The sequence below is a fragment of the Rhyacophila brunnea genome, unplaced genomic scaffold (genome assembly GCF_057557595.1).
Source record: "Rhyacophila brunnea isolate RB1 unplaced genomic scaffold, BYU_Rbru_1.0 scaffold_15, whole genome shotgun sequence".
Classification (NCBI taxonomy): domain Eukaryota; kingdom Metazoa; phylum Arthropoda; class Insecta; order Trichoptera; family Rhyacophilidae; genus Rhyacophila; species Rhyacophila brunnea.
The window spans coordinates 367,089-439,177 of NW_028232806.1; the positions used below are offsets into that span (position 1 = coordinate 367,089).

At 34.0% G+C, this 72,089-nt stretch overlaps 2 protein-coding genes across 3 annotated transcripts; one reads left to right on the forward strand and one right to left on the reverse strand.

Moving 5' to 3' along the window:
• Window positions 1-17,848: 17,848 nt before the first annotated feature.
• On the forward strand, window positions 17,849-23,981 carry tsu (40S ribosomal protein S12 homolog tsunagi). Its single transcript, XM_085942555.1, has 4 exons — window positions 17,849-17,992; window positions 18,409-18,665; window positions 21,290-21,403; window positions 23,455-23,981. The coding sequence occupies exons 1-4, from the start codon at window positions 17,932-17,934 to the stop codon at window positions 23,563-23,565; spliced, it is 543 nt and encodes a 180-aa protein (XP_085798681.1). The 5' UTR covers window positions 17,849-17,931; the 3' UTR covers window positions 23,566-23,981.
• A 1,584-nt stretch (window positions 23,982-25,565) lies between these two features.
• LOC147074734 (uncharacterized) lies at window positions 25,566-54,662 on the reverse strand. Of its 2 annotated transcripts, none has more exons than XM_085942556.1 (3): window positions 54,636-54,662; window positions 52,737-52,820; window positions 25,566-26,966 (listed from the first exon to the last, which is right to left on the reverse strand). In XM_085942556.1, exons 2-3 carry the CDS (start codon window positions 52,785-52,787, stop codon window positions 26,850-26,852), a joined length of 168 nt encoding a protein of 55 aa, XP_085798682.1. In that variant the 5' UTR covers window positions 52,788-52,820; window positions 54,636-54,662; the 3' UTR covers window positions 25,566-26,849. The 2 variants fall into 2 exon arrangements, with proteins under 2 accessions (XP_085798682.1, XP_085798683.1); XM_085942557.1 differs by having other exon boundaries at window positions 54,616-54,660.
• Window positions 54,663-72,089: the final 17,427 nt, after the last annotated feature.

Consider the following 72,089-nt stretch of genomic DNA (forward strand, 5'->3'; position numbering starts at 1 on the left):
TAGCAAAAGGTATTGGCGGGGTATGAATCCAAACGAGTTTCACTTGAGTTTTCGTGAATATATTCCACAAAAAGTAAGTCTGTAAAGGCGCTCGCAACATAAAGGGTAATGCGTTTGGCTTTATGAAAAAAATACATTCTGTATGCATAATAAACGAGTCGAGTTCGCGATATTCTTCGCAGGCGCTGCTTGACGCCTTACTCGTACACCGTCTAGGTAGACGCCACACATTTTATAATGACAATTCCTCTTGATGATTTTTATATTTTTATAACGTGATATAAAAAGAAACCCGGAAGAGAAAAAAGTCTTTGCCGGATTCATGTGAATTGTAAATAATGATCTATGCAGCACACAACACTCATCTAATTGTCAATAGGTAGGGCTACACAACAATATTACCTGAAATATTAAAATTATCAACTTTTGATTTATTTTTTTTAATGTAGGTAAGCTTATATAATTGTACAAAGCCTTTGAATGTTGTCATATCGCCATTACCTAAATAAATTTGTCCTTAGTGTAAGCATGTCGTTTGTTCAACGCGTGCGAGCTACCTGTGCTCCTGTATGGCTGTGAGACATGGCATCTTAATAAACTTCAAGGGTCTCGGCTTTTGAGAATCGATGTCTCCGCCGAATCTTAGGGGTACATTGGTACGACCGCGTTACAAACACCCGAGTTCGTGAGCAGACACATCAGCCTTCGGTGATTGAGGTAATCACGAAGAGACGTTTTACGTGGCTGGGACATGTGTTCCGGATGCAACCAAAGAGTGCGACACTTCGTACCCTTGTGGCACATCCTCAAGGGTTCTGCGTCGTAGCCGGCCCTCCCTCGCCCTACAGCGGTGCTACAAAAGCGATCTACGCGCTGCACGTCTTGGATGGCGGGAAGCGCAAGAGTTGGCGATGGATCGAGGGAAGTGGCGCAAACTTATGCTTGCCCTATGCCCCAATGCTGGGTCGTGACAGGGTGAAAGAAGACGAAGAATAAGGATGCGTTTTTCAGGCCCTGTAATTATGATAATAAAAAAACTGACCGATAACTTAACTTAAGATTTTACCGAACCCTGGTGCCTGGGTATACTTCAGTTCCTCGACATATTCAAAGACACCTACAAATCACAGGTTTACTCTGTGTCGCTCAAATTTGTGGCATTGTACCGGTATGTGTAGGGAAAGTTAATAAAATACCATGTTCGATTTTTAGCGAACAAAGTGGAGGTTGTATTAATAGATTTTTGCGAGAAATTTTTATTAGCTATTTTCTCAACCCATTGGGTCCTTGCACTGGATCAAATAGATACACATTAAAAAACAGTAGGTATGCATTTTTTCATTAACCGTGGGGTCGAATCGGTGACCCACGGCTTCGTATTCATACAATTAAGGCCTATAATATTATATATTTAAACAAAAGCATGGCCCCCACACCCTGAAGCGGGCCCCCAGGCCAGGATATTTGGTGGGCCCCCCTACCTATCAATGAGATTAAAGGCAGTATAGCGCTCTATAATAGTATAAGTTTTCCAAATGGTGTTCGAGGTAAAATTAAGAGTATTTAGTATATTTTTTTAGCGATTTTTAGTATTTTTTAATACATACACTTGAATTATTGAATTGTCGAGTATCGACACACATCAAAATTGCATCACATAACTACATGTTTTAAAACCATAATCAACAATAACTCTTTAAGTAACTTTTTTACTATTAGGGTCAATTTTTAATGTGTGTTTATCTCACTTATCTGGTTGACCCACCACGCCGGGCCCCTCCTGAGCCCGGGCCCCTAGGCTAGAGCTCTGTCAACCCCCCCCCCCTTGTGGGGGCCATGAATATAAGTGTAAACAGTGTTAACAGCTAACAAATGAATTTACGGTACCAAATGAGTTATATCAGTCTACCCGCATATAATAATGATTTTTTGATCTTATTCAAAGTAGATTGTACCATCGTAGACACCAAAGGGTTTGAAGTATTTTTTTCAACATACTTACTAGACATCGATTAATTCAACTTGACTCAGAATATTTCTAGAGTTCACCAATTTTATTGAAAGTTGAGAATAATATATTTTTGATGTGAATAAATTGCTGGTCGTAAACTTTGCGAAACTTTTCGATATTTACTTGTTGCCACATTCTTCGAATGGGCTTTGTCTGTATTGGTATTTTATTAAAAAAATAATGCCATAATATTAGTTTTCTTTCAAAATTAGATTATAAATTTATTTTTGAATGTATTTATTTATAATGTTGTGTTGTCAAGTTGTTGAAGAAAGCCTTCTTCTACATAGCAATACCAGCTCTACATCAGAATTACTAATATTTTGTATGCTACAAGTTTTAAATAATGTACCTAATTCTATGAAATAACTTAATAAAACGAAATAGGCATGGCTTTTTTCTCAATTTTAGAACGACGACATTTAAAATAATTCTCCATTATAGTATTGATATTATATTGTATATTATGGTCATGTAATGTTGATCCTCAGATTGAGAAAAGATGCAGCATCATAATGACATTTAGATATTTCTTATAACGTTCACGGATTATTCAAGCTTAGCTCCCAAAATTTTCATTGTCAATAGTGAAAAAAGCAATTTTATATAATATTTACACTTGTCTGCGTCTGCATATAACTTGTTATATGTGAAAAACAATAATACAGCTGATTGAGCCAAATTGTGGTCGCATTCACCCTTAGTCCCCCTCTACTAAAAACCCTTATTTAGTGTTGTCATAAGACCAGACTATTAGCAATTACGGGTCAAACACGCATGTAATTGCGAACAACATGGAGTTACTACCAGACAGCCGACGGGTCTAGCGCTCTATCTGATATGATAGGAGCGACGCCGCGTCAACTTTACTATAGAGTGACCCAGATAGACCTCATATGTTCGACCTTCGTGGCACTAAACCTGATACGGTTTGGGTGAACGTCGCGTCTTCATCATTCATACGACACATCATCATCATTCATATATCATATAATATCATCCAACAAAAGTGCACCGTCAGTTTACCAGTGTGAGTGCGTGAATACCGAACTAGCTACAGTGCGCGCCAGCCATCACAACATCTAAGGTCAGTGCCTGGTGTTCTTGTGTACATCATCACCCCCCCCCCTTTATATCCGGAATCCACCTTCCAGCATCATCTTCAAAAATTACAGTCTACTTGCTAAAAGCGCCACCAACAGCTATAGGTATTCGCATAAGTAAAAACATTGTAGCTAATTAATTTCAAATTAGCTGTCACTTTTGTTGCCCCTGGATCTTCAGTATCACGATTATTATCAATTAATTTTCCATTATAATGTCACCGCTGGCATGAAATTGATACATACAAGAAAAATATTGATCGAATTACGCCCTATCAATCCGCCATTGTCTTCCCATTATCTTCTTTCCTCTCTTCCCAGGCAATTTATTTTAGTCTGCAATATTGACAATACCCAATATTAAATTACCAAGTCAATTACTTACCAATTAATCGATTTTATTCGATGACTGGCTCAGGAACGCCAGATAGGCGATGCGAATCTAATTTATTAAGTTATTAATTCATTTTAAATTATCGAGTCGAATTTGACTCGACGAACGAATGATTGGAGGTAACCGTAAGCAGGCTCGCCGCCGACTCGATTCCCGAATCATGTAGGTCTTTAAATGGATGCTGCGAAGATCAAATCCATGTCCGGTGCTGCTTGCATTGACTCCGATACCAGTGACGTTCCTAGGCAAAGTGGTGCCCTACCGTCCCCTTCCATTTTTTGTTTCAAAATTCGTTAGGAATCTATTATTCCTGTTTAATTATTTATTGTTGACTATCTTAAACTGACAAATACACAAAAATTCTTTAAATTTACATACACATCAAGAATTAGAGCATTTTACGTCACCTCCTCTCAAACAGTGGTTGTTTTAGGTACGTAAAGGTGACAGGTTTGAAGGCATCCTTGTGACAAAAAATTATGTGCGATAAACCACCATTACAATGTGTACTACGTATATAACGTTAACATTAATTATTTTACTAATGGTTTTATAAAAGCGTTTAAAAATTAATAAATCTAAAAAATCTTAACACCACTGCACATGGATATACTGAAATATGACTATATTCTAAAGCATTAGATCGAGAGGTTTAAAAGAATACTATTTTATGTAATAAAAATACTTTATGCAGTCATCAAATGTTTAAAATAAATATAAAGGATAATAAGGTTTCAAAAAAATAGATTATCTACAACATTTAAGGAATGTCCAGGATCATGTTCTGAAAATACAATAAAACCTCCATTTTGACCTACATGGCGCATGTGGGCCCTTAAGACGGTACTTCATTCACAATATTCATTTTTACCGCCGACGTGAGATGACTGTTTTTGTGTGCTCTCCTCTTATCCTTAAAATTGACTGAATTTAATTCATTTAAATTTAGAAATGTCGACTGTAAACAAAGCAGTTCAGTGCAATGGTGAAGATCTCGTGTCTGCTGCACCAAATCGTGTCTTAGTGATTGTGGAGTTATTGCTAAAAAAAGTTGAAAAATTAGAAGAACGGTTGAATAAAACGTGTACCTGTCAAATGGTGTGCCCCCCTCCGGTCCCGCGCGATGCACCGCTCGCCGCTTTACCGAGCAAGCCAAAATCCAAATTGGTAATTAGCGGTAATGCGCCAATTAAGGAATCGAGTGTCAAACAGAAATCAACAACAACAACTGCGACTCTATCTAATACGATGACGTCCCGAATAACCAGGTCACAGAAGGTTTTGGATAACACCAATAAAAAGTCTACGACCGAGATCCCAAAAACGCGGGAAAGTACTTCTAATCCAGAGCGTGACGTCATAGACATTTCGGCTGTTGGACAATCTACTGAAGACGGAAAATGGTCTACAGTAGCGAAGAAGAAGCGACCAGCGGCTGTCCGTGGCATCTTAGGCGGAGGAGTGAAGGGGAGCGATGTAGTTAAAAACTACCACTTCTACCCATTTCACCCAGAGACGTCTGCTTCGGATATGTCTAATTATTTTAAAAAAAACTTGCAAATTGTAACGCCGAATTTACAATTGCAAAGCTAAAGTCAAAAGGGGACTACGCATCTTTTAAGATAGGGATCCCTGTTAAACTGAGTACGTTGATTCTAAAGCCCGATAATTGGCCACGTTACTCATTCATTAAAGAATGGGTGTCAAAAATTGAAACACCACGGCTGCCAACCAGCTGACTTAACAATGAAAATAATAATTGCCCAAGGAAATTATTGTTCTACTATTGAGAAATGTTTTGGCTGACGACTATGATGTCATATGGTTAACTGAAACATGGCTTAATGACAGTGTTTTTAATCGCGAATATTTTGGAAGTGAGTACTTAGTCTTTAGGAGGGATCGAGATTCCGGCGCAGGCCACAGGCAGGGTGGAGGCTGTCTTTTGGGGGTTAGAAGCATGGAGGGGTTGAAGGCCGAACGTGTCCATGCTTTAGAGACTCCAAATGAGGACCTTTGGGTGAAACTAACCTGTGATGGAGTCACTATTTACGTTTGTGTCGTATATTTTCCTCCAGCCAGTGACGTGGAGGTGTATAAATGTTTTGTTGAGAATATGCTATCTAGTGTCAACTTGATTGGAGACAGAAGTATTATTGTGTTGGGAGACTTTAATTTAACTTCAGCGCGCAACGGTGAAAGGGTCAATAGTGACCTGGAATTTATGTGCGCTGTTTTTGGATTTTCTCAGTACAATGATATTTCTAACTCTAGTAATGGACTTCTGGATAGGGTATTCAGCAACATCAATTTGTCAGTTTCCCGATGCATGTCCCCTCTTGTACGGGAGGATGACTATCATCCTACTTTGGTTTTTGTGCTCAGGTTTCGGTCGATTCGCCCGCTGCGAACTGACATACCCTCACATGAAACCGATCGGTGCAGGGGATGGAAGTTTGAAGGTGGAAACTTCGAGCTACTTTACTCATTAATGAGTGAAGTAGATTGGAGTGAGTTGCTCGGGATTTGTGATGTAAATGAGACGGTACAATTCTTTTATAATACTGTATATAATGTGTTTGATGAATGTTTTTCAAGGAAGTCGCCATGTCGTGGTGGAAGGCGATACCCGAGGTGGTTTTCTCGAGAGATTATTGGGGACATTCAGATCAAGCATTGCTATCACAAAGCTTGGAAGGCTGAGCATGGTCAACGCGACTATGAAATGTTTAGCCTTTATCGCTTGAGAGTGAGGCAAGCTGTTCGAGTGGCCTATCGAACATATATGGAATCGGTAGAAGATTGCATTCGTGAAAATCCCAAATCGTTTTGGGATTATGTTAAATCATTAAGAAGGGATGGCGGGTATGCCGATTCGATGAGTTGGAAAGGCGAAAAGGTGACCGGACATGGAGTGGCAGAAGCATTTGCTGGTCACTTCAGGTCTGTCTACGCAAGTAGTATTCCTTATTTGGATGTTGCCTCTGCGTCAAGACAGCCATCATGCGGTGCCCAGTCCATTGATATTTTTCCAGTTGATGAGAGTGATGTGTTAAAATTTATTAAAAAACTAAAAAATACTCACTCTTTGGGACCTGATAACGTCCCTACATTTTTTTTAAAGGGGTGTGTTGATTTTGTCAAAGGCCCACTTGCATATATCGTCGTCATACAAGAGAAAGTGACCAAGTGTAAAATAGTAAATTGTTCAGGAGAGCCATTTTAACATTTGTAATCTATCTAAAAAATCCTTATATTGCATTCACATTTCTGATTATTTTTGTGGATGTAGATATGATATTTACTTTCAAAATGAAATTATAATATCATAAAAAATCATTTTTGTTCTAGCTTTTAAAAATACAAAACGAAGTTGGTCAGTTTTACCACCCATGAATTAATGGAAAAATTGCAGATGGTCACTTTTCATTCTTGGAATAAAGGTGAAACAAAAATGAAGTATAGGTATTTTTCTTTCAAATTGACTTTATTTCTAGTGCATTCTGAATAGAATGGCGAAAATAGAACACATTTTTTTTTAATTTTCGATGGAAACTATACCCAGTTGCTTTGCATGAAAAAGTACAACAGTCATAAAAATGATATAATGTAAAAAATTACTCTGCTTCAGATTCAGAATCCAAGTTTGATTCTGGTGCCCTGTCTGGCATGTTATGTCCAGCAAGTGATCTGTACCATCCATGATAATCATGAGGAATTGCTCCAGTATCACACAGCTTTACTAAATCCCTCTTTTTTAACCTGGTTATAGTGAGTTCTTCTTTGACTAAGTATTTTAATGGGGAAAACGTGGTGGCTGACTTCGCCCAAATACTGACAGGGTTTGAAAGTCGTCGTTATATGAATATTTATAGAGAATGTGTCCTGGTCTGTCATGATCATACCGATTTTTCATAATTTTGATAATTTTTCGTAATTTAAGATCTTCTTCGGCCATATCAGCCCTTTAGTTAGAGCATATGGACACCAGGCGCCTCCAAGAATCTCTGTCGTTCGCCAGTCTTCCTGCATTGTTCCAGGTCAAACTAGCATCCCGTAGCTTTGCCGTATAAACTTTATATATAGTATTTAGCGGCCTTCCAGGACGCTGGAATCCGGTTTGCTTGAAGAACAGGCAAGCCAGGTTAAAATTCTGGTCCAACGTCGCCTCTTCATTCTCTGAAGAGAGGCTGCTTGGTGCGTTCTTTAATCTGCTCGTTGCTCATAAAGTCATACCCACCGAACACCCAGTATCCGTCACAAATATCTTTTTTCGAAGTTCAGTATAAGGTTGCTCTGAGCCTTCGTAAGGTGTCATGATTCGCTACCGTAAAGCAGCACCATCAGAATGCAAGCGTCGAATAGGCGGCATTTGGTTCTTAACTCATTCACTGCATACGGCTCACTATTTTCATTTTTATTTTGTTGGCATTGAGCTGCTCTGAAGATGTTTATGTTTATACAATGGATAAAAAAAATAGATTCCAACTCACCTCTGTCTTGGTTTTGACACATTTCCACCATTAATTTACTTCTACAACTCATTTTATGAACAAATTTTATCACTTTACAATGAGAAAAAATTGAAAAGTCAAACGTTTCGTAAGAAATATATGACTAACTTCGCGGCGTTGAGAATAACCACTACAAGGAAAACTGCCCAACTGTCACTTGGTCATTTTTTATTGTAAAAGATTACAAAGAGAAATGACCATGTGTCCAATAGTCAATTTTGCTTGGCAACAAAATGTGTTTCAATGCAGATAGTCATTTTGATAAATTCGAGATAGTATGTTTCCAGGGTGAAATTCAGTTGGTAATTTTTTCCAGACAACCATTATGTTAGTAAGATGTCAAATAGTCAAAAAAACCAATTTCGTAAAAAATGCACTTGGTCACTTTCTCTTGTATGACGACGATATTTATAATCTTACAATGGAGTCAGGTATCTTTCCGGAAACGTGGAAGATGTCGAAGGTTACTCCAATCCATAAGAGTGGTACAGAGTCATCAGTGGAAAATTACAGGCCGGTAGCTGTTCTCTCTGCACCAGCAAAAGTTCTTGAGATGATCATGCACAACATGATTTCTCCAAAATTTGAGTCATTTATAATAAATGAACAGCATGGATTTAGAGCAGGCCGATCAACGGAAACTAACCTGATGGTATTTACCAATTATGTGTCATCGGCCCTGGATAGAGGTCACCAGGTTGACTGTTCTTACAATGACTTCTCGAAAGCATTTGACAAAGTCGATCATGATGTCCTGATGGAAAAACTCCAACTTATTGGATTGTCTGATCGATTTTTGAAGCTATTCGGGAGTTATTTTAGGAACCGTCAACAATACGTATCGTACGGCCTTTATCAGTCACAGACCTTTAACACATTTTCTGGTGTCCCTCAGGGCTCAAACTTAGGGCCGTTGCTGTTCACGATTTTTATAAATGACATAGCATTGGTAATAAAAAATGCTATGTTTTTGTTGTTCGCTGATGACTTGAAACTCTTTTTGGAAGTTGTCACCTTGGACGATTGTCGTCAGCTCCAACTTGATATAGATAATATATTAGATTGGGGCAGGCGTAACAAACTAGAATTCAATATTGATAAATGCAATCTTTTGTCGTTTACCAGAGCCTCAAAAGTGTTGTTTTTCCAATACTCGATGCATGGCAGAGTTCTGTCACGAATATCATCTGTAAGGGATCTTGGCATTACGTTTGAGAGTAAACTGACATTTATTAGCCATATAGTTACCATTTGTAACAAGGCGCTTAAAATGTTGGGCTTCGTCATGCGTACTTCCCGGGTCTTTTCGGATGTTACGGTATTAAAACTTTTATTTAATTCTTTAGTTCGAAGCAGACTTGAGAGTGGGTCTATTGTTTGGGCACCGCATCAGTTGAAGTATGGCCTTATGGTGGAGAGGGTTCAGAAGAAATTCTTGAGACTCCTTTATTTGAGGTTGTACGGATACTATCCATGGCTTTATCCAACTGACTTTCTCTTAGGCATGCTTACATACTGCAGTTTGCAATTTAGAAGAAATCTTTATTTAGCTATGTATTTTTTTCGACTTATACGAGGTATAAATGAGAACTCTGCCATTCTGGGCAGTGTTGACCTGTGTGTCCCTGATAACTATCTTAGAAATAGAGAACATCAGTTGTTTATTCTCCCAAGGTGCAGAACCAACCTGCCACTGGTAATGCCAATTGGGAGGGCGATAACTATGTTCAACGAAATTGCTTCGGGTGTTGATATATTCCACCTACGTGAGGATGAGTATAGGTGGACGTTATTTTATAAATTTTTAAAATAGGGTCTGCTTAACTCATCCGGTGTATTTCCATGTACCTATATAATTAATATTTTTGTATGTACATATTTGTTTAATAAAATATTATCTATCTCTTTTTTATGTCATGTTGTGAACGTCTTAAACTTATAATTTGTAATGTCCACAATATGTAAAAATAAATAAATTGAAATTGAAAAATTGAATTGAAATTCAGTGAAACGGCAAATAATTTTCAACTATAAAGCCCTCCTCCCACGGCGCAACTGAAACCTGGCGGAACTGGTTGGTGATGGTACTCATAAACTGACCAATGTGATGCTTCGCACACGGCGCTACTGAAGCCACTTGAAATAAAAATCACATAACCTCAAACTGTCAAACTGGACCATCAGCTGCTTTGCACAAAAACCGACAACAGGGTCTAGGACGATTTGGCACCGCGAACTGGCCTCCGGCGATTGGCCTCCGTTAATTGGCCGCCGGTACAATCGGACGCCGGCCCAATTGGACGCCGACCCAATTGGCCTCCGGGAGGATTGGACGCCGCACAGTTGAATTAAATGCGCAAAGGAATAGACGTACGTTACGATTTGTTGGAGTAAATAAGCAAGTCAGTTTAATATGCTTCTATCTTCTCAGTAGTTGTACCTTATACATTTCGCGCTTGACACATTTTTAATATAGATTGAGAATAATTATTATGCCTTATGATGTTTATTAAAAGAAAATAATTTTTCCCTCGTTAAAACTTAAAGATGTGCATAATCAATTAATTTATTGTCTATACATGGGTACTTATTTATATTTACAACAAATATTAAAAATAATGTTAGATGTTAGAATGAAAATAACATTATATTTTAGCGTTTTATCGACTTAATATTATAATAACGCTTAAACATATATATTATTATGCATAAATGCGTATTTTAAGATAGTATGAAATTACAAACAAAATATTAAGTTAGTTATCTGCTAAGTATAAATGTGCTACCAATTTTGGTAAGAAAATATGATTTTTCCCCGAATTTAATGATGTTGGTACCACTGTTTTACGGTGACTGGAAACTTCAGAGACCGCGCGACTAGCATGTCGCGTCTCTTTGCAACCGTTTTGAAGCTGAGAGATTTCAGTCTCGCCATCAGCGAGCCGCCATTGAAATACATTGGCTAGATACAATTAAATTGCTCCGTGGGAAGAGGGCCTAAAGCCGCGTTGACACGGTCCAAGTACGATCCAAGTAGACTTGGATAGGAATAATTAGTATGAAGATGTCTTATCGAAGTGACAGCTTCATACTATTTATTCCTATCCAAGTGACAGCTCCATACTATTTATTCCTATCCAAGTTAACTTGGATGAGTAGGACGCGATCCAAGTAGCTTGGATAGGAATAATTAGTATGAAGATGTCTTATCGAAGTGACAGCTTCATACTATTTATTCCTATCCAAGTGACAGCTCCATACTATTTATTCCTATCCAAGTTAACTTGGATGAGTAGGACGCGGTCCAAGTAGCTTGGATAGGAATAATTAGTATGAAGATGTCTTATCGAAGTGACGGCTTCATACTATTTATTCCTATCCAAGTGACAGCTCCATACTATTTATTCCTATCCAAGTTAACTTGGATGAGTAGGACGCGGTCCAAGTAGCTTGGATAGGAATAATTAGTATGAAGATGTCACATACGAGTGCACTTGGATAGGAATAAATAGTATGAAGCTGTCACTTGGATGAGACATCTTCATACTAATTATTCCTATCCAAGTCTACTTGGATCGTACTTGGACCGTGTCAACGCGGCTTAAGTGCGACAAAATTTCGGACTGGCTGGCAATCGGAGAGCAAAATTCGAGCTGTGAACACGTCAATTTGTTTTGTGATGCCGACGGGGGAATTAATTCTTAAATGTGTAAAGATAACTAAAAAATGATACCCATTTACTTGAAAAAGAAAACATCTCAATGAATATATTATTATTATTTGTAATAGAACAATAAACATAACATGAAATGGACGCATGTTGACTTTTTATGACAAATTATGTTTTGTCCTGTATGCGTCATTTGCATAATCTTCGCGTCGCGTATTCACGATCGTTTTAGACCGTGCCCCAGCTGAAGTATACCCTTAAGTTTTGTAGTGGGTACTCATTAAGAAACAAATTTCTTATGCAGTAAACCGCCAGTATTTTAAAAGATTGTTTTTACACTTTCACGTGTTGGTACACAACGCACTACAAAACTATTATTAAAAGTTATTACTTGGAATATTTGTTGACTGGCTGTCGATCGCTCGAGAAGTTCAATTTTCCCAATATCATTATTCTTTATTTGAATTTGATTATTCCGGCAGATGTTTGCCAAAAGTATTGGTTGCCGGTAAAAGAAAAAGGGAATTCCTTTTATTTGTTATGTCATCGTTTCCTTGCATTTTTATTCGGGCGTTTAGTTGCTGGAAACATCGCGCACACCTGCCACCCTGCTTACAACATGGAAATATCATTTTATCGCTTTCGGTAAAGGGATTCTTTATCAGTGGACATCAAACATTTAGGACAATGTTAACTAGGTAGGTAGGTACTGTTCTTTACCATTAAAAAGCAATGACAGCCACACAGCCGAGCGGGTGGATATTCAGTGAAGCATTAAATATTTTACGATAAATCGTTATAAATCAGAGTAATATTATCAATAATATGAATACTAAAAGGTATGCATGAGTTTATATTATCATAAGTACTTCAATCATCATCATCAGCAGCCTGAATCTATCCACTGCTGGATGAAAGCCTCTTCAAGCTGCTTCCAGTTCTCTCGGTCCTGTGCGTTGCGCTGCCACGTACTTCCGCAGAACTTTATTATTTCATCGATCTAGCGGCCTCTAGGTCTACCTTGTGGACGTTTTGTACCTCTTGGATACCACTGGATGACTAAATTTGTCCAAAGATTGTCTTTTCTTCTAGCTATGTGTCCAGCCCATCTCCATTTGAGGCTTTTCTATTACATCGCATACCCTTATCTGCTTCCTTATCCACTCATTCCTCTTTTTGTCCTTTCGCGTTATGCCCAGCGTTAACCTCTCCATAGCACGTTGTGCTACTCTAAGTTTCTGGATCTCTCTTTTACTTAGGGTCCATGTTTCACACGCATATGTGATTACGGGAAGCACACACTGGTTGAACACTTTTGAAGACATTATTCAGGCAGGTACTTCAATCATTGTCTGTTTTGGAGCTAGAGAAAGAACTATATAATGTGAGAAAGAACGCCCACGATGGCCAAGCGGCTAACGCGTCGACTTATATTATCATAGGTCCCAGATTCGAACCCTGGCTCTGGCAAATACACATATTGTTTTTCTTCCAATGTGTGTGTCAGAGGGTGGCCCCCACATCCTGAAAGCATCCCCCAAGGCTAGAATCTTTGTCGGGCCCCCTACCTATCGCCAAAATTAAAGGCAGTGTGACGCTCTACAGTAGCGTTTTCCAAATGGTGTTCACGGTATTAAGATAGGTATTTAGTGTATTTTTATAACTTACATCCACTTGAATTATGGAGTTATCAAGTAATGACGTAATTAAAAATTACATCGCACAACAACATATTTAAAAATATAACCCTTACTAAAGGAAAATAGCGCCGCAGGCGACTTTTTTTACTATTAGAGCAAATTTGTGATGTGTGTTTATCTCACTTATTTGGTATTCCATTTCTCGTAAAAACATAAATCTGTTAAAACAAACCTCCACTCTGTCGAGGCCCATACGATCTCAAAATGTGAGAAGGGGTCAATTGATGAAATTTTCAACTTATGATTGCGTAGGTAGATGATACGGAAATTCTAATGGGAATATCGCGTGGCCAGAGAACAAAAAATGTTGAATCTTCTTACAGGTGGAGCTTTCTGTGATTTTCCTATAAAAATCTGTGAAACAAGTTTCAGTTTTACATAAGTCAGTGTCCTTTATGTAAGCAAAAATCATGTAGGTATGGTATATAGCAGTGGCGAAGACTCCATACTAGGCGATTATTTAAAGCCTACCTTCTTAAGAAAAATATTTTTTATTTTCATGTTGACGTATTTATATAATCACAAATAATAATATATTCAATATGCCCAAAGACATCTATCGTATAATTGTCATAATTTTACGATCTTTTCCCATATTTCAATAAGCACCATCTATGGCTTCTCTCGAAAGTTTAAAAAAAATAGAACACATCGCGTTTCGCTTCACATGTTGTATAGGATTATTTTCGCGTGAATCGACGGATTTTTCAATATGAAGTTTTTTCTCATTATTTCAAAATGTCTGGCGTCCCGCATACAAATGTACAAGCTGATTCGTTAGCGCTTACGTCGCGAGAGCACATTTATTCAAAATAATTAATAAGAAGATAATTTAAAAAATAATTTCTATGGGATTCAATCACATAAATATGTATTGATTGTTGTTAAACATGTAAAATAATTTATCTCGTGATTTTTATTTATTTATTTGTTCACTCGTTAGACAATTTAGATATCTGATATTGTACCTACCTAAGTCTGTGTTTTAAATATAGAAGTATTTTAAAATGTCTAGTTTTACGGGTTAAATTATAAATTGTTATGGAACATTATCAAATCAAATCAAATCAAATCATATCAAATCAAATTTATTTATTTTACATATAATAATATACAGCAACGGATATTTTCATAGATGATAGGTAATATATTTTGAGCGTAGGTATGTTACGTTTCTAAATGTTTAGGAAAATACATAAGTAATTCAAACTAATTGCTTATTTATATATATATATATATAGATTATAACAAACCAATTAAGCTTTTGAAATTTCTTCGTTTTAGCGTACCTATTCATCAGTAGTAATATTGGGTTATCTTCTTATTTCCCGCAAATATATCTGACAAGCATGGTTACTTCCACAGCCTACCTCTTTCAAAAAGTCACCCTTCGCCACTGGTATATAGGTAAGTAGCGACATAATTTGAAAACACCTTGATAAAACATAAATTACCTAGGTAGGTATCTAAATTGTTTTATTGCATATAATTAATTAATTTGCATAACCAGATTGACGTTCAATCCGTATATATTATGCCATGTAGGTGTTAGGGGTCATCCATATATGACGTCAATTCATCAGGACTTGGAATGGGTCTGATTAACATGATAATTTTACGGAGGGTTGGGTTGTATAAAATGTGACTTCACAAAACCAACAAAATATAAACGGATATCAATAAATGTCTCTGAGAATGAATTTATATTTTGTGAGTGACAATAGTTTACTGAAAACGATCATATTAAATAAATTTAGTTTTTTATCGAATGGTCGATAAATATTGTATTTGTGATAAAATGTGACAATGGCGGGGGGGTGCGGTCAAAAATATCAAAAACCATGTGACACTATTATGGACGACCCCTTATGTGTATTTTGTAACTCATGACGACCCCTTATGTGCGCTATAAATACATATCGCTTTAAAAGTAAGTATCAAATACTTAAATGATGCATATCCATGTGCGCTTTTTAGGTCTACTCCTCAAAAAATAACGCAATAAACTTAAGCAAGTAAGCAGTTTAGTGAAACTTTAAATTTTGCCAAAAATACCTGGGCCACCCTTATAAGAAATTTGTATAAATATGTACCTAGTACATATTAAGTACCCACCTAATTTTCTGAATATTGTTTTATGCAACTTTTTTATATTAGATAAAAACTAAGCTAAAATAAATGTGAAATAAGTACATTACTTGAAATGGCGATTACGTGGTAGAACTCCATTTCCAGTGTCGTAACGTGTCCGGGCAGTGGTGCGGAAAAGGGGTTTTGTTGAACGTGCAAAAATGAAACCTTACAGTTTTCGTATGTGTAAAACTATGATAAAAGTGATCATTTAATATAATATATACATATTCTTATTATTCAGAATCACCGATCAACCAAACGTTTTGCATAATAATATGGGTAAATAATTGTGTGCACATTTTTATAATTTATTTATTACTTTTATCTACGTTTTTTTTTAAATGAGATACCTACCTACTTAAGCCTACATCAAAAATAATAATTCCGTTAATCATTTGTACATACAGTATAAGAACATCAACAATAAATACGTGCCAAGCGGTCAGGAGTATGTTAAGCCTCGATGACATTGAGCTACTTTACAAGCTGCTTGTTGGCGAATTTGAAAGCGGGCGACAAATCTTTCCACTCTCTCAGAAGCCACAAGCTAGCCACTATTTTGACAGGACGTAGTTAGTTTTTTTACCGGGAGGTCGCCACTATCGCTCTACCTACTGCGCAGATGCATATCGGCCCACACGCCAGCGTGTAGCGTGTAAAGTAGACCGGCTTTCAACTTTTCTCGGTAGATTGTTTACAAGCTGCTTGTTAGCTTGTTCGATGATGACACTGGGCTAGTTTACAAGCAGATTGTAAAGTGGCTCAATGTCATCGATCCATTACAATTAAGTTAGTAATGTAGTTGTCATAATTGATTAACTCCTAATTATTGGTGTATGTAATTATTTGAAGTAGGTACCTAGGTACCTTAGTTTTAAAAAAACAGTTATAAGAAATAATTCGCATGAATCATAGACGGATCGATAGGTAGCTTACATGCGAAAACTACCAACCGGAAAATAAAAGACATGAGTTTGAGTTCCACTTCGTACACTGTTTTCCTAATGGGTATGTTTCTGACGTTTCTCTAAATTATGTTATTTCGATAATACCTATAAGCAGCGCTCGAAATGGAAAACTTTACGAACCGGAGCGCTTGATAATTGTATGCAAATATTAACGTTGTTATCTAATTGTATATGTATTTTATAAAAATAAGTCTGATAGATTTTTTATTATATTATGACATATCTAGCTCAGGCGGTCAAATTAATATTTCCACGAGACGGAGCGTTAATTTTGGAGATTTTATGAACCGGGACGGCGCTCCGGTGCGTTCCGGTCCATTTCGAGCCCTGCCTATAAGTACATATTTTTCATTTATTCTCAGATTAGGTAGTGATATTAGTAAAATATCATAAAGTTCAAATTACATTGGCAGATTCTCAGGCCAACCGTCTGCCACGATCATCCCCGATCGTGAAAAGTCACTTGTGAGTCGTTCCCTGGAGTCGTGACTCGTGTCCAATTTCGAACAATTTTTATTTTTGGGCGCGATCGTGTTGAAGATTATCAAGAACATGCGAAAATATCCGAATTAACATTGAGCTTCAGTAATGGCCGCGCGAGCATGTCCTGTTTTGCATTTGACATAACAACACAAATTTGACGTTTACATAGGAAACGAAGGGTGCCAGACTTTATTCATTATTTCATAATAATAATAGAAAACAAAAATAATGTCCTACTAAATATTACAATCGGCAACTGGTTTATTGATTTACTTATAATAAAATTATTGTTCAGACTAGCATATATCGTAAACCAATCAAATCAAGCGCCAACACGAATGAGTTGGTGACTGAATCGTTCCGTGTAATTGCTATTTGAAGTCGACGATCGTTGAATCTGATTGAATCCGCGAATCTGCATGGTCCTTTATTGACTTTTGACAAGGTTTGAATGTTACCAAGACCACTCAAGCTTGTGGAATGTAAAAAATATTATCCTTCATAAGCAAAATTATATTTCGAATTAAATCGATTAAATATCGTTCAAAAATCGCTCAAGCATTATACCCTATACAAAATATAATGTGAGAGTCTTTTAAAATACTCAACACAAAACTATTAAATAGTTTTTTGACGTAAAACTATTTAAACTCTAAAAATGATATTTTTGTTGCTAAATATTTGTATATATCGTTTTACACATCTTTCTAAAATAAATATCTATAGACGGTTTATTCTGGTATTTGTGTGTAATTTTTGGTGACGGCTATTTTTAGTAAACATTTACGATGAAACGAAATCCATCAATTAATATTCCTGGGCAGCAACACTAAGAAGTAAGCAAATAAGCAATAATTATTATCTATGGCAATAATGGCGTCCAAATTTTGACAACTCCATCACGCTTCGCAATTTTGCATATTAATTCCGGTTAAATTTACCAAATACTCCAACAATGGCCGATGTTTTGGACATTGAAAATTCCGAAGAGTTTGAAGTCGATGATGAAGGAGAACGTGAGTAAAACCTACCCAAAACAATGTTGCAATGTCTTTGTAAAGAGTCTTAACCCCATTTTTTTTCACCGAAAACTTACTCTTTTAGTCGTTTATTTTCAGTTAGTACCGTTATCTCACGTTTAAAATATTATAATTATGTATATAGATGATAGTGATGACTTAATTACATGGATTATGTTCGCTTGGAGTGCAGTTTAACTGTCGCAACTCTATTTTGAATAAGATTGACAGTGAATGGATGACAATTGACATGTTATTTTTGTTCATTTCGGGATTTTCCTATATGTACTAATAAAATAATACATAGTAGTTGGGGGTGAAATCATTAATTGTGTTTGATCTTTAGCAATCTTTAAGTCAGGTAAGTAGGTAGTTATTCAGATATCCTATTATGTAAACGTAATTTTCTCCAGAGGGCATCGCCCGTTTGAAGGAAAAGGCGCGCATAAAGAAAGGCCGTGGCTTCGGAGGCGGCGGTGAGCAGCCTTCGGGTAACACAGCCGCGAGCGGCGGCGGAGGTGGAGCAAACCGCGGAGGCAGCGCTCGCTATGACCGGTTATCAGCTTCGGCAGCACCCGGTGGGGGTGAACTGGGGCCTCAACGCTCAGTGGAAGGCTGGATTTTGTTTGTCAGCGGCGTCCACGAAGAGGCCCAGGAAGATGATATACAGGTGATTTTTACTTTTTTTAATACCTTTTGGCTGCCGTAAAAAAGGCCTTGGCAGTACCTAACAGACCAAATATGATTTGTGAAAAAAAAATCAAAAAAAAAACTATGACATCTCTAAAATGTCAGTTGTAACACTACTTGACAAAACTCAAGGTAAATCAATGGTAAAATCATTAACTAATATGGTAAAATGTTTTTGTAACATTCCGATAGATGTCAGTATGTGTCCTATTTTGAAATTATTTGTTTTGACCGAATTATTAGTACTACCGAGATATCTCGTATGTGGCAGTGATCGGGACTGCCTATAACAGTAGTGATGGATGGATGTAGGCTGTTGAGATAGATTCGACGTAAATAGTGCTTTTGTATTATTAGTTCAATGAAAACAAATACGTATAACTGACAAAGTTTAGTGTGCACTATTTATGTCAAATCTTATAGTGCGGATACATCTTCTTGGCTACGTGTTAAAACTGTGAACTAACATGCCCATTTTTAACCGCACTTCCATTATATACTAACAAGCTCATCCCATTTAGTAAACAACAGCACCTAGAAGCGTAGCCAAGAAGACGTTTTCGCACAGTAATAGCCTGCGTCCATCCCTCGCCACTTGCGTATGATGAATAAGAAGTTTGTATTAAATAATAATTAATATATGAAAAAGATTTGACATCTCTTGACCAGCGGCGGCTGGTCTAACATCATACAAGTGCACTGCACTGCTTGCATTGCTATGAAACATCGTTCAACATTGTAAATCATATTTTTTCTTCATAGGTTTTTAATATTATCGCTCACTTATTGTAATGCAAACCATAAACCGATGTGCCCATATTGCCAATAGACGATAATACAGGCACTATGCACCGTATACGTCATCTTCACTGAAATCATTTGCGCCCTGGCAATATATTTAGTTTACTTAAAATTAACCCAAAGCTTAGTATGAACTAAAGCCATTATAAAACAACTTAAACCGTGCTAATCGTTTTCGCCATGCGCATCCAGAATATCGTGCGCCGACTGGGTAAAATGACATCATATTGGTCTGAGTAGAGAGCAATTATAGATTTGAATTATTATGGTTTGTTATTATAGACGCTGCAGCTTACTGTTCATGCTTCAAATTATGTTTAGTATCATATTTAGCAATGTCGTATGTAAAATGCCTGTAAAACTAAAAACAATAGAATTCATTATTTTATAAATTAAAATGGGTAAGAAATTAAAATAATACAATGTCGGTAAGATATTTTGATTTATGTGTACTCCAATTTAAATCAGTGAAGATAAAAATAATTTTGCTACCTACCGCATTTCTGGAAAATTAATATTTCATTATCCTGTGTGTTGACTAAACGCGAAATGGTGTCGGTTATTTATAATATATAAAATTATTAATTCATGAATTCTAGTGATTAGCTAATACTTAAATCTTAATACTATTTCACAAAGTGCAGTTTCATAATAATCATTATTCATAAAGTGTACAAATTGCTAAAGATAATAATATAATAAAATATAGAATAAGATGGCTTCCGTTAAAAGTAAGAGGTATTTATCTACTATAAGAGATACGATCGTTTTTTAAAACTAATCCAATAAAGATTTAAGTAACTCGCAACATGTTTTATGAAAAATATAAAATATACAGGTAATTCTCCAAATGTCAATAACGTTTTGTCAAATCAAAAACAACGCCGAATTGATTTCATTTTTCAAAAAGGTAAGTTTCCAGCGCACCCTCAAAAATTACAATCCAAAAAATCACCGGCCGCCACTGCTCTTGACATCAACTAAACAAAATCAATTTTAATGTATGTTGGTAATCCATTGATTTATTATATAGGTTAAGCCTTTAGTTAAATTCACATAGATTTCATACTATTACATACACATTTTCTGACAGTTCGAAAAGCATTTGGAGTCATTCATTGGTTGACATATTGGTATTAAACGGTATGCAGCCAATGAGGTATTGACCGATTAGTACGAAGTGGTTTTCAGTTAATGAGATTTTATATCAGGTTTGCCCAAACTGGTGGTGGGTAATATACAATTCTCATTTATAAGAATGTTTCCATTAGCACAGCAAAAAAATCAAACCTCATTGTGGTAATCAATTTTTTAATAATCCTATAATTGGACCACTATTTCATACCAATTTCTGGTAAAATTTTTCACATTAACTCATAGTGGTGACGACACGGCTGCCATGTCGGGATTAAATAGCCAATATATATAATTAGCATGTTATTAAAATGTGGTAATTAAATATTAATTAACTGGTCCGCAGTGTATGAGTTAAATAAGCTCAATGAAATTTATAAAAAATATTGCTACAAAATTGACAAAAATCTTTCGCAAGTGTACATATTAATGGATAGTGGACACAAAGTATATTAGTCTATGGTGGACACCAATAAAGGAATATGTAATAACAATCAGGAGAGGGCATTTTGTATTGTAGTAGTGGAACATAATAACAGTTAATACCTAAAGAAATTATCCAAATTATTAATCAATATTTTCAACATTAGATTTGTTAAGTTGGTAAAAAAAAGTGTAGGAGATCGGTGAAACTATCTTTTAGAATTCATGTTTCTTTTAATGTTGCAGGACAAATTCTCAGAATTCGGCGACATTAAAAACATTCACCTGAACTTGGATCGCAGAACAGGCTTTCTTAAGGGATACGCTTTGGTAGAGTTTGAAACTTATAAACAAGCACAGGTAACTTTAATCAAAATTAATTTATAATTAATCAACGATCTAAAGGTCTCATCTCGAGAACCCATTATGATAGAAAGTTGCTGTGCCAAATTCGCACACACTGTCACTGAGATCACTGCAGCGCGAAGAAAGTTTAATTGACCTGGACGCAAACCATTACTTTTGTAATAATAACAAAACACATCCTGCGCATGAAGTTTTTGTGAACACTATGTACATAATTTTTTTGTGTACATGGAAAATTTGTTAGGGGGATATTTTCACAGTAAAAATTTAAATAAGTCAGCCAATATTTGATTAACCATTGGACTAATGGGTAGAGCGAATGGTTAACTATTCATTACAGAAAAAGTCTTAATACAACCATCACCCTGTGGAAGCCCACATATGCTTTGCTAGGACCAAATATGTTAATTTGCATGTGTAGATTGCAGCTAATCTGGTAAGGTTTGGTGATGAAACACTCAAACACAACATCTGTCAAATAATTACATTTTGTAAACAGAAGTTTCAGACAAACCAATGTTGTATTTATTACCGAACACCAACCAACAAAGAATGAATAATTTGCAATAACTGTGAGTGGTCAATGGATTTTGAAAAGTGACATTGTATCGATTAATCGATGGTATGAACACCAATGCATGCATAAACGAAAATACATTGACAGTTGTTGTTCAATATTTTAGTTAGTGACGTCACACGTCAGTATTATGATTTTTTTAAATATTGATTCCCTTATATTAACTCTTTTACTCCCAGCTGATTTAGCCTAGCATATGCGAAAACTCCCAAGCGTTTTTTGACAAAAAATCGTCGATTTAGTTTTTTTTAAATAACTAATTCTACACATGTTTTAAAAATTTGAAACTTTTTTTGTGTGTTCTCAATGGTGTATAAAGCAATAATAAGTAATAATATTGATAGTTTACATCAATAAAACAAAAGAAAAAAATAATGTATCAATATTTATTTAGAAATGAACGGATAAAACTATGTTTGAACAACAAAACAAGTGTGACAACATTTTTTTATTTATAATTGATTTATCAAATTTTATAATATAATCTATCCTTATGTAGTAACAGAAAAAAAAATAAACAAATTATTATTTATCTATGAAATAGAATTTTTATAAAGTAAAAAATCGTATAGTGTCCAAGGTATTCAAGAATATTATTCAATTCACGAAATCGCAAGAAAATTCGATACAGTATCGACGACCAACTGATATGAGTGATATGGAATGAAGTAATTTCAAAAAATAAGTCTCAAAGCACTAAATCATTTATAATAATATTTATATTCATGTATTTTTTCACCATCTTACCAAAAGTACAGTGGCATCCATTGTTAGTTCAAAAATTACAAACTTCATTTTGTAATGTGATATATGAATCATAAAACAACTAAAAGAAATATCAGAATTTAAAATGTGTCATAAAAATAATGTTTTATTATTTTTATGACCCTCTTTGGTCTCAAGTTCGACAGCAGAGCAATTATGACTTGTGAGTTAATAGGGTGTGACATAATTATAAATAAAGCCGACACTAAAATAAATGTTACTCACACTCAACACACAGTGCATATAATGATTCGTCTACACGAGACGAAATATGACGGGAAAAAATTTGGAATAAATCGTAAATTTGGTTCCAAACTGTCGGCCGATGGATCGGCCCAGATGGAGTTTTCGCATAGGTATGGTGGGCCGAAATATCGGCCCCGTGGGAGTAAAAGGGTTAATTTATAAAAATTGAAATTGTCATGAAGTGTGAAAGTGTCCGACCTGCACAGTATAAATTGAATAATTTTATATGGAAAACAAAATAGCTGTTTTAATTTTGACCATATTTTGTATGTATGCACTATAAACCGCCGCTTTCACTAATTGGACACTTTTCTGGTTTTTGGGGTGGCGGATTACTGAGAGTACTGTACTACCCTCAATAGCTGACAGCAGTCTTGCCTATAGAATAGATGCGCTGGAACGCAGAACTTCAGCAGGTCTTTGTCAACAACATTAATTAACAATTTAATGATTTCAGAGTGCCAGAGAAGCTTTAAATGCCTCCGATGTCCTGGGACAAAACATCTCCGTCGATTGGTGCTTCACCAAAGGACCCAACAAGCAGCATTCGCGCGGCAAGAGGCGATAGTCTTATCAACCATACCATCATCAATAACTTAAATTAATTACTAATTTTATATTAGCTTAGCAAGGAAAGGAATGACTGTCAGTTTTGAGATTAATGTTTGCGTGTTGTTATTTTGTGTCGGAAACATTTTCTCGTAAATATGTATGATGACGTGTAAGAATGGACCCTGTTCGCTAATCGAAACGGTAGCACTAAATTAGCAAAAAAAATTTTCACATTAAACATGGGTGTGTATTTTTGTCTATGACCTAAGTCATAATTTGTATATTTAAAAAATGTCGCATTCACGGATTATGGACTTGAACAAAATTGTCACCTCAACAAACCAAAATGTCTTTGTATAGCTTGTCTATTAACTACAATGAAATATTCTTCTGTAAGAATAGTTTTAAGATTAATAAATAATAATTTTTGTAAAAAAAATATATTTATTTTGTCATAAGCGTTACCCCTTTGAATGCTGAACAACAGTATATCATTCCATATAATATCAGCGAGAAATGCTAACCACGATGGTTATTGACGTCACAATGCTTATTAGAATGGTAAAATATTTGGGATCTTTGTACTGCGCCATTGTCAAATAGGTTTTTATTACATTTTTGCTTCAGACATTTACTTAATTACTTTATAATACGCTTCTTTTGCAGGTTAATGACTTATTTATTGAAAATTAGTTATTAAGAAATCCACAAATGTACACATACAACCTACAATGTGCTAAAACTTCTACTTGACATTAAAACGATCGTATTCTGAACATAATCGGCAATTATCTAGTAAATATAACAGTCAGAATTATACTCCTGAGAATTTATTTTCAGCTATATTTGGCTGACAAAACTTAGAATTTTTCTTTACAACCTTTGAAGTCAAGCAAAAAAAATGTGTTGTGACCATTGCCGACTCAAGTAGAAAGCCGATACATTCACAACAACTGGTCTTACTTTTTCCGCCCCTCCCGTTGTTGTCTATGGATGACCTGTCATTGTTCTATAGAGTGCTCATACTGACGCTTCTTCGTGTTCAGTCAGGGGATGGCTTGATTTGGATAGCAAAAAAAAATGTGTGTGACCATTGCCGACTCAAGTAGAAAGCCGATACATTCACAACAACTGGTCTTACTTTTTCCGCCCCTCCCGTTGTTGTCTATGTATGACCTGTCATTGTTCTATAGAGTGCTCATACTGACACTTCTGTCGTGTTCAGTCAGGGGACGGCTTGATTTGGATAGCAAAAAAAAATGTGTGTGACCATTGCCGACTCAAGTAGAAAGCCGATACATTCACAACAACTGGTCTTACTTTTTCCGCCCCTCCCGTTGTTGTCTATGGATGACCTGTCATTGTTCTATAGAGTGCTCATACTGACGGTTCTGTCGTGTTCAGTCAGGGGATGGCTTGATTTGGATAGATGAGTTACATGATAAATCATACACTAGCATTAACACACCTTCTACAAATATAATGTATAGATCAATGCTACATATTTTTTGGAAATCGATATTACCACCGGTTTTTGTGTGAAGGACTAGTCTGACTTTGACAGCTGATGAATAACAGGAATGTATATTATTTATAAATAACACTGATAGTTAATATATTTCATTTGAGAATTTTTAATAATTCAATTTGAAACGAGAAATGGCGAATCAATATGTCAAGCAATCTGGGATCTGATTTTGACAGTTGAACAGTGGACCACTCGTTGCTTGTGCAAAAAGATATGCTCAGACTGTATTAATCTAAAGATGGCGCTGGTGTGAGGAATTTTATAAAAACAGCATAAATGTGTGAACAGGGAATGTAGATTCACCCCTCTTCAATTTTATTCCTGAAAATAATTTTTGTATCAAATTTTTATTGTTTATTAAATTTATTGAATTGTTTTTAAAATCTATTATAGTGAATTCCATATTACGAGTATCCGTTATGCAAGTGGGTTGTGTGTATTTATTATTATATTTCTTATGAAGGTAGTAAAAATAAAATAAAAAACAATTTCGGGCATAATTCAAAAACGTTTAATAATCAGTTTATTTGAAAAAGAAACAGAAAATAAATACAAAGGTGGAAAAAGAAACAAAACAAAAAACGTCATCAGACCTATGCGCAAAAAATAATACAATTAAACATTTTATCACAATATTATATTATAGTAACTATTATAAATCATAAAAGCTGCCATTTTGGATTACATGTCAGTCGGCGACATAACAAAATGGCGGCCTACTGCGATACTGACAATAAGACGTCAGTCTTTGCTGTTTCGTGTGTGTATTGAGAAATAATACTTTATACAGCCAATAAATTGAGGATTTTGCCTTCATGAAAACTAACTTAGATGAAATAGTTTATTTTTAAGTGAAGTAAATACAGTGTTACAAATGGCAATGTGCATTTAAGAAAATACTGACAGATTCATAGACAGTTTATTTGTATACAGTTTAGATTTCATGCAGTACAGAAATCAACGTTTTAAATAAATTAATATGACAATTAAGTCTAAAATAAAGTATTAAATCAATATAATACATTCGACAGATCGGTATTTAAGAATTATATACATAGAGATTCTGGTCTCTGGTGAGAGATTTTCTTGAAATCCAGGTAACATTAATACACATTAGTCGAGATAGATTCCAATGCATACTCACATTTTTGGAAAACATCACAGAAAATTTATATATTCGAATTCTTACACCTAACTAATCATAGACCTATTTATATTGTACATGCGTCATAACTTTGTCAGTATTCTCCTACGTACACAGAGCCATTTGAAACACCTGTAAATGGAAATAAAAATGTGTTTTTATAAAGCAAAAAAAAGAAAAAAATTACATTGTTACAATTTCATTAAAAAATTCATTATGACTATAATAAATACCAGTATCGCTCGATTAAAAACCTAGTGACGTTTTTCTCCCTTTGCATTTTTTACACTTTGGCTTGTTGACATGTTGACATAATACATGACATGAGACAAAACAATTACAAAGACAATACTATCGTTGACTACACTTTTAAATTAAACTGATATTCAGATGTTTTCATTCGTTCACTGTCAAACAGATGTCGGATGTTCCGCTTGAATCCCTACCGGTGAAAATATTAAATCAATTTTTCGACAGATAAGCTGAGATCTGATGGTTTGAATCTCAGTTTGTACAATTATTTATTTATTATCATTAGTTTCGGTTTCCGTTTCCCCTTTAGGTGTTGTTTTTTGATGTTTCGTCTCTTTCGATAGAGGTGCGCGAAGGAGACAGGACTCAAGATGGTCTAGAATCTTCTTCTCTGGTTCTCCAGCATTTGCTTGAGGCTGAAGCTGGACAGAGCGATCCCTGTGGCGGCCAAGGCTGCTGCCGATCTGAACACCGCCCTGTCGGGGGACCGGTGCTGTGGACAAAACAAAAATATCAATTAGTTATTAACTCACAGAGCTCGTTTTACCTTTAAAATATTTTTTTTAAATCTTAGGGAACCCCTACTTGAGCAACAAATTATAAACATCATATATATTGTATTCAGATTCATTATTGCACTGAAAATACATATCATTTCCTATGATTGATCGCAACGCATTGATTAAGTTTAGAGAAGGTGACAGCTGCCATCCACGTTATATAAAATGTGATTGTTATTAAATCATGATACATATTATATTGATATCTATTTAGGTCGATTTTCAGATGAATCATTATGAATGTGTTTAAAGTATGTATCTCATCCTGCTTTATCGACTAAATTAAATAAAACATACTAAATATTGCAATATAAATTCATTGTTTATCTTAAAACAATATAAATCCCGTAGAAACAGTCCGAAATGAATACAAAATGAATTTCGTTTAAATCAAAATAATTTAGTGCCAGAGCTTGTTTTCGAGTGACATTGGAATATTTCAAGGTTTATTTTTAGACTGAAATGTTTTCTCAAGATAATATGGTAGATTCACATTAAAATACAGACTACCGCTTTAGTTCTACTATACTGATGCATATTTAGAAACATTTGAAAATAGAAAACATTATTAAGTATACCCATTTGGCAATACCGACTTTAATTCACATTCAATAAATATTTGCATACTGATTATTACAGTCTTTTAGTATTGATTGAGTATTGGTGGTAAATATGACACAGTGCATCTGTAAATAGATATATTACAACAACTATTCCATTATATTCATATCAATGCCTGTCAATCTGTTACTGATATAACATTACACCATGTACAAAACCTAAGACGATAACAATATGGGTCCCTGGAGTAGAGGTTGTATCGACAGATTTTTTTTTGTTTTCATGAGTAATGGATGTTAACCACATGTTCAATATAGTCTGACTCCAAACACACATTTAAAAGCAATATGTGAATTTGCCAGAACTGGGACCCATTACATTATAAGCCGTGACGTTATCGCTCGGCCATCGTGGGGCCGTACTTATATTATGATATGAAATTATTTCTTATTAAAATAGCTATAAATAATCGCCTAGTAAAGTGTCTTCTCCAATGCTTTAAGACTTATTTAATGATAATCGTCAGTACTCACTAATTCTCCCACTAATACCGTCACGTGTAAACAGGTCAAATTAGTAATAAACATTAGAATTCAACAATTAACACATGCCAGTATTAGTGCGTCAGTAGAGATACTGATGATTAGTACTAAGCCCGTGTAAACATGCCCTTATACACATACCGTGTGATCGTTAATGCCGGCTAGACGGCAGCGACTTGTCTGCGCGGTATATACCTTTACAGCGCTTTTCCGTTTTCCCGTCAATACACACGGGTTTCCCGATACAAACCGGTTTGCGCAGGTAAGATTGTCGTAAAGCATGAGCATCTAGCCTTCACTTAAAACATACCAAAGATAGCTAAACATATGTCTGTTTACGAAACCAACTGAAATTCCACGTTTAAATAATACCTACACGCTTAGTACTATATGCGTGATATTACGGGTCACAGATATGCTATTTGGATAGTAATTATTAAGACTGTATTAATTATCAATCAATGTAACTTTGTAACTCTACAATAAATAAATAAAGAAGTGCCCTGTCAATGAAGCCAATGAACTGATGTGGAAGAAAATAATCTATTCATTTCAAGCAATGTATCTGTCTACTGTCCTAAAATATATATTCACCATTAATAATTAATTGATAACATTGAGTTGAATTAAAATGCTATGTGTTATCAATGAAAGAATGACCCGGATTCTAAAAAATGGAAAGCGAAAAGGTGAGTTTTGTTGCCAGTTCAAAAATAAATTAAATGAATTCATATTATTAATCATGGAAATGACAGATAAGTCACTCGTATTTCCCACGTATAAAAGTAACTCAGTATGTTTTAGATTAAGGGGCTATCCATATACGATGTCACATCCTAATAGTGATCTCATATTATAAAATGATGATTTGTGCAGCTCTCCTGCTCTATAATCCGGCAGGTTCCACATTAAACTGCCACATTACAGAGCAGAGAGCCGTTCGCTCGGCAGTTTGGTGCCCGACCTTGACAGATTATTTATTATTTCCTATGGAAATCCAATAATCCGGCATAGGTGAAAAAATATGGGTGCTGAATTACCGAGCGCCTACTGTATTATAGAAAATGTGACATTACGAAACTGACCAAATAATATTATCACTTTTTCTCCTAAGTGACATGGATACTGAAGAAATAGATAATTTATAACAAAATGCAAAGGTTTCTAAATTGTGACAAAGTTTAGACTGAAAGTAAAATTTTTAGTGCCGAAATGTAGCAATGGGGTCAGGGAGGGTCAAATATATCCTGAAACATGCAATGTCACCACCTATGGACAATAATTGTAAACAAGCTGCAATTTTACTTTAAATTGGACTACCATATAATATATACATTAAGTGTGTTACTAGTGCTAACGTATTCATACTATAAATGTAAGAGAAACACAAACATTATGTGTAGCGCTACGTGGCATAAAAAGTGCATATTGGATATAATGTAGAAAGGACACTGATTCGCTGACCAAATTAATAACCACAACTACGGCTGTTGTACTCGGAGCACATTAGATCGCGCTGGATCGATGAACTCATCAAGTTTGCCAATAACTAGGGACCAAGAAAAAATAAAGGAGTTTGGCCAATGTTCATTCAACAGTGGATAGACCATTATTGCTAAATATGTATGGAATTGGTAAAGCAGTGACACTATATGTAAACATGAAATTCTCAAACATTTTTCATATATTAAGTCAACGGTTGACTGTTTGGTAAAACTTTATTTTGGAGTTTGTAATTGACTAGGAAGCTGCAATATTTTTAACTCGTTTCCAGCACCACCCACCGTTTTCAAAAGATTCAGCGTTTACTTGGTGGTAATCCATGATAACTTTACTATATAACAGGCTTGGCAAACCTTTTTACGTACGCGTGCCAAAAATTGCCAAATATTATTTTTCAACTGTCTGACGTGCCGAGCAGTTTTTCATGGGGAAAAATAGTTTTCAAGAATTCTATTAAAAAGGTTTAAAAATTAAAATTGAGTTCTTGAGATTCTTCACCATGTTTCTAGCCAAAGCCATATCTTTTGTTCTTTGAATATTTTTTTACTTGTTTTCAAAATTTTCAAAGAGATCATGGGAGTATTTTAACCTCACTTCTTTCATATATTCCCCATCACTGAACGGTTTTCCATTTTTATCGATTATTTTTGAGGCAACATAACAAGCAGCTGTTTATTTGAAATTTGACTGCCGATAAGTTTCATTAGGTATGTTGACTGAATATTTTTATTTCCATTTTTTTTATATTTCATTTATATTTATTTGTAAAATTTAAAAAAATATATACCTACTTAGGTAATTATTTTTCTCTCTTAAAAATAAAACATTCACATGCCATAGGTACGCCATCACTGTTCACCACGAATAAAAACTTATTACTTACACGTGTTTTGCTCACATTTCATTTTTATGTGATAAATACAGTGATAAATAATAATCAACTTCTTATAAAATATATACTTAGCTGATTTTAATACTCCACCGAAACTAAACTTTGATACAAAAGCCAGAAGAGAAAAATCATGTAAATTTGTAATTATAGTTATCATAAGGTGGGTGGGTGTGTAGCAGTGAATTTCATTGGACTGAGGAATGGCATCATGACTACACAGTGTCACGTCATTCATATAAGAGCATTACGAAATTTAATTAAATATTTAAATAATTAATTTTACTACTCATTAGTCATTATAGTATGTCATGGCTACTGAATTCATTAAAAAAAAAAACATAAATAATTCTGTGTTTTCGACAACAATATATTTTGTTTTGTAGGTATGATAAAATAAGGTTTGTGATTAGTGGATACTGGTTATTGTTTTAAAAACAGAAAAAACATACGGTCGAACTTGGTTATTACGATCACGAAAATAGCGAGATCTCGGATGTAATGAGGAAACATTCGTTAACATTTTAGTTTATGGTTTTCTCCATACATTTATTCACTTTTACAACGAGCTACTTCTCGGGTATACCGGGCAAAAATATTGATGTGTCAATCGTTTAAAAACAAAATTTTCGACCCTAAGCAATAAAATCCGACCGGACAGTTAACTAGACCGATGCCGCCGGGATCGGATTACGTTTATGACACCAGTTAAGTGTCTGTACCTAATTAGTGTTTTTGCCGACAACATTGAAAAAGTATCCACGCATGTGGTTGAAATTGCATGTAAAAATCCAAGCTTTGTGAAATCAGTAGGTAACTACCAACCAGCGCCGGCGGCTCAGCACTTCATTACAATAAACAACTTCTTTTGTAGTTTATGAATGCCATGCTTGTTTCGGGGATTTTTGCGATGGTTTTCAGATTTTTTACGTTCTATGCTTAAATAGAACGTGGTGCGTAAAATATTATATAACGATATAATAAGTAATGCTTATAACGGGCAAATTCAGTCGGTCCCATCTTCCTCGTAATAACCAAGTTCGACTGTGTATTATTATCAAAGTAAATCAATTAAAAAATCATGTATTTGTTTAAAGGTTTAAAAACAGTTTTTTAGAAGAACCGGTTTATTATTATTAAATAAAATATTAACCACATATTCTGCATCCAAACAAAAACACGACATGAATTCGCCAGACAACTCAGGATTCGAACCCGCGACCCACAGCGTCAGAAACGAACATTCTAAAATTATAATTGCAACATCAGATTAGTAAATCCCGTCAGGTTTAATGCACACCTACCAGCCATTATCAAATAGAAGCAACTGCTTTCTAAAATGAATTTCAAACAGTTATTACAAAACTTCAGCAAACGAGCATGACATTCATTAAATAAATTTAAAATGTACGGTGATGGTGGCTAATCCGCGCGACTGTTTAATCCAATAGATATACATAATATATTAAGATACCTGGCTTCTAACGATACGATCGTAATACAGAGTATGAAGAATATCTCAATCAAGTATATAAATAAATCTTTTCCCAACGATAATTATTGAGAATATGTTGATTACCTGGACACCGTTTTAAGAGTATACCATCTACCAGTGGCGAAAGATGGAGGTAGGCTGTTAAGATCCGACATAAATAGATAGATATATAAAACTTTGTCAGTCATACGTATTTGTTTTCATTGAACTGAGTCTGACGGTATTGGTTAATTTTTAAAATTCAATTAAACACTGAAAAAACCAAGCCATAATAGATAATATTCGAAAAATAATTGTCTATCTATAAAATATCTAACATTATGCCATTAAACCATTTATCATTTTGGATATTTTATAGATAGAATATTATCTTCATCTACTATGATTTGGTTCAGGCAGGGCTTAATGGATTTAAAAAAAACTAACGAACAACATGACGTGTAGGTAATAGCTATGTATTCTTAATTCAACGAAAACAAATAAGTATGAATGAAAAAGTATGCACTATTTTGTCGAATCGCCCGTAACATACCAAAACTATTATTTGGTTTAGGCAAGGTTTAATTGGTTTTTAAAAAAACTATCCAACACCATCTGTAAATAATTGTAATCTTAGTTCAATAAAAACAAATATGAATGACTGAAAAGTTTAACGTGCACTATTTATATCGGATTTTAACAGCCTACCTCCACCCTTCGCCACTGCATCTACATTCTACATGTCGGAGATGGTACAAAAGAAATTCCACTTATTTTTAATTCGAAACCGTATGGAGACTATCCGTGGTCAATATGTCACAACAATATGACACGGCGAGTTGACAGAAAAAAGGTCATAAGTATTATGAACACTGTTTTCACGAAAATATATATAAAATTGTTTAATATTTTCCAACTAATAAATAACCCATAAGTAGAAATCTACAACTATAAATGAATGCAGGCAGGTATGAAAACTACATAAATATTGAATTGTATTGATAAGATTTATATAAGGCACAAAAAACCTTGTAAAATTCTAGCTTAATTATGAGAAAATTTAAACTGTTTGCGATGTCGAAAATAACGCTATGGTATTTAACGCAACATGCCAGATGCGTATTTTTAGTTTGTTAGTTACAACAACGTTATCCACTTAAAAATACATAGTTAAAATAAAATAAGCTAAGTATTTAATAATTCGGGAAAATCGGTGTTGTCTATTCCCCAAAGTAGAGTAGTAATCTGCCATTGATGTTACCAATTGGGATGGAAATATTTTTATAAATATTAATGTTTAAGGAAACAGACAAAGGTATGCGATGTAATAGAGTTCGCTAAAGGCCTCAAATGGAAATCGGATGGACACATAGCTCGAAGAAGGGACAATCGTTGGACAAATCTAGTCATCCAGTGGTACGCAAGAGGTACAAAACGTCTGCGAGGAAGACCTAGAGGCCGCTGGATCGATAACATGATAAAACTCTGCGGAAGTGCATGGCAACGCACAGGACCGAGAGAAATGAGGCCTTCATCCAGCAGTGAATAGATTCAGGCTGATGACGATAATGAATGTTTAGAAACCTACCGTATACATATATGTTTTGAAATATCATGTGAACATTAAAATAATTAATACGTTATAGTGTATGTCAAAACATAAAAAAAACGTAACTAAACTCCAATGATAATTAATTACAATATACTAGTTTGGCCTCTGATGCCTACAGTACAAACCAAAGATTGTGTGTTTATACTACATATATAGAGATGCGGCTTAAACGTATGAAAGTGATGGCAAAAAAATACCACTAGGACCATTCATTTTCTCTTAATTATATGAAATAAGTAGGTATGCGTTTGAATGTTGCATACATAAGTGGCAGTTACGTCAAACTGAAAGAATTGCCTTTTTTATAGGGAAATTCCGACTTCCCAACAATAGCTGTATGCATTACCTTTGTCCTACAGTTAAGTTAAAAGGTTGATAAGAAGCGAACATAACAAAGCCGGACATGTAACAATCTCAAGTAGGAAGTCGGTGGTCTGCCCAACAACATTCTGAACTTCCTACTGACTCAACAGAGTCGTTCGGACGTCCAAGGCTTAATTCACCATGCGTACTTGCAATGTCAAAAACTCGTTTGCTTTTGCTGCCGGCATAAGAATTAATACGTCTCGCGATATATTTTTAGACGAGAGATTTCCTTTGTCTGATCTTTGAATAATTCAGAAGAGGAGTTCAAACTTCAAACGTCGCGATTTCGGACCGGTGGATTATCGTATGAATAATTTAATAATTTGACGGCGGAAACCGTTTAGCGACTTAGTGGCTAGGTACTATCCAAAATAAATATTTGCGAACATGCAGTGACGTCCCGTGGGGGTAGGCAGATTGCGCGTTGCTTGGGGGCGGCAGTTACTCGAAGGGCGGCAAATCGAGGAAAATCATTTAGAATATATAGAAATAGCTACATAAACTTAATAATGAAAATATCTTTCCATTAAAAAAATCAGCTCACTGGTTTTATCGGGTTCACGATATCTAGTTTACTTCCGTTGCCCTTCAACGTCCTTGGTGACCAGAAACTAGAGACCACACTTGCAGATTTGCGATTAGTCTGATATTTTGTTGGTAATGTATGCATACAACACATTTCTTAGACATTGGACTCATGAAAGGATGATAAAAATAATGTTTAAAAAAATGAGGCAGCATTTTGGCGCTGCCTAGGGGCGGCATTTTATCTAGGGACGTCACTGCGAACATGTCATGCCTAATCTAGACCAAGACATATCTGCCCGTGAGCAAAGTGGTTAAAAAAATATAAATGGCGATTACAAACATTTTTTACAATTTTAGGTACCTACATAACATACACAAAACCACGTGTCGCCGCGGATGAAAATTATGTAAGAATAAATAAATACAAGTGTGGCTATGATTTTTTTGACTATTTTATCGGAAGTGTATTAGACGGTTGATCTCGCCGAATGCTATTTTATACGATGTGACCCGTCCAAATTATATTTAATTTGTTAACAACGCAAAGCATTCGTCTAGGCTCCAACTAGGTACCCACAACAGCTTTTCAGATCATGTACAAACTAACAATGCCGTTATTAATCTATTATAATCTTAATAACACGGTAACAATGGTAACACGGGAGATACGGGGTTCGATTCCCCGTCGGGGCTTTTTCAAAAAAGATTTTTCTATTGGTTATAATAATATACTCTCTCAGAACGTGTTTTTCAAAATTATGTATTTTTAATAACACGCATTAATTATCACGAATAAATGCTATTTAAATAGAAAAGGCTGTTGTATATCTATTGAATTATATCATTTATTTATAATACAAACATGGGCAGAAATGCTTCCAATACAATACAACATTATTATGTAGTGTACGACCTTAGCCATCAATTATATATACAGAATAAGAAATAAGTACTCCAATATTATATGTTTGAACCTAGCTTACTCAAAAATAACCAGAATGGACATTTGGTGAATGTTCCAACTAGTTCGGCGACTGCATGCACATATCCAAATGCGCCTATAGTCACACCAATTAAAATTATGTTCCCACCCAAAGTGATTAATTGACTGAACACGATCAGCAATCGGTTTAACCAGATGAATCAGTAAGATGAGTGACGAAACGAGAAGAGAATGTCAGTAGTTAATTTTAATGATGAAGCGTCAATGCTAAAAAATATCCATAAATTACAAAATATTTACGCCAGTATTTTCAAACTGGCTCAAATCTGTTTGTGCTGTTCATCTGAATAAACACTGGGGTCAGCTAGTGAGTACAAGTCGCGCAGACATTGCATTTCCCATATCATTAGTATGGAAAATTTGCACACGCTGGCTGTGAGAACGAACCCATGAAAACCCCATATTTATGCCCAGAAACTCCGCGCTTCGATTCCAGCAATATCCACATAGCTTGCAGCAGTTACCTATCGTGCCGTGTTTATCGCGTATCAGTGGCGAAGGGTGGAGGTAGGCTCTTAAGAGCCGCCATAAATAGTACACACTAAACTTTGTCAGTCATAAGTATTTGTTTTCATTGAAATAAGACTACATACTACATAATAGATAGTAGTAAAAAAATACTATCATACATAACTTTGAACATTATTTTATTGATAGAATAATGTTTTTTATATCGCTACTTTGGTTTAGGCGGGGCTTAATGAATTTAAAAAAAATGAACCAACAATATGTGTAATATGTATTCTTAATCCAACGAAAACCAAATAAGTATGAATGAAAAAGTGTGCACAATTTTGTCATATCGCCCAAAATATACCAAAAACTATTATGGCTTGGCTTAGGCAGGGCTTAATTGATTTTCAAAAACTAACCAATACCATCTGTAAATAACAAAGTTTAATGTGCACCTTTTATGGCGGATCTTAACAGCTTACCTCCACCCTTCGCTACTGGTGCGTATGGCCTTAGGGATGAATGACAGTAACAACGCAAATACATACTGCGCTTAACACGATCAACGTGCATGCATATAAGACATACATATGTGATCAGACGCGTTTGGGAAATGGAAAACGCGTAATAAATAGACTACTCCCAAAACACGTCGTGGCCATGATGAATAATATTTTATGTAACAAGGCGCCGTCTGAGTGCCTGTGTAGGTATTCACTTTCGTTGTCCCGTGGGCAGATAAGTAGATAGGTACGCTAAACGTTTTCCCAACTATAATTAACCAAATTTTTTTTTTAAGATTGGCACCGCGTCAAAAAAACTTTTTGCGCGTATAATGAATTATATATTTTTGATTATAAAATAATGTGTAACAGTAGACAGAGGAAGACACCCGTAACTGCCCTCAATGACGTCAGCATACGCGTAGGATAATGTTGTAAAAAAGAAAAATTAACGGAAAGATACAAAATAATGTATTTCAGACAATATGTTGTAAAATTTCTTTGGCTTATGCCAACTACTCACGAGGTCGCTTGTGGAGCTTCACGATGCAATTCTTTCGTACGTAGGTATTAATTATGTGGTTGCCAAGAGGATAATGTGCAGTTTTTTTCTTATTTTCGTGACGTCGACTATCAAAGGTTAGTTACCATATTGCATTACATCTCCCTATCCTGATGCAGTCGTATCAGTCCAACGTTTTAGTCAGGGAACTCAGAAATAATGGGAACTGAAATACCTAACGGGTAAGGAGAAGCAGGCAACCGATCTCGAGTAAGGAAGAATACGGGATAAATTTAAACACGTGTAGAGAATACGTCATACGTCGAATGCTGACAACTGCTCTCGGTTTATGGATTGACGCTCATTTAATATTCGTGTATTACACACAATTGTACGTCCATAATGCGTGGTTCATTTTCGTAGGACACTCACACATTCAAAAGCCTATGTCAAAATGTACTGTATTGGTATACCTATAGCCTATCGGAATTCTATTTATTATCTGTTCTGTGATCGTACCATATGACCGGAGGGCCTATTCTGGCAGTTACGTTTACTTTTAACACCGAAATTTAGCACATAAAATGTGTGACACATATTAAAGCCTACTATAGTCGGCCGTGACACAAAACTATAATATTTTATGATAGTGCTAGTTATTGGTCATACTTCGAAGTAGTCCAATGTGGTAAACTGTTTGTAGAAAATGATGATTATTACATACTTATTGAAAAAAAATAATTAAGTATTTATTGCGAAAATATTCAACAAGTAGCACTACCATAGTAATTCGCAAATAAGCACCATGGACTTGGTATAATATGCCCATTATTACTGACAATGAGCACTGCACAAATATAGTAAATTCCGCTCAACAGCAGATAATAATATAATGCTAGTAATGTCCAACCAACGCAAATCATAGTAACACTGGCATCGACGTACGTGTTTAACATTTCACCATGATTATAATATTAATCTTTTAAAATAAACTAGGTGCTAAAAATTGTAATTCTCATTTTAACTCTTGGATACAACTTCTTTTCCTCTTATTTTCTCATAACGTTTGCCATAACCTGTCATCACAAGCTAACATAATATCACAAGAAGATATTATTAATATAATAAAAGAACTGTCATTATTTGAAAAAAGAATACATGCATGTCTATAAATTAAAACCTAGCAATAAATGTACCATAAATAATATAATGAAAGGATCATGTATACTTGAACACTGTTTAAAAAAATTAAATTAATACAAGGAGATAAATAATTAATATTAAAAAAAAAGTAATAGGTATAAAAAGATAGTATGCAAACAACGAGACGAAAAAACCAGATTCAAATTTGTGAGATTCGGTTATAACTAGTTTTTTATTGTAAACTCTCTGTGCGAGTATTTTTTGTACAGAGATAATGATTTTATATATATTTTTTAATGTTACGCAACCAGACAGTTCATGAACGTATCAAAAAATAATAAAAAAAATCAATATTACGCATTCAAGTACGTAAAATAATAATGTTATGTTATAATACATTTATCATCGGGCGATTATAAGATGGACGTAAACGACCTAGACCTTACGAGCCGCGCGAAAGTATGACTATAATGGCAATCTTGCGATTTCTACATCCGTGATGGTGAAGATGAATCCAACGAAAACAATTTGACTCTATAAAACCGGCATACCTACAGTTATAGCATACGGAAACTATCATGGATATTAATTGCACATTTGAGAGGAAATTCTGCGGGTACAAACGGACTCGTGAATATAGGAGTGGTTTAAGACTTTTCGTTTGAATAATGTCTTCAAAAATAACTTCCCACTGGACCTGTATTGCAAACACTCCCAACCGGAGGGTGATCACTGATCATATTATATTCGTGCGACAACTATTGCGGATTACTATCCGTAAATGAGAGGTGTAAAAACTCAGGAGTAGCACAGCGCGATATGGAGAGGTACATACTGGGCATTACGCGGATGTTAAAAAGCTTAATAATTGCATACGGGGACAATAATTAGTAATGGTATGCGATGAAATAAAGTTTGCTTAAAACCAAAGAATTTTTCTCTGGATAGAAGGAGTCTTATACGCATGTCGTATTAGACAGATGGTTCGATTTTCGAAAATCTAACGTATGGTTATATTGGTTATTGACATTCAAAATCATGGCAAATATATTGCTTTTGGCTACCGACATAGAATTAACGACGAAGTATCTTCCACATGTATTTACAGCTAAATTTGCATTGATATGACAATATGTGAGATGTTTAAAATGTCGAATTTAATAATTTAGAGTATTTAAGGCATATTTTGGCAAATATCTGCATCATATGATATTATGTAATCAAGTACTCTTCAAAAGAAACTGCAATGCGAAGTTACTTGTAGCTAAATTAATCAGTAGACCAGATGTCCTTCCTTGCGTCCAATTTCATATATTTAGGATCTATCTCTAAATTCAGTGTTGCCATATTTTTCTATGCTGATTATAATACAAAGGCGTAAAAATTATAGTATTTCTGAAAAATATATAGTACAGGAACATTTTTCGTCTTGAATCCTTTAAAATTATAGTATTTTGGTACATTTGGCGTAAAATTATAGTATTTTACATTTTTCGCAGAATTAAAATTATAGTATTGTACTATAATTATAGTACGGTTGGCATCACTGTCTCTAATAGAAGAAGGTATTTTTCAACATTTTCACTAAAAACCTTAAATGTATTTAAATATTATGTAACACAAAGAGGCGTTTGCCATACACAGAAGTATCAAGAAATCGTACTGTATTCAAACTAAGATCATCCTGTTCACGTAACAGAATAATTTTTGAAGCTTAAAAAGATCATTGTTATTAATTTCCATACCCATCAACCAAACATACGTCAAACTTTGTTTTATTCTGAACGTGCAATGACCAGGTGAAATTTTATTCTACGAAATTATTAGATTGATGAATTTTCACCTATAAAACAATTAATAAATAACTTGACATTTTTAAAGAGACGTGACGCTGAAAATGGAAAGAGATTTGAGTAATACGGCGAAATATAACATTAATTCAAGTCGCTTGTTACTTAAAAAACAACGTAGATACTCCAACAATGAACTGTGAAACGAAAGTGCCAAAAACTTTCATTTAAAACGGTAGACCATGAAATAGGTTCAATACTAATCACATTGCATTTATCAAAAAAGTACTGACTATTTTGAAAGCAGAGGTATGGACCCAAAACGCTCCCAAATTTACAATACTTGTTTTACCTGTGGACAGCAAGTACTATATGATAATGAGATGCAGCAAGTATCTATATGAGTAGGAAAATCAGATAAAAAATGGCAAAACCAATAAGAGAATAGGTACCAGTAGCGAAGAGTGGAGGTAGGCTGTTAAGATTTTTATTGAACTAAGACTACACTTTACAGATGGTATTGGTTAGTTTTTAAATATCATGTTAATTATATCGAATGGCCACCTAATCGTTACGCGCTGGGCGCGTCTTTAGCGTCCAATGTAACCCTGCCTAAAGCAAACCATAATAGCTTTGGTATATTTTGAGCGATACGACAAAATTGTGCACACTTTTTCATCCACACTTATTTGTTTTCGTTGGATTAAGAATACATATTACACAATATATTGTTGGTTCATTTTTTAAATTCATTAAGCCCCGCCTAAACAAACTATAATAGATAAAAATATTATGTTATCTATAAAATATTCGAAGTTATGTATGATTTAATTGCATACTTTAAAATATTTATAGATAAACGACTAGACGAGTATTTGTGTGACTATTATCTATCATGGCTTGATTTTCGCAGGGTTTTATTGAATTTTAAAAACTAACCAAAACCATTTGTAAATTGTAGTCTTATTTCAATGAAAACAAATCTATATGACTGACAAAGTTTAGTGTGCACTATTTATGGCGGATTTTAACAGCCTACCTCCGCCCTTCGCCACTGATAGGTACCTACTAATAATATTGATTTCAGACACTGATGGTGTATAAACGCATGGTATTCAGAAAGACATAATGTTTGCGATCAGCTAGATATCGTGAATTTTATTAAGACCAAAATACTCCACTGAGTGGTAAAAATGAATAATATAACGATCCACCGGCAAACCCCAGCTCCTGAGTAGAGAAGGACGTCCAGACTCCAGACCAGAGATGGTGGAGAGTAACGTTGGAGACGATCGGAGCCACATCGGGCTGTAGCGCCATTGATAATATTTTACAATGATAGTTTATATACACAGTGTTAAATTATATACTTACGTAGGTATATTATCATATGATAAGAAGATAGCGTGACAGCTTATACGGAAATAAACACGCAGCGGGTAATCCTATTAGCAGAGTTGACAATTTCCCATAAATACCTCTCGAAGGTTGCATTAAATGGGTGCAAAGGACACTGGGAATAATAAGTTACTTAGAAACGTCGCAAAATAGGCATTTAGTAACGACCTACTTGTACTTGAGGAATTAAGTCATTTATTTGATAGACAATTATAATATTAATAGATACTATCGACCGAGGGTACTTTACTTGATGGAATTTGAATTGAAATTCTAACGGATTTAAGTTTGTACTATTCCATTTGAGTCGGTTTTTGGGACCTTGGTTTCGCCTTCGGGCACTATGCGCACTCACCAATAGTAAATAATTAGGAAAAAAAATACAAAACAATTTAAGCAACTATGTATTCTGAATCACTGAATGGTGTCGCCTGTCAATTCTTGGCGGAAAGCCATTATATTTAATAATTAAAACATAATACTTAGACAATCCACAAAATATAATAACAATCAAGGCCGGTTTCACCCGCTTATGAGTATCTTCGACAACTCGCACAAAAAAACAACCATTCCTCGCATGGCGGTCAACCAGATCATCGATCCGAGCTATTTATGTATGACAGTGTTTTCTTATGTATCAGTTAACAATTTCCCTAAACGCCGATCCTAATAGTGATCAAACTATTCCATACACATATTTTACTCATTCATTCATCCACTCGTATGGCGGCAGCACGATACATACATACACAGCACATACAAACCGCAAGCCTCAACAACAAACTCAACTGTTGTGATTTCTCCGTATTCACATAATATGTACAGGTTTTACCCAACTCTACAACTGTCACGCCATTGTCAATTCATATGTGGGACATAGACAGCGGCGAAGCGGAAATAAGAATCTGACTCTGACAGTCTAGAGATCTAGTTCCTGCATGGAGGTTATAAGGACACTCCAGTCCTTCGCTGAATTATCAAGTTAAAAGATTCATGTTAAACCTTAGCAATATAATTTAACACCATGTTATTTGCCATGTAATAACAAACAAGTTAATGTGCGCCATAATATAAACGATATAAAACACCAATTCGTGTATTATTCAACTCTGCCCGAACGCATGTCACACACAGGAGCAATCTATCAGATATCAAACTAATAACGGATGTAGTTGGAACAAAGTAAGTAACGACTACATCCCTCATACATAGGGCATAGAGGATATGAATTAAATCCTCACCCATGCGTTATATTTCAGTTGTATTTAATTCAATAAAATTAAGAACTGCTAATATATTAACTCAGTGGATGTCTGTTCTTTATTATTTATGTTTTTGCATAATATTATTATCTTAAGTTAAGTTATCTCATATCTTAAATATATTAGGAATCTCTCAATGATATATTTAGGGGTTGTTAAGAGTCAGGAAGCAATGTCTCATAACGTATAATGACCCAGATTTGTTTTAAAATGAAAGCTCGACACGTAAAAATGGTGATCTTTAACTAACAAGTATTTTAAGTGGATCTTCACAACCAAAAATTTTAATTTAAACCACCTCTCTCAAGAATGAAAATAAAATAATATACGCCTCGAAGATCAACCGGTGCGCAAAATTGAAAAATGGCGCGCAAAAATCAATTAATCACAAGTCAGCCGTTTTATTCCTTTCAAGTGGGCATCAATTTATTTATTTGTCTGTTGACGTCGTAAACGGAGGAGCGCCGCGACGCTTATATATACCTACCTACCTACAGCTTACACTTTGTACTCGTAAACACAATAGTCAACAATCAAAACACATTCATTCAATTGGTATAAATAGTTTTTTTGTTGACAATATCTAGACGTAACAATGGTTATGGATGGGTTTCCTTTCATCGACGTTCAACTGCAAACCACCCGATTTGAAATGTTTAGACACGGAAGAATGACGTCGATTTTGATAATATTATGAAAAAAAAAATGTGGAAAGCGACAAAATACTATGGTACCTACATAGATCATTTCGATACCATAATTCAATAGGGAAACAACTCAAAAACCATTGTTCCAAGATAATAGCGTTTGAATTTTTTGCAGAAATTCTCATTTTAATTTTAAAGCCTTGTATTTGAAGAAAATGTATGTTTTTTTGTATATTTAGTTTAGTGGACTTCAGCAATGCACAATGAAATTATATAATTTAATAATGAATTAACCCGGAAATACCAGTATCCAGTATATAACTGAATTAATGATTAATCTCAGAAAGGGTTTTTCGATTTCATGATACATTGAAGACATTTTTGACCCTTTTTATGCTGAATTATACAGATAATACCTTTCTACATCTAATGGCATTATTGACTCAAAACCTTGAAATTTTTAGTTGTTTCCTTATTGAAATGAAATAAGTATCGATTTCTTTATTTATTTAGAAAAAGAGTATTATGGCATTACAGCGATTGGCCAACGCGCCATAATACATAATAAATACAAATTATAAAAATGACTTAATTACAAATAACAACCAATATAACAAGAAAGTAGAAAAGAAAGTATGTGCTTATGTAGATATTAAAGTAAAATGATAAATACAATTATACATTTAACATGTCCAAAAACATGATAAGTTAATAAAAAATAAATCAACCTTTATGGTGCCATCAAATAAGTTAATCGCACGATACACTGCATCATGAAAGATCACACCCATCCTGCGACGGGGTACCATGGAGAGTGAAGACAGTAGGTAGAGTTACGAGTGATATTGGTGGGAACATGGAAATTAATATTTGCCGGTATACCTATGCGGATTGTAAATGAACACACAAAGAAAAAAAAGAAATGCTTTAAAAGAGCAATCACTCTTCGGGTGGACAGGGATTGCATTGATAGCATACCTAGAAAAAACGAGTCGGAAAATTCATTGTGTTATCATTATCATAAGGAAAGAATCCGTATGTCCAAAATATAGAGAAATCTAAGAAATCTATTGTGGACTCGATCCAACTTAATTATGTGGACGGACCTGTTTAGGACTACAAATAATGCTGGCATGCAACACAAATGATCATGTTAGACATCAAACAAGAGTACAGTTTAATTTTGTAATTGTAACTTGGTTAACTTAACATTGACTACGGAACTCAAGTTTAGTTTGCTACAAATAGCATTCTTATCAAAGTGTTCGGACTATACCTAGAGCGCAGTGGCGATGACTCGATAATAAGCGATTACTGAACGGTTACACTGACTCGTAATTTATATATATTAAGATATTTTAAGCAGAAGAATTTTCTACTTAGATATCATAATACTTTTAGGTACAAGCCAATTGATACTATTGAGTATATTATACAAAATTACAAAGAACGTGAGAAACTATCACCAACATTAAATACTATCAAATTAGCGTGTCTGTAATCGTAATAAACTAGTATTGTATATAAACATAGACAATTAGCGCCGCACATAGGAGAAAGTATATTCTACCGTATAACTCCGTCTAACAGGCAGTCTTCGCCGCAGATACCTAGAGTGAATCTTATAATTGCTTTGACAGCATTAATTGTAAAAAAGAAAATGCCGACATTGCATTTTTTTACTTAGGTATGTACTAATAGTTACGATTTTAAGTGATTGTTTATCGAAATAATCACGGCCCATTGTACGAAAATCTCCGTAAACAGTTAAAGCACAATTATTCGAGCGCATGGCGACCGCAGTCTTGGGTGACTGTTCCCGAAACATTCCTAACCTCAAAACACCGCAGACGCCTTACTTCACTGAAACTCCCAATTAAGACCGGTTATAGGTACCTAGTACATGATGGGTTGGAAGGTGGGTTTTTTAAACTGCACAAAAGAAGTTTCCAATTTGATTTTCTATTTTTTATTTAGTTGACATTAACATACATAAACAATTATTATGCTTTGCCCCCATAACCGATGACCCGATCATCGTAGACTTTAGTATCGACGTTGTCTCTTATCTTTATTTTAGTAATATTTAAAATGTTTACTTATCAATTTTATTAATGTCATTAAATTACTAATTTAAAATGTCTACTGACGACAATTATCATATCACAGTGTGTAATGTTTATACTAAAACTTTATAGTGTAATTAATTTGTTTATTGTGTATAAAGCGACCAGCCAAAGTTTAGTAGAACTTCTAAATTAAATTTAAATAAACAAGACACACTGATACACTTCCCCTTTAATTTGAACAGCCTTGTCGAAATGGGTTAAGGTTGGGAGGATTTTTTTTTTGCAATAGTTTTATAACAATACCCAAAAACCCAATATCGGGTTTTCGAGATTTAAAAAAAATCATTTATTTTTATAATAGTTCTTGACAGTTTATTTGAAATATTCCAATTTACTAAGTGTATTGAGGGTGATTATAAGCCAGAACGGCGTAGGCCGTAGAGGATAATATTATGTTATCGAAAATAATTTATTTATGGGATGATATTGTTTAGAATTTTAAAATCTTTTTTCTACACACGATCAACGATAGGCATTGTCAAAATAGGAAACGGTAAAACACAACCTCAATGGGTGTTACTGTTACTTAAGGCGATATCTTTACCTACCAGAGGCACCTAGCGGAAAAATACGAATCTTGCAATTTGAGACATTTTTTTGATAATTTACAATTTCAAGTGTATTGATTAATAAACATGTATCTGAAAACATTATCATCAGTAGCCTGGTGATGAGTACCTCACGGAAGTACATTGAAACATGTATATGTCAGAGAGGGATTGAAGACATGTATCTACATTCCAATGTACTTCCACGTAGCGGAGGTACTCAGCATTTGGCCACTAACCATTTTTTTTTCAAAATTGATTTTTTTACCCAGTCTCTCAAAAGGTTACCGACCACTGACGTAGATAGTGTTTGTTACTTTTAAAAATTAAATTAAACCCTAAATCCAAGTCATATTAGATATCTAAAATTATGCCATTAAACCATACACGATTTTAGATATTTTATACATAGAAGAATCGCCTTAATTTGAACATGGTACTTATAGATTTAATATAATCTACTATTCAATTTCCATTGGCATTAGAAACATAATCAATAAGACAAACGAGTGGTATTCATACTATTCTACATATTACACATAATTGTATAACAAGGCTTATGAAATATGATTGATCATGCATCAATATTAAAAGACTAGTGATTGATTGATCGTAGGTACTTACAATTTATATTTACAAAGGTACTAACTACTAAACTTTGGCACTAGCGCCTACTGTTAATAATTATATTCTACAGATTTCTAAAATAATAAACAATCAACACAAGATACGTTTTAAATAAATAATATATAAACGCAAAAGGGAAGTAACGTTTATCATTGCCAAAGTCCACTTTAGTCATCTCATCATTCCGATAAGTATCAAACTGATACCTACGTCTTAATTAAAAACACTAATTTACGCATTACTTAGCATTTTAGATATTTTTCCATTGTGCTTTTCGATTAGAAAGATAAAGAAATAACTATCTCAAAAATGTACTTTCCGAAGGAAAAATTTAATTTCTGTTATCTATTCAGAACAATGGGTCAATAAAAAATATATTAGCTCACTGATCAATAATGGTTTTGAAAAAAGTTTTTTTTTATCAATTATACGATTAGGGGGCGTCTGGCGATTTTCGGTATTTATTTACTTTCTCTTCCCCCATCGTTATATAGTACCTACAGTTTTATCTCCCGTATTTACTTTTTAATTTTAAGTCATATTTTTTTTAATTGACAATGATCGATTTCAATATCGCTACGTTATTTACAAAAAAAAAACAAATAACATATAATTATTTTGTTGGCTTTGTGGCGTAACATTTTCCTCACCCGTATCCGGAAATTTGTACGTAAACAGTTCACTGTAGGACACTTATTCATGCGCCGCAGTACGTGAAACATGAGTTCGTGTAATATTTAATAAATGACGAGTTCTTCGTTGAACATTTTACCGTGGAGTATATTTGTACGTATGCTACAACATGTGGAGATGTCTTTACTAGGTAAGGTTAGGTTAGGTTAGAGTTAATATAATTGGAACAGTACTATTTGCAAACTATCGCCAAATTTTGTAAGATACGTACAAATGTATTCCACGGTGAAATGTTCAACGAAGAACTCGTCATTTGATAAAATGTTATACGAACTCATGTTTCACGTACTGCGGCGCACAAATAAGTGTCCCACGATGAACTGCATACGTACAACTTACATGTAACCTTCCACACCTACACCCTCCGAAACAAAAATCACATTATACGTATTATCAGACACCCTCCCCCACTTAGGACGTGACGTCATATATGGACGATCCTTTATTACGTAAGCACCGGTCCAATTAATAATTAATTACAGATCATGCCTGACATCACAGTTTAGTACCTTCAGGTCTCCTGAAGGGAAGTAATGCAAGACCAAAATTCGTCACAAAATATCATAAAGTATCAGGGTAATAGATTAATCAAGGAGGTGTTGGATTTGATTTGAATGCAGCATGACGACTAATTTGTTATATAGAACATTCGAGACAATTTGAATGCATTTATACAGAAAATTGTACGTATGCAGTAACATCACAGTTCACCATGAGATCATATTCATGTTTAAAAAATCGTAATAAAAACCACCGGAAGACAGAAGAAAATAGGTACATAGGTAGAAAAATTATAGATACAATCCTATCGTAAGTATTTATATAGAATTCTGGATGATTCAAAAGTAGATTAGCAAGTAGGGAGGTGTTCATGAAATGCTCAACTTACAAACCGTCATTTTGTAATATCAATAATATAATAACTGTGATATAGCGAACTTAAAATTATATTCACTTTTTTCAAGTTTTTCGATAGAATGTAACCTAAGAATATGTATTGCTATTAATCAGCAAAAGTGCAACACTCTGAGGGTCATTATCTTCAAAGCACGTGTGCACACATTTAAAATGGAGTATAATTTGTTGGAAACGTGACGCTATCTATGACACATGCAATTTATTATAGTTCACTAAAAATACCAATTTAATGACACAACAGAATTAAAGGAAATAATATGGGTACATATACTTAGTTATTTATTTTATATAAAAATGTTTATAATCTACTTTTTACGAAAATAGCATCAGCAGGTGGGGAAATATTATTTTTTCCATGAGGTTTAACCTACTATTAATAAGCCATATCAAAAAATATATTGTTATAAAGAATATTGTCTTAAGGTGCAGAAGTGCCTAAGGGTCTTTTTTAAAGCGGGTTGTTGTCTTATAAATACATTTATTAAACAAAGATTTAGGGCCATATATTAAAAAAAATGTACTTTCAATTTATGCAACTAGAAAATGTACCCGAATAACAATATAGAATAAGTCAGTTGGCAGTGAATTACACAGTGTTATTAAACAAAACTTTTACTAATTATAATATGGAGACACGCTAATTATTCACTCCCATACCAAAATAGATCAAATCACCAGTAAAATTTGCATTGAAATGCATGGTCCAAAGCAGGTTTTAATATTAAAGAACTGAATGAAACTAAGTAAGAAGATATATGTCGTTATAATGCCAAGTAGGAATAGATAAGAGTAGTAAACATTACATACAGTGAACAATAATAATTATTATCAAAGCCTTGCTAAATGCAACACAACCGCAGACATCTGTGTGTCTACCAAATTAACATACTCAACTTCCAGTGTTCAAGTACAAGAAAACCAGAAAAATCTGACAAGAGCATCTTCATATACATAAATATATAGATATGGTTTGACACACATTAATATGATTTTAGTACTCTGATCTACTGATCAGTCAACGTTTAATATAACCGTGTAACAAAAATTTTAATAAACAAGCTTACTATAATATATTACATGTCCTTTTTTTAGCACAATGATATTCTGAGTTTATTGATCATGCATGTAAAAATGACAATAGTAAGATAAGCCAAAGCCAAAAGAAAGTAGGTATAGCTATCACCAAATACAGGAAACCTGCATATGTTTGCCTCAATAATAAGTCTGATCTACTCCATTTCATAATACAGGGGGGGGCAGCAGATGCAGATAGAAAGAGATTCTACAATATGCAAAATGTTAGTCATCTGACACAGACACAGGATAGGGAAATTTACCGAAATTTGGTCGCCAACATTTGATAGAAAGGGGAGTACCACGAGAACAGGGACTGTATTACGGTGTTATTAAATTTTGATACGAATAACAGCACAAAATGAGACTATTTTTAGAATAAAATCTCAAAACTGTGACAGGTTATATAAATAACATAACCAAGTTAAATAAATATTTGAATTCAATTTGGATTCTGTATAGAGTTAGCCGGCTCTCACATCAAAACTCGTCTCGCCCGCAACGTGTCGAATACGTCGATGTGACGTCATAGTTATTCCCAAAACAAACGTTACCAAATGGAGCACCGCAAATTGGTCAAATGCGACTTTTTAGTTTGAAAAAAAAAACATCTGGAGGCACATGCAACTATCTTCACCCGACATGCGGCGCAGGTATAATCCCAAAATGTCGCACTTCGTCATTCATTTTGTCTTGGTGAGTGACGTCATTGTCCTTGCAAGGCCTTGCTATACGCACATAAGAAAGTTGCATGTTGCGCTCAGTTTTGATTTATGACTATTATCCAAATTTTCAATGTGCGACTGGGCTTAAACGGGTGTATGTGAAGATGAGATGTCTGTCATTAAGCCCGTATAAATAAGTCTTTTTAATATAATAAATGGTAATAAAATAATGAATAATAAAAATAAATAGACGAAGACTACTACACTGTTATGAATGAGAAGGAAATCAGATATTAACATATCTCACCCTTTCGCTCTATCGTTGCATGAACATTTTGTTGCCTGAATCTTTAGGATTTGTTAACGTAGCGTAGACCGAAAAAGTTGTCAACATAAATAACTTTAATATCGTAGAATTGTTTCAAGACTGTTGTCATGTTTCAATGATAAATAAGTAATTCAAAGCATTACTTTCAGTATAATAAAACTATTAAAAGTAAGGTAAGTATTTATAATCTTTTCTTTTAGAATTTCACCAAGATTATTTCCATGATGACTTTTAAGTCCATTGTCTGTTTGCATTTGAAATGTTTTGATGTTATTTACTTACTGTCATGTCATGTGCCAAAATTTCCAAGATGCATGACTTTAGATAAAAATCTTAAATTTATTTTTGTATTCGGGTTACAAACATAAGCATGGATTAACAGTTTAGTACATTTGAGCAGAAGCAATGTAAAAAGAACATAGTTACAAGATGGCACCGAGAACTTACTGGTAAGCAATAAGTAAAAACGAAGAAAAAAACCTATCGTAGTTGGTCATAGGATGTCAATGTTTCTTTTTGTAGAATTAATATTATGTACCCCAAGATTCATTTAAAAATATAATCATAAAAATTCCCGGCACTTAAGTACTGACTAAGTAAGTCAAAGATAAACTTGGAATTTTTTCTTCAAACATAGCAACATAATTAAACATGATAAATTAGATATACAAAGTATGTGACATAAAATCTCAAGGAAGTCTGCAAAATTAGATATGGCATGTACATACAGAGAAAGAAAGTGCATTGTGATATCATTAATAATATTATAAGATAATAGTCAGACAACAATCACCTTTTTTTATATACTGATAATTGCAAAGTGCGACCACTTGCAAAATATATTGACAGGTAACACACTGATACAAGTCTGACAACCGTATAAATACTTGGTTATCCAGAATAGCAGTTATCAGAGACTATAATATAGAAAATTACTACATATTTGTAAAACTATACACTAGCAAATCCTTTTATACGCAGACAATATGTGTTAGGCAAGTTCATTAGGCAACTATCTTTCAAGATAACGATACCTACTGAAATTTATTTATTAGAATAAAGAGTATTAGGGCATTACAGTTGTTTGCCAATGAACCTATGAAATTATAAATATGGTCATGAAATGGAAAAAAATAATTAATTACTAATAAATAACAACCAATATAAAACACAAAACAAGAAGAGAGAGTAAGTTTTTATGTCAATATTAAAATAAAAACAATTATAAATTTAATGAATTTAAGACGTCCACAAAAATTATAAAGTTATAACAATAAATCAACGTTTATGGTGCTATCAAATAGGCAAATAGCAAGGATCCCAGCATCATAAAATATCACATCCGTCCTGCAACGGGGTTTCATAAAGACCGGAGTGTTATGAGTGATATTGACGGGAACATGAAACTTAATACTCGCAAGTATAGATGGATTGTAAATGAACCCACAAAGGAGTAAAAAGAGATGACTTAAAAGCTCAATCACTCTTCGGGTAGACAAGGATGCATTGACAGTATTCCCAGAAGAAAACGAGTCAGAAAATACTTTTGATGTCATTATCATAAAGAAAGAATCCGTATGTCCTTAAGTATAAAATTTAAGAAATCTATTATGGACTCGATCCACCTTAAATATGTGGAAGGATCTGTGAGGACTCCAAATAATGCCGGCATATTATGGAATAGGTACTTAGTACAAATTATACATATAATGTACGCAGTACTTGTACATTCTTGAATGATCTTGAAACCCTCGTTCCTAAACCAAGCATTTTGCTAGCTCTATTACTGATGTTAACTTAAAAGGATTGTATATGTACAGGAATCATTCAAAAGTGGCACCATAAGACAGTAAAGACAACTCGCAGTTGTATTGGTATTGTTTGCTAGAATGCCTATTTCAAAGCTTTTCAAAATCACTGTAAGTAAAATGAATTTAGTATACCCACATCTATATAGGAATTGACTAGGCATACCATATTATTATACAAGTAGGAAACAGAAATATTGAGTGAAAGTAGATATACAATCACTAATTAAAAAGAATGTTTTGCTTTACAATACGCAATTCATTATACAATTATTTCAAATCAAATTAATGCAAGAAACTAGAGAATACAAGTTATATTAGTATCTATGGATTTCTCAATAGAACCATAAATTTTAATGGTGTTCCTACACGATTTTAACAAAAATAATATATCAATACACCATGTCAGCAAACCAATAATCTTTGGATTAAATAAAATAGTTGGTTCATGTGAATATAGCCGATATACTGGATTATTTGTTAGTTTGGATGAGTTTAGGTTAGGTTAAGTTAGGTTAGGTTATCCTAACAAATAATCCAGTATATCAGCAATTTTAAAAATGTTTGCCGCTGTATCCAGGATAACCGACTTGTACCAAATAGTTTTACAATGGATACTTCCGAAGTATTATTTATAAAAATATACTATATTTTAATTTATACACAGCTGAGACTTTGCGATGAATAAAAATGACTGTAACTTTCTTTTTGAAAAACATAATTGAATTGAAACTCACCTGTGTGTATGACAGCCTTATTGCTAAGAGGGTAGCTTGCGAGATCTTCATCGCAATTCTATTTAGCTGCTGTTAAGCCGGCTCCTTCGGAAAACACAAGGGAAGAATATTATTTCGTATCAATTGAAATAATGGAGAAATTTCGTATCTAGACTTTTCCACAACTGTCAAAATTCTATTACTATCTATGGAACTATTCGTGTATTCTTTAATCTATGGTCACTTTTTTTTTTTTTAAATCGCCGCTTGGCGTTGCGAATGCGTTCACTTATGGAGAAGAATAATTTAAACTGATCGCTGTGCGAGAAGAGAATATTACACATTGAAAAATCTAAGCTGAATTAAATTAGTATCGTAGAACGTCGGTTGACTATTTTAAGACGTCAATAATAATAGAGATGGGCGACCGTAACAGAGTTAAGTGAGCCAGTGAGCGACTCAACTGATTCGAATCACTATATTTCAAGCTGACTGAATCATAATATTATTAGTCAAGGTCAATACTCTTATTGTACAATATACAATAACACTATTTTTGTGTATGAGGTTGTCTTCTTCGTTTTGAATAAATTTATTACATAGTCGCATAAATAATAAGTTGAACAATAAAATAAACTTTTGATTTTGACAATATCATAGTTCATAGAGATGGAACGGATGGATGTATCCAACCGTTTACTACTATCTCACTGATGAAAAATATCAAATCAAATCAATCTATTTCTTAATGATTTATGTCGATTTAATTTATATTTCTGTATTTCATGCGGTTGTCAATATAATGTAAATAAAAAAAATATTTTGTTAACATGTCTCATTTTTAAAAAATCCGACAAAATCTTGATATACGCGATATTAGTTTATACTTATTGTCACTAAATTTTATCAGTCACGCGCATTATTATACATAAGATAATAACCGATTTGTATGAAATACACTTTATTCCACTCTTTTGCCTTAATACTATGTATTCGGCATAGATTATTTTATTAAATATGACTTTACTCAGCGCTCGAAATGGAAACAATACGAACCGGTGCGCTCGAAATTATTTTTTCGATATGTTTGTTATCTACCAAATGAAATATACTTGTGATAAGCATACAAACCGACGATTAGGACAGGCAGCCTCTCAGGCACAGGCAAAAAATCCAATTTCAATAAAATATACCTACTATTAAATTTGGTATTACATATTCTCTTTTTGTCCTTTATAAATGACGCTCATGAAAACTGCGCGGTCTACCAACTGGTGATAATCATATTTTAAAAAAATATATAAAAAACCTAAAACTATTAATTTACCCGTTAATAATTAACAAAAATTTAACCGATAATAAAAATCGCAAGCTTTATTACAAACCATGTTTGTTCCACAGCACACCGTTAAATGCAAGATCTGTTAGTTAACAAAATAACACAAACTTTCATAAAATTATTTATAAAACGTGGTGTTTCACGAACTGGAACTTTTTATTTTTCTATTAGACGGAGCGCTCATTTTGAGAATTTCAAGAGCTGATGCGTTCCGGTTCATTTCGAGCACCCGCATTAAATTTACTCACATCGTATATTGCAAAGTGATAATATGACATATAGTATGAAATAGAATCAAATTATTCGCGAATAAAATGCAATGTACATATTTTGATCGCCCATCTCTATGAAAGATACAAAGTACAAGTTTTATATAACCTCAAAACGAGAACAAAACTTTACTGAGACGAACAGCGCTCGCACAAATGTGATTATGTAACTGGTATACGCCACTGAGTCCCGCCAAAAATGCCATAAATAGAATTAACACGGAGATAAATGATTCAGCAAACAGCGAATAATGTCGATTTAAGTAATTAATTATTAATATTTTACACCAACTTGCCAAAAAGACGTCTTACCTCGGACACAAAATGGAATTAAAAGGTGTGTTAGCGCCTCCACGCGGCGAAATGTGATAAACTGCATTGCGATATCAAATAAGTGCATTCAAAGTTGCAGGGCAGGCAACCGGTACTAATTATTAATATTTTTTTTATATTATGTTAATAAAAAAAACAATTTAATTAATAACACATCGTAGCATCACTATCATTGAAATCGTAAATTATCATTATCAGAAGATACGGCATTGTAAAATTTAAATCAATGTGATGTAAGTAGATATTATATATAAAAAAAATATATATTAGAAATTGATGATATGGATAGTATCGTCGTTTTGATTGTTTCAATGAGATATCTAATCAATTAATGTGAATTGAATAGATAGGCATCTTCCTAGATTCTTGTAATTTATAAGAAGGCGCCTACTGTAAAATGGGTTCCATGACAAAACAGAACAGCCAGGGGAAAAATCAAACATTCATTTTATTTTATATAAAAAACTGCATTATTTTCAAAACAACGGTTTTGTAAAAATAATGTATTCTTCCTAATAAACAGTTGATGATTTCGCTTAAAAATTGAAAAAATTTAAAATATGACTGGCCCCTGGCTGTTCTGTTTTGTCATGTTCTGTTTTATCCGGTTACCGGTAAAATGCAGTAACGTCACGTGGAGGTATGCAGGTCATGCATTGCATAGGGATGGCACATTAGTAAAGGCGGTGAATAATGGAATGAATACATATATAACAACTTTGAAGAGCAGTGACGATTATCCACGAACTTTACCTTTACCTTAACCTCACTTTATAAAAAAGTATCGATATGTTAGTAAAGTTTAAAAAATTAAGCATAAAAAATCCTGGCAACCTAACTATTATTGTATTCATTATTGTAATACATATTGCAATAGGGGTTTATAGTTCAGGAATTTTTTTCACAGGTGTGCCTCTAAACATGTCAGCTCCTCAGACATCCGCGTACCAATAACCACCACTGTTGAATAGAGTAGAATATGTATCGTATGTATGTAAACATTTGCCGCCTCTCTTCACATTGGTGAGCACCACATTAAACGTACATCCGTCTAACTCAGGCAAATTGTGAACAGCCATCATTAAAATGTGAACAATAATAATAAAAATACACCTACCATAAGTGCATTTTTACTTAATATTTTTAATCTTGAGCAGGGCCGAATTGGTTCTGAGGTACAATGGAAGATATCCCAAAATGCCGACTAATCCCAAATTCATATAATATATATATCTTTAAATATTTTTATTGCACATTGTGAACAAATACACGTAGATATTTACTAATATTATAGATACCTAATATAATAGGTATCCATCTATCGAACATAATATATATTTAAAATTCTTGAAAGAGATTTGTTGAATACTACATTTGTATCAGCCTTCGTGCCATTCAATATACGACAATACGATTTGACGTTAACATTATGTATTTTATGTTCATTCATCATATTAAATAACACGCGTACATAGTATATAATATTATGTATGCTTTCATTTTTCGTTACCTAATTGACTAGAAAATTTTCCAAAACAGTTATGGACCACCATTTTAGGGTCAATAGAAAGAAAACTCATAATTTCACAAAAAACTGAAAAGGAAAAGTTTCATCATTATCAACTTATTGACTTTACCATATAAATAAAACACATACCTATTTAAGAAATACTCCCTTGAGGATTTTGGTAAAATTCCCTACAGATCCCAGATAATGCCGGCTTAATCGATAAGAATTTATACTAATCCCGATGTATTATCATAAACAAAAAAAAAATAGGTAACAAAATTTGAACGATCCCCGGCCCCCGCATCTACTGTGACCGGCCCTGCCTCTATTAATAGTAGGCAATGATATTATTAATTCTTTAATCACTACATAAGAGTTAAATGATAGGCATGCATATTCATAAAATACCATTAGCAAAATCAATCTATTGTACTTGATTTACCTAAGTAACGGTTAGCTGCAATTAGAGTTGGGTTTCGGGAATTTCCCGACGGGAATTCTCGAGAAATTTTCGAGATTTTCCATCCCGAATCTCGAGAACCAAAATTTATAACATTTCGGGAAATCCCGGATCTCGAGAATCTCTTCTCGGGATTTGGGTTTTTTTATTATCAGATATTAATTTAAAAAAACGATTTTCTATATGAAAAAAGTGGAAAGGGAACACAAAACGTTCAAAGACTGATCGGGGCATTTAACACAATTAAGCCAACGTCGACTCAAAATGAGCGCAATTTTTGTAACATCAGGGAATTTTGTGTCTCGAAAGCGTTCGCGATTGTCAGCTGACGCAGCGATTGACAATCTATCTTTTTTGAAATACTATTTTAATAAGTAATGTTTTGAATTATTAATGTTTTCCTACTTCTATTTTGTTTGTCTTCATACATAAATAAAATTTTTGGAATTCGTCTGTTTTTACACTGATTTTAGGATTTTTACAGGTTTTTTTTTTTAAATTACCCGATATCTCGAGAATTCTTTTCTGGAAATCCCGAATCTCGAGAATTCAAAATTTCATCATTTCGGGAAATCCCGAATCTCGTGATTGAGATTTTCTCGGGAAATACCTATTAATATATAAAAACTCTAGCTGCAATATTATTTACGATACCTACTTCTGCTTCTTCTTCGAGTGCGCTACAGCTCAAGTCGAGCCCTGGCCTCCCACACCGCCGTCCTCCAGCCGGAACGGTCCTTCGCACGTATTTTCCAGTTCCTGATTTTTAGCAGCTGGTTGGCATCTTTTGTAATATAATACGATACCTACTAACTGGTTATTAAATATTTAACGTACCTAATGACTTTCATACTATATACTTACTTTTTTTTATTCAGTTTTGTATGTAGATAAAATAATAATGGTAACCTAATCATACTAAAGTATCAGCTGATCTGCGCAATGATATTTATTTTAGAATAATTTAAAAATCGTTAAATAACATTAACCAATCTATGATCTGACTTTGTAAGAAGGTAATACATTCTATTCGTATATGTAGGTAACCAAATTATTACTTTCAGTTTTACAACGTAATTTATTGCAGTTCATTCATCATGACAAGCCAACCTTTTGATTTTTTTTTCACAGACGAGTTCAGATGCGCCATACAACTCAACCACATTTTCTACCTTCTTACATTCACGGTTGGGGTTTGAAAATAGGGATAGGGGTAGGATAATATGCTTTGCTGAGGGGAGAAAAAGGAATAACTCAATCACGCAATTAAATTAATTAATTTATACCAGTTCAAAAACCACACGTTTATTGGAGCACCAATCTAAAATAGTCAGAAATGATCTCTTGGACGAGAGGGTGATCGCTGTCGTGGACCCCGCTGATGGTACTACAGCTGCCGGAGAGGCGCCGTTTGGTGAAGATAACTCTGGATCACATTTGTTGGAGGTAATGAGAGAGAGATAGAGAGCTCTGAGCGGGATGGAGCACAGAGCTTTTGAGCGTTTGGAATTTCGCTAGTCTTTCAATGTTTGGTGTTAAATTTGTTACTGAAAGCAGAAGAGAATTCTTCAAATTTTAATCAGTTATTCACGACCTTGTTTTGCTTCTAATCAATTTCATGGATGAAAATGCTTGTGCACATTTGTATGTCGATCCAAAGCGACGTAGATAACTTTTTGCAAAAAATCTGGCTGTATGACTTGAACTGAGAGCACTCAGGTGTTGAAAATATAAAGATGGATACAGTTATGGCGCCTACTTCAAAAGAATAAGTAGGCGCCCAGTTGCAATGCACCACGTCTTGTAATCATCCAATGCGCAACATTTGGCGCATGTGCCACGGCTTGGCCACCACTAATCTATAGGTATATGTTATTAGAATTTAATATGTACAATAATAATTTATTATATTTATGAGCCTACGTAGTGAGCTGTTCTATAATATTCAATTGTGCCACCACAATCAAATTCATTGCAACGGTAGAATAGCATTCTAGCTGCTGCCAAGAACGAGCGAACGTAAACACGAAAACTTTCTCAAATACAAATATTATTCTTATTATAAAAATATCTACGAAAGTGCAGCTGGAATCAATCAATTTTATAAAAGTCAAAAATATATAGTATTCGTCATAAATTTAATGTTGCAAGTTGAATAACACACATTCACAGAAGTATTTCTCAATTTTATACGGTGTAATCGTAATGGATATTAGATACCCACCATCTAGTGGAAAAGGATTTCAAGTTATAGTAGGTACATAATATAATTTTTAAAGAGAAATAAAAAGATTTTTAAATAAGAAGAAAGTTTTTTTTTTTAATAAATATAGAATTTATAATATTCAAATAATTACGAATTATTCAAAAATACTTTCGCTGTATTTGAAAAAAAACTTAATATACTACATTTTAATGATAAACATATCCTACTCAGTATTCAAAATAATATAAGTAATTCAAATTCAAAATTATTTATTTTTACATACGGTGAACATTACAAATTATAAATTTAAGACGTTCACAACATGACATTTGAAAGCAAAGAAATAGTATTAAAACAGTGTAAAGAAGAAATAAATATATGCAGTATCACAAAAAAACAGTGTCACACAAACAGTCTAGTAAAAGGTATAAAAATTATAAAGCATGGAAGCACACCGAATGAGCTAAGTGGGCCTATTTTGAGAATTTATAAAACAACGCCCACCTATACTCATCCTCACGTAGGTGGAATAATTTATGTCAACAACCGAAGCGATTTGGTTGAACAGAAGTTATTGCGCTCCCAATTGGCAACACCAATGGCAGGTTAGTTCGGCACCTTGGGAAAACATACAACTGATGCTCCCGATTTCTAAGATAGTTATCAGGGGCATACAAGTCAATACCACCAAAAATGGCAGAGTTCTCATTAACACCATATTGTATAAGGTGAAAAAAATACATTGCCAAATATTGATAGATATCTTTTAGAATTTAATAAAAAATATATTTCTTATCCACATTATCAACAAATTGTCTCAAATCGCAAGCTTCGTATTTTTCCGTTACATGCCTCCAGGTAGGCTGAGCTTTCTCCATGAGTTCAAGTCTCATTGAGAACAAGTTTTCTTATACCTAAACCTATTGCGTTTTTTCATTGATAAAAATAACGCATTGTAAGTAAAATTTTATTTATCTTTGGATAGATTAATTTTATTATGTTTACTATCATCATCATTATCATCATCATCAGCTTGAATCTATCCACTTTGGATGAAGGCCCCTCCAAGCTGCTTCCACTTCTCTCGGTCCTGTTCATTGCGTTGCCACCTACTTCCGCAGAACTTTATCATTTCATCAATCCAGCGCCCTCTAGGTCTACCTTGCGGACGTTTTGTACTTCTTGGATACCACTGGATGACTAGATTTGTCCAACGATTGTCTCTTCTTCGAGCTATGTGTCCAGCCCATTTCTATTTAAAGCTTTTAATAAGCACTATTGTATCGCAAATCCTTGTCTGCTTCCTTATCCACTCATTCCTCTTTTTGTCCTTTCGCGTTATGCCCAGCATGCACCTCTCCATACTGAGTAAGCAACAAAGTAAGTTAGTGTCTATAGATGGATGTATATTTGATGAAATTCTTCGCAGAATAAAGCTTTTAGTGCTTTTGGACGCCTGAATAATATCTTCAAAGGTGACATTCCACTGTGCCTAAAGCGCAAAGTGTTCAACCAGTGTGTGCTTCCCGTGATCACATATGCGTGTGAAACATGGACCCTAAGTAAAAGAGAGATCCAGAATCTTAGAGTATGTTTATTATAATATTATGTAACTGCGTGTTTCGTAATTCCGTCACTAGGTGTCTTGGAAAAATTTCAAGGAGAATAAATTATAATTTTACCTAAACACACCGTTTAAAAAAACAATTAATAATAATTATTACTAAATTATTTAATATTATTTACAACAGTGACATCTATGTTTGATTCAATAGAAGATGTCAATGACGAGCTTTTTATTACTTATTTGTTTTGTCAACAAGATTGACGAAGCTTATGATGACTGTACATAGATTGTTAATAATATTAAAAGAGATTTAATAAATACCAATGAACTATTATGTATACAGTTTTTAATAAATTAGTTTTGTTATTTTATGGGTTTGTATAATGCAGTAGCGAAGGGTGGAGGTAGGCTGTTAAGATCCGCCATAAATAGTGCACATTAAATTTTGTCATACGTATTTGTTTTTATTGAACTAAGAACAATTTACAGATGGTGTTGGTTAGTTTCTAAAAAAAAAATAAACCCAGCCTAAACCAAACCGTAATAGTTTTGGTATATTTTGGGCGATTCGACAAAATTGTGCACACTTTTTCATCCATACTTATTTGGTTTTCGTTGTATTAAGAATACATATTACACATATTGTTGGTTCATATTTTTTTAAATTAATTAAGCCCTATCTAACCAAACTATAATAGACAAAAATATTATTCTATCTATAAGATATCCAATGATTTAATTGCATAGTTTTAGATATTTTATAGATAGACGAGTATTTTTTGACTATTAATTATCTACTATGCCTTGGTTTTCGCAGGGTTTAATTGAATTTTAAAAACTAACCAACACCATCTGTAAATTGTAGTCTTATTTCAATGAAAACAAATATGTATGACTAACAAATGTTAGAGTGCAATATTTATGGTGGATCTTAACAGCCTACCTCCGCCCTTCGCCCCTGGTATAATGTATCCCTCAACAGGGCTCGAAATCGACCGGAACGCACCGGAGCGCCGTTCCGGGTCGTAAAATTGGCAACATTGTCGTTCCATCTCATGGAAAAAATAATTTTACCATTTGAGCTAGAATGGCCATAATATAACAAAAAATCACACACTTATTTTTATAAAACACATAAAATTATATAACTATGTTAATATTTTTATAAAATTACCGAGCGCTTCGGTTCGTAAAATTCTCCATTTCGAGTGCTGTCCCTCAATACCTCGATGTCAAATAAGGGTTTTCTTCTTTGTAATGAAAAATTAATATTCTAATATAAAACTTACAATAATTATTAAAATAAAATGTGCGTTCATGGAACACGTTCATCGATCAAACTTCGATATGATCACACATATTATTATTATAGTTAACATTCCATTACCTATAACCCAAAAACTAATATTAAGTTCTAAAATAATATTAGCCGTTAATATTATCCGACTACAGTTCAGATAGGTACGACCGTTTGCTGTGTATTTTGAAAGACGTGTTGTAATAAATGCAAAAACACTATTTTTGAGGATTTAGGGAAACGGGTGTTATATGTAACCTACCAGTTCTTTTAATCGTGCATGATCATACATGTTTTCGACAAGACAGCGTTTGTCAGCTTCTGTGCTGGCAAAGTTCAGACTAGGTTAATTTTATTCTCCGTGTGCTGGATATAGAACCCCAATCGGAATTTGGAACAATGAAACTGCAACCCTGAACTATGACGAAGTTCTATAAAATACCAATTAATTATTGATATATTATTATAAATTTAGACGTATTGTAAAACTATTTTTTACTCTTGCTGCTGACAGCATACAAAATATGATGTCAATATGCTCCACCTGATAAAGCACTTTGAAAAAATAGGTAGTTTTTGACTTTTGAAATTGAATTAAAAAGTGCATAATACGCATATGACTAAGTAGGTCGATATATTCGGCAAGTAGGTATATAGGTTATTTAAAGCACCGAAACTGGATCCTGAAACCGGGGTTCTAATTTTTAACTTAATGGAACCTAACCATGGATCCGAAACACTTACAATTTTTCCATTGGAACCAAACCGGAATGGAACCATTAAAAATGTTGGTGGTTCTAACTCTGATTACAACCTTACGTTATCATTCTGGTTCCAGAGAATAAATCGATTGAGGTTCATTAAATCAAATTAAAAATCAAAACATTGCTTCTGGGATCCAGTTCGTGTTATTAAAAGACCAATAATTTGTTTACCTAAATATCAAATAATACCGGTCTATACCATTTTTTATTGTGACGGACTACGGTATAATATATTGTGGAGTGTGGACACCACAGTCCACAATGTATAGGTTATTCAAACACATTAGTAAAAACTCTTTGTATACTTAATATACAAAGGGTTAGGTTAGGTTAGGTTAGGTTAGGTTATAGGTTATAGCCGTCTAATATAATAACATAACTAAATATTATAAGTAATAATATAAGAATATTATAAATATGTTTAACTACGGCACTGGCTGTCAGTCAATGCTAAATACTAATTAATACTAATTACAGTTAAATGTTCACTTGAGTGTCCGGCGTGACGTCAGTGTATAATCGAAGGTCTATTGTAACGGTCGCAAAATCAATGTAATCTTTTACTCTGTATATTATTATTCATGATGATAATAATAAAGTTAATCATATGAAGAAAACCATGTTCATAATTTAACATCCTCTAAACGATCCATTATCCCAACATGGTAGCAGAACGCGGTTTAAATATAAAACTAGTGCAACGTGGTTTAAAAACGTAAAACCAGTGCTCCGTAAATTGTACCGCGGGTTCCCGGTGACAATAATAAAAGTGCGATCACAGCGGATCAGAAAACAGACCGCTTGGTTAAGTGAAACGCAGTGGCGGCGTAAGGCTGCAAAATAATTCAATAAAAAAGAAAAATAAATAAATAATAAATAAAATTATTATTACGAAAATGGCAAATCTAACGAAGATCACAGAGGTAAATATACCAATCTTCGAAGGAAGGAATTACAATAGCTGGAAATACAGATTGCTGAACATTCTAGAATACAACGAGTGTCAAGCGCCAGCAATCCGAACAATGGAAACAACAGAAAAATATGCGGAATGGAAAAAACTAGATTTAAAAGCCAAAACCATTCTAATTAGTGCAGTTTCAGATAGCCAATTAGAATTTATCAAGAACTGCGACACGACATTGACAATGCTGAAAAAACTAGATGAAATACACTCAACGAAATCAACGCCGATGCAGATAATCTGCAGGTCAAAAATCGAGGAAATTAAAATGAAAAACTATGCAACTGTCGATGATTTCTTCTTAGACTTCCAGAAAACCTGCAATGAATATGTAAATGCAGGTGGTACTCTTCAACAAGAAGAGCAGATAAGATATTTAATAAAGGCACTACCGTTAAGCTATAGTGCGATAGGTGATTTCATTGACATAGTTCCGGCGGAAAAACAAACAATGGAATATGTCAAATCGAAAATCAAGGAAAAAAGCCTAACAAACACGGAAAATCCACAAAAGACGAATGTAAGCACATTCAATACAAAAACAAAAACAAAAGCCCTGTGCTATATATGCAATAAGCAAGGACACAAGCAGCAACAGTGTTGGTTCGCAAATCAAACCGACAATCTACAGCAGGGATATGGGCCCAGCACCAGAAACAGCGGCAATACACCACAACAGCCGACGAACAAAAACAATAACGAGAAATTTGGATATCAGAGAGGCAGAGGCACAAGATACCAGCGAGGCGGCAGCCGAGGCAGAGGCATCCAGCAGCAGCAACAACAACTAAACTTGAACACGTGGGCTCTTCAAGTTAATCATCATAAACTCAATGTAAACAGTGAAGAAACAAGTGAGAGTGAAATAAAGTGGCTACTCGATAGCGGGTGCACAGATCACCTAGTGAAAAGCGATAAGTTCTATTCAAGTTGCGTTGAGCTTAAAGAGCCAATCGACGTAAACCTACCCGACGGCAAAAAGTTGCGAGCAACAAAAGTGGGAAATATTGTAAGTTACTTTAAAAACCATAATAATGTTGAGCTAGTAGAACTAAAAAACGTCTATTTTGTAGAAGGTTTAAAGCAAAATCTGTTAAGTTTTTCAAAAATAACACAAAATTGCACGATAGTAGCGCGCGATTCAAACGCCAAAATCTTTAATAATAAAACCAGAAACCTTATAGCAGTGGCTAATAAAATAAATGATTTATACTACATGAATAGCTTTGTCAAAAATCCTAAAGATTCAAGCAAGATTAGTACATACAATGATTATCCAAATGAAACCTTCACAAATACAACGAGATTAACAAAAAAGGAAAAGTGGCATCGAGCGTTAGGCCATGTAAACTTTAGATATCTAGAAAAAATAGTAAAATATAAGTTACTTGATGGACTACCAGACCATCTTGAAAAACAAGAAATGAAATGCGCGACATGTATTGAAAGTAAAATGGCAAATTTACCTTTTGAAAATCATCGCGCGAAAACAACAGCAATAAACGAAATAATACACACCGATCTAAACGGTCCGCACAATATTGTGGGCTATAAAGGTGAAAAATACTTTTTGACTGTCATAGACGATTACAGCAAATGTGCAAAAATTTATTGTATAAAAAATAAATCAGAAACGGCCGAGTGTCTCAAAAATCACATTAACTTTGTAGAGAATCAATTCGGGAAATCAATAAAAAGATTGCAATGCGATAAGGGGACCGAATATTTAAATCGAGAAATATACGAATTTGCAAACAAAAAGGGAATCGAAATTTTACCATGTCCGACAAACGTACACGAACTCAATGGAGTCGCTGAACGTTATAACAGATCAGCAATGGACATAGCAAGATGTTTAATTAAAGAGGCGCGCATAAGTAAAATTTATTGGCCCGAGGCAATAAATACAGTTGCCTATTTAAAAAATCGAACTATCGCAAATACGTGCGAGAATAAAACGCCTTATGAAATATTTTTCGGGGTTAAGCCGAAAGCCAAACATTTAAAAATTTATGGCTCAAGAGTTTTTGTCCGAATTCCGGAAATAAACAGAAAAAAATGGGACGATAAGTCACAAATCGGAGTACTCGTAGGATATGCACATCTCGGGTACCGAGTTTTGGTTAAAAATAAGGTGATCGAGGCAAGACATGTGCAGGTTATCGAAAAAGGTACAAGACTAATATGCCTAGAAAATCAGACTAATGAAAACACTTTCGACGGAAGTAACGAATCACAAAACCGTGTAAACATTGATCTAAATGAGCAGGGCTCGGAGATCGAATTAAGCGAAAGTGAAAATGAGCGTGAAAATGATAATGATAATGAAGTATTTGTTGAAAATGAACAGGCGAGCGAATCGGTCAAAGTTAAAACTAGACGAGTATCCGCACGCGAAAAAAAGACAGTTGAGCGTTACGGAAATCCTATAGCTCACTGTATATACGTTAATTACATAAACGCAAATGCGCCAAGTACATATGAGGAAGCTTTAACCTCAAAAGACTCTGACCATTGGCGAGCGGCGATGGATTCAGAAATTAACTGTCTAAATAAAAACAAAACATGGTGTCTAGTCGATAAGCCGACTGATAAGAAAATAATCGATGTTAAATGGATATTTAAAAGAAAGAGCGATGATACATATAAAGCGCGTCTAGTAGTACGCGGCTTTCAACAAAGTGAACACTTGGAAAACGTTTATTCCCCGGTGGGAAAAATGTTAACTTTTAAAATTCTTGTGAGTTATTGCACAACGAATAATCTCTTCATTGACCAGATGGACGTTGAGACCGCATTTCTCAATGGACCAGTTAAAAGCGAAGTTTATATTTACCAGCCAAAAGGCTATCAAAAAGAAAAAAATAAAGTCTGCAAACTAGAGAAAGCGTTATATGGTTTGCGAGAAAGTCCACTTGCGTGGTACGAAACATTCGATGAATATGTAAAAAAATTAGATTTCAAGAGAAGCGAATACGATAATTGTCTTTATGTAAAAACCGAAAATAAGGAATCAATATATCTCCTGGTATTCGTAGACGATCTGTTGATCTGTGGGAAAGACAAATTAAAAATTGACTTAATTAAGAAAAGTTTAATGAAAAGATTTACGATGAAAGACCTTAATGAGGTTAAAAGTTATATAGGCATCGATATAGATTACAATAAAGATCAAAACAACATGAAGCTAAGCCAGACAAAATATATCGAATCATTAGCCTCTAAATATCAGTTAGAAAATTCTAAACTATACGAAACTCCAATGGAGACAAACCTAAAAATCGATCAAGCGAGCGAAACAGATGAATCAATAAAATACAGAAACTTGATCGGCGAACTTTTATACATAAGCTCAGGCACTAGACCTGATATCGCGTACAGCGTTAATTACTTAAGCCGTTTTCAAAACTGCTACGACAAAACCCATTACAAGTATGCGATGCGAATTCTAAAATACTTATTAAAGACCAAAGATCTAAAATTAAGATATGGCAAAAACGAAAAGAACGATAAAATAGATTGTTACGTCGACTCGGACTATGCGGGCGACAATATAGACAGAAAATCGACGAGCGGTTACGCAATTCGACTAAACGGAAATTTAATTTTTTGGAAGTCAAAAAAACAAAAAAAACAAAATGTGGTTACAAAATGCTCCACTTTCGCGGAATATATAGCACTGTCAGAAGCAGTCACAGAAATTTTATTTGTGAGAAATATATGTAACGAAAGTTTTGATTTAAAAATAAATACACCAATCAAAATTCACGAGGACAATAGCGGAGCGGTCGCTATTGCAAAGTTTGGAAATTTTACAAAAAACTCCAAACACATTGAAATTCAATTTCATTATGTAATCGAACATTACCAAAACAAGACGATTGACATAGTAAAAGTTGATTCAAAAAATAATATAGCGGACATCTTTACCAAAGCATTGGATAAAACGAGCTTCCTGGAAAATCGTCAAAGACTGAAGTTAATCTAATGTACAAGTACAAAAGTAATTAAACGGCTAAGAGGCGTGTTGATATATATAGCCGTCTAATATAATAACATAACTAAATATTATAAGTAATAATATAAGAATATTATAAATATGTTTAACTACGGCACTGGCTGTCAGTCAATGCTAAATACTAATTAATACTAATTACAGTTAAATGTTCACTTGAGTGTCCGGCGTGACGTCAGTGTATAATCGAAGGTCTATTGTAACGGTCGCAAAATCAATGTAATCTTTTACTCTGTATATTATTATTCATGATGATAATAATAAAGTTAATCATATGAAGAAAACCATGTTCATAATTTAACATCCTCTAAACGATCCATTATCCCAACAATATACATGGGTCAATGAGAATTGGGACCAGTCTCAGGAAGTAAAAACTAGAATTGAGATCGCAAGGAGCGCCTTTCTCAAAATGAGACGCCTCCTTAGCAATCGAGGTCTTAGCCTAGGTCTGAGACTGCGTATGGTACGTTGTTATGTGCTCTCAATTCTTTTCTATGGTATGGAAGTATGGACGCTAAACCAAGAGATGTCACGGAGACCTGAAGCTTTCGAGATGTGGCTGTATAGACGCATCCTCAAAATTCCTTGGACTGACCGGGTGAAAAATGTTGAAGTTCTCAATCGAATGGGGAAGGACCGAGAAGTTCTACGTAGTATCAAAACCAGGAAACTACAGCACCTTGGCCACATTATGAGAAAACAAAAATACAGCATTCCCCAACTTGTCATTCAAGGAAAGATCAATGGGAAGCGTAGCAGAGGACGGCGCCGCATTTCGTGGCTTAAGAACCTCCGTGATTGGTACGAGTGCAGCTCCACTGAACTGTTCCGGGTAGCAGACGACAAAGATAATATCGCCTTGATGGTGGCCGACCTCCGCTAGGGGATGGCACAATAAGAAGAAGATACTTAATATTACCATGGTTAACATATTTTTAGATAACTAATACGCTGGAATGTATCAACAATTACGTATAAAACAAGAACAGAATAAAAACAAAATTATAAAATTTAAAAAATAATAGTGGAACCTTCGGAACCCCAACATATTAAAAGGGTATCGGTTCCGGTTCGGAGTTCTCTAGATTCGTAATTATCGGTTCTGATTTCAATATAATTATGCAGTTATCATGACTCCAGGTTTCGATTATGGTTATATTTACAGCTCTGATGCGGACCACCGCATGTAGGGATTCCAATCCCGGGATCCCGAATCCCGAGCTATTCTCAATACATATGAATCCCGGGATTGATAAACATAATCCCGGGATTTCGGGATAGATTTTTTTATCAATTTTTATGGAAAATAAAATAAAAGCGAAAATATAACAGAAAAATACTTTTAATAAAAAATAACTACATTAGAAATAAACTGAGTTTGAATGAAGTTTGATTAGTAGGTTGCCGATTCATTTTATTTTTTCACATAAATTATTAAAAATGAGAAAGATTGGAAAAAACAATGCTTCGCACTTTTAACAAAGTAATTCCACCATGATATCATACGTTTTACGGCAGTTTCATATTTGGCTGACTAATTAGATTTATGAAGCGGAAAGGCCATATACCACGATTTGCTTTACTATTTTAAATCTTGCTAACCCATTCATTAAGTCTTTACTATCAGAAACAGTAATCTCATATTAAATTCACATTATTATTTATATTACAATATTATTTACTCCATTAAACTTATGTATTTTCAAGATTGAACATTTAACATAATTAATAATTAACAATAATAATTACAAAATAAAAATTACTTTTAAATTTTCTGTTGAATTATGATGCTCAATATGCTCAAATTTGTACTTGATATGAAGTAAATAAAAACAAACACACAAACAAATATAGAATACTGAAATATCATTTTGACATTTCATTTTGATTTCCATAGTAACGCAGGTATATATTAATAATTTAGTTGCTAGAACCACTGTCTTAGTAACCAATAATAGTCTTTAATTTTTACGGATTTTTCTGAAATAACTTTCCATATAAAACAGAATTAACTGGAAATGAATTCAATTCTGCTTAAAGATGGCTAAAAGTATTAAAATAATGCGTTGGAATCGTGTTATGATTTATTCATAGAGTTTCAAATGTCTAACTAGTCGGTAAGTTAGTTAAAAATCGATTGAAAGATTTGTACCGGACAAACAACCACCGGACAGATAAGAATACGAGCTAATAAAAACGTTGTATAATCTCCTATATTATTATTATCCTAAGAGATTTTGGAAAATGCACTAACAGCCCATTTAAGCGACATTTTATTGTTATTTTTACATCTTCACTTCGAAATGTGCGCAACCGATTCATCTACCGATTGAATTGAACACATTTCAGAAATTTTCCATGATTTTACATGTACGTGACGTTTATATCCGATATTTTCTTACACACCGTATACAATCGCCATATTTACTGTATACGCCTCACAGAATGACGTCTTCGTCGCTTAAGACCTTCTACTCCTTTAATTGACAAACGGATTCGATTATTTTTATTCAAATATCGTAATGTAGGCATTGGCGCACTTTTTTCGGTGAAAAAACCATAATTTTGGTACAATTCACTACGTATAATATCTTCTGACAGCGGGGTGCGCCACTGTCCGCCATTTCATAGATAACGTGATATTCCAAATTTGATTTTTTAAAATACTTCTTTGTGGCTGTTCACTCAATCATTTTTTATTGAAAAATTACCTAGGCTACTAATTTCCATAGATCAGAATATAGTCATATTAAACTAATAAAGTTGCCATTGCAAACAATGAAAGAAATTAATACGAATTGTTATAGTCATCAAAATGTGTCATATTGTATAATATCTACCTATTTTTATCGTCCCTATCATCATCAATCTTGACCTATCCACTGCTGGATGAAGGCCTCCTCAGCCTTATCCGACTCCTTACTTACACATGAATTGTTATATTTATCAAAATCAGTGATATTATATTATTATCTACCTATCTATATATAATGCCATTATTATCACGAGCCTCAATAAATCCACTGCTGGATGAAGGCCTCTCTACGTTGATTGTATTTTTGACAGTATTGAATTTCTTATGTTATTTATCTACATATTCATATCGTCATCATAATCATCATCATCATCAACCAGGATCAATCCACTGCTGGATGAAGAGTTCCGCAACCTGATTCTACTACTATTGGTTTAACGAATTTGTGATATTATACATATTTCTATTCATCTTATCATCATCGACTTGAACCAATCCACTGCTGGATAATGGCCTCCCTAGACCGAATCTACTACTTTCTGTCATATGAATTGCTGTGTTTATCAAAATCGGTGATACTATATTTATCTACATATTCATATTATCATCATCATTATCATCAACCAGGATCAATCTTCTGCTTAATAAAGACCTCCATAGACTGATTCTACTCCTTTTTGTCATATGAATTTCTGTATTTATCAAAATCGGTTATATTATATTTATCTACATATTCATATCGTCATCAACATTATCATCATCACATCGACCTGAACCAATACACTGCTTAATAAAGACCTCCCTAGCCTGATTTTACTCCGTTATGTCATATGAATCTCTGTATTTATAAAAATCGGTGATATTATATATTTTATCTGCATATTCATATCATCATCATCATCAACCAGGATTAATCCACTGCTTAATAAAGACCTCCCTAGCCTGATTCTACTCCTTTCTGTCATATGAATTTCTGTATTTATCAAAATCGGTGATATTATATTATTATCTACCTATCTATATATAATGCCATTATTATCACGAGCCTCAATAAATCCACTGCTGGATGAAGGCCTCTCTACGTTGATTGTATTTTTGACAGTATTGAATTTCTTATGTTATTTATCTACATATTCATATCGTCATCATAATCATCATCATCATCAACCAGGATCAATCCACTGCTGGATGAAGAGTTCCGCAACCTGATTCTACTACTATTGGTTTAACGAATTTGTGATATTATACATATTTCTATTCATCTTATCATCATCGACTTGAACCAATCCACTGCTGGATAATGGCCTCCCTAGACCGAATCTACTCCTTTCTGTCATATGAATTGCTGTGTTTATCAAAATCGGTGATACTATATTTATCTACATATTCATATTATCATCATCATTATCATCAACCAGGATCAATCTTCTGCTTAATAAAGACCTCCATAGACTGATTCTACTCCTTTTTGTCATATGAATTTCTGTATTTATCAAAATCGGTTATATTATATTTATCTACATATTCATATCGTCATCAACATTATCATCATCACATCGACCTGAACCAATACACTGCTTAATAAAGACCTCCCTAGCCTGATTTTACTCCGTTATGTCATATGAATCTCTGTATTTATAAAAATCGGTGATATTATATATTTTATCTGCATATTCATATCATCATCATCATCAACCAGGATTAATCCACTGCTTAATAAAGACCTCCCTAGCCTGATTCTACTCCTTTCTGTCATATGAATTTCTGTATTTATCAAAATCGGTGATATTATATTATTATCTACCTATCTATATATAATGCCATTATTATCACGAGCCTCAATAAATCCACTGCTGGATGAAGGCCTCTCTACGTTGATTGTATTTTTGACA

Bases quoted from the DNA above. Each gene is read 5' to 3' on its own strand.
- tsu (XM_085942555.1), top strand. From the start codon at position 17,932: ATGGCCGATGTTTTGGACATTGAAAATTCCGAAGAGTTTGAAGTCGAT. The intron at 17,993-18,408 runs GTGAGTAAAACC...AATTTTCTCCAG, and splicing joins AGTCGATGATGAAGGAGAAC to AGGGCATCGCCCGTTTGAAG. The intron at 21,404-23,454 runs GTAACTTTAATC...TAATGATTTCAG, and splicing joins AAACTTATAAACAAGCACAG to AGTGCCAGAGAAGCTTTAAA.
- LOC147074734 (XM_085942556.1), bottom strand. From the start codon at position 52,787: ATGAAGATCTCGCAAGCTACCCTCTTAGCAATAAGGCTGTCATACACA. The intron at 26,967-52,736 runs GTGAGTTTCAAT...TTTTGTCCACAG, and splicing joins TAAGGCTGTCATACACACAG to CACCGGTCCCCCGACAGGGC.